The 69,128-nt window shown below is 42.7% G+C and overlaps 2 protein-coding genes and 1 pseudogene across 4 annotated transcripts; all 3 read left to right on the top strand.

Annotated features, from left to right (window-relative positions):
* Window positions 1-17,074: 17,074 nt before the first annotated feature.
* LOC118730474 lies at window positions 17,075-18,463 on the top strand (annotated as a pseudogene).
* Window positions 18,464-19,994: 1,531 nt separating this feature from the next.
* HEBP1 (heme binding protein 1) lies at window positions 19,995-41,710 on the top strand. The gene is made up of 4 exons (XM_036457777.2): window positions 19,995-20,187; window positions 26,734-26,872; window positions 28,577-28,757; window positions 41,177-41,710. Exons 1-4 carry the CDS (start codon window positions 20,110-20,112, stop codon window positions 41,346-41,348), a joined length of 570 nt encoding a protein of 189 aa, XP_036313670.1. The 5' UTR covers window positions 19,995-20,109; the 3' UTR covers window positions 41,349-41,710.
* A 16,221-nt stretch (window positions 41,711-57,931) lies between these two features.
* Window positions 57,932-66,470, top strand: GPRC5D (G protein-coupled receptor class C group 5 member D). 3 transcript variants are annotated; one of them, XM_036456744.2, is made up of 4 exons: window positions 57,932-58,029; window positions 58,762-59,698; window positions 64,859-64,915; window positions 65,969-66,469. In XM_036456744.2, the coding sequence occupies exons 2-4, from the start codon at window positions 58,804-58,806 to the stop codon at window positions 65,974-65,976; spliced, it is 960 nt and encodes a 319-aa protein (XP_036312637.1). In that variant the 5' UTR covers window positions 57,932-58,029; window positions 58,762-58,803; the 3' UTR covers window positions 65,977-66,469. The 3 variants fall into 3 exon arrangements, with proteins under 3 accessions (XP_036312637.1, XP_036312636.1, XP_036312638.1); XM_036456743.2 differs by having other exon boundaries at window positions 57,981-58,137; window positions 65,969-66,470; XM_036456745.2 differs by lacking the exon at window positions 64,859-64,915 and having other exon boundaries at window positions 57,981-58,137; window positions 65,969-66,468.
* The last annotated feature ends 2,658 nt before the right edge of the window (window positions 66,471-69,128 follow it).

The raw sequence follows: 69,128 nt of genomic DNA, 5'->3' as shown, positions 1-69,128 counted from the left end.
AAAGAAAGAGGGAATCTGCCCACTTCCTTAGTGAAAGGGGATATCCTAGGAGAGTCCCTTCTTAAGCAGTGGAAGTAAAATAAAGTTATACAGTTTAAAGTTTGATTAAAAATTTTGCTTTAAATGATGTAGTCGCCTTAAGCACCAGTGTATATAAATAAACACAGTCCCATATGTCTACATAAACTTGTGTGAGTGTGTACACATCTCACAGATGTGGCATCTCCAGCCCCTCAGCTCTCCCTATAATCACCCCATCTTTGCCCAAATGTTTTCAGGGGAAAACATTTATTCCCAGTTTTCAGAGCTTTCCTCCTCTTTCTCTTACTTGCTCTCTGGAAATATCTCCCTCTCTCTCTCTCTCTCTCTCTCTCTCTCTCCTCTCTCTCTCTCTCTTTTCTCTCTCTCTTTCTCTCCCTCTCTCTCTCTTCCGTCTCTCTCCTCTCTCCTCATATCTCTCGCTCGCTCTCTCTCCTCTCTCGCCTCGCTCTCTCTCTCTCTCTCCTCTCTCTCTCTCTCTCTCTCTCTCTCTCTCTCTCTCTCCATCTCTCTCTCCCCTCTCCTCTCTCTCCCCTCCCTCCCCTCTCTTTTCCTCTCTCCTCTCTCCTCTCCTCGCCCTCTCTCGCTCTCCCTCCTCTCTTCTCTCTCCTCCACCCTTTCTCTCTCTCTCGCTCTCCTCATCTCTCTCTCTCCCTCTCCCTCTCTCTGTCTCTCCTCTCTCTCTCTCCTCCTCTCCCCCCCCTCTCTCTCTCTCGCTCTCTCCTCTCTTCCTCACTCCGCCTCTATCTCTCTCTCCGCTCTCTCCCTCTCCCCTCTCTCCTCTCCGCTCTCCTCTCTCTCGCTCTCCTCTCCTCTATCTCTCCTCTCTCGCTCTCGCTCTCTCTCTCTCCCTCTCTCGCCTCTCTCTCTCCCTCTCTCCTCTCTCTCTCTCTTCTCTCTCTCGCTCCTCTCTCTCCTGTCTCTCCATCTCTCTCTCTCCTTCCTCTGTGCTTTCCTCTTGCTCTGTTTCTCTTCTCTTCTCCCTCACTCTCTCACACCTCTCCCTCCCCCCTCGCTCTCTCCCTCCTCCCCCTCCTCCTCCCTCCTCCCTCCGCGCCCCTCTCCCTCCTCTCCCCCCCTCTCCCGCATCTCCTCTCGCTCGATCCATCCACTCTCTCTACCTCTCTCTCCGTCTCTCTCCTCCTCCCTCGCTCGCCTCCTCTCTCTCCTCAGCCCTCTACCTCTCTCTGCCCCCCCCCCCACTCCCTCTCTCCGCACCTGTCTCTCCTCTGTCCCCTCACCCACGGCCTCTCTCGCTCCCTCTCCAGTTCATCCTCCTCACCTCCCTCTCTCACTCCCTCTTCTCTCCCTCTCCTCTATCACTCTCGCTCCTCTCTATCTCTCCGCTCATCTCTACTCTCGCCCTCCCCTATCTCTCTCTCCCCCCTCCCCCCCATCCCTCATCGCCCCTCACTCTCTCTCCCTCTCCTCTCCCTCGCTCCCTCTTTCTCTCATCTCCCCCTACTCATCTCACCTCGCCCGTTCTCCGTCCCGCCTCTCCTCCTCTCTCTCCTCCCCTCTCTTATCCTCTCTCCGCCTCCGCTCGCTCCTCTCCCGCCCTCTCTCTCTCTCTCTCCTCCCTCCCTCTTTTCTCTCTCTCCTCTCTCTCTCCTCCCCTACTCTCCTCCCCTCTCCTACCTCTCCTCTCCCCTACCTCTCTCTCCTCTCTCCCACGCTACATCCTCTCTCCTCCCTCCTCTCCCCTCACTCGTTCCCTCCCCCTCCCGCTTCTCCTCGTCTCCCTTCTCTCTCTCTCTCTCTCTCTCTCTCTCTCTCTCTCACACACACACACACACACACAATTGTTTTCCATTTTAACCCAGGAACCAGAGTTTAGAACAGTGTTTCTCAAATTTAATGTTCTTTTTCTTCCAATTAAAGAACAAACTTAAAGCAGCCATCAAATGTATCAGGATTTCTACCGTTTACATCAAAAAAACCTGTGAGTTCCTCTCTAAGTTACTTGGCAGAACATGAGTATCTTTACTGCCTAAACATTCTCTGAGGTAACACCCCACCCCAGGGCTTCTTGACTTACCTTTCCAGCAAGTGAAACAAGAGTGGTTGGAGATTAACTTGCCAGACTGCTGTGCCTGCTGTGAAGAGGAGAAATTCTGTACCTGAAAATCACAACTGGAGGCAGAAGAGCTCCCTCTATTCTTCCTATAGTCTTCTTCCCCAAGCTTCCTATATCTTCCAGCAAAAACCTGTATTTGTTGGTTCTTATTACCTTTTTGATATCCCAAGTGTTGCTCGGAATCGCTAAGTGTCCTGCGTGGGCTCATGATCAAATCTGGCCATCTAATATTTTCCATTCCCTGGACACTGGCACTTCTGCTGGTCCTGAGCCTCCCAGTAGCTTTCACTGCTTCCTCCTGGAACCAATACCACCATGTTCACCAGCAACTCCCCATGACCGACACCCTCCACTCCCCCAAACACACACAGAAGAAGAAGAAGAAGAAGAAGAAGAAGAAGAAGAAGAAGAAGAAGAAGAAGAAGAAGAAGAAGAAGAAGAATAGTGAATCAAGCATATGTGACTTGTGTAGTTTTCCTGAAGAGTGAAGAGGACCAGGGGGAAGGATCACAGGGCACACAGACCATCGCCCCCTAAATCTATTAGCTACATCTCTTCTCCCAGGTCTCTGCTCCTGGCTCCATCACTGCAACTTCCTCCACTGGGACATTCTCAGGTGTGTCCTGCTGTTAATCTTTCTACTCTTCCCTTTCCTGCCTCCTGCTGCAATTAGCCTCAAAATAAAGCTAGAATCTCACCTCCATCTCACAGATGGCAGAATATTTGCATGGAAACTTCCATATCATGCTCACACTACCCTTCCAATATATTCTCATATTTCAATTCCCATGATGATCTTATGAGGTAGGTATTACTACCCCAGTCTTACTGTGAGGATGTTTACGCTAGATAGATAAAGCCACTTGCCCAAAGTCATAGGGTCTAAGTGCTTGAAGGAGGACTTGAATGCAGGGATGTCTGTTTTTTAATTGGGAACAAATACATTAAATCTATGGCACATGTACTACAAGTTATCCTTTCTTCATCCATGGCACACATCAGTCACCACATTCTTTCACAGGGAGCCTGCACTCAGCTTTAGAATCCATAACTCAGCCACCTAGAGGCCACAGCCTATCAATTTGACTTGGCTAAAAAATGAAGGTTATTTGTAACCCGTGCCTCACATATATCATAGTAACCAGACTACAACCCTTGCTAAGACCGTTCCTGATTTATGGTAGGTATGCAGTGTTGACTGTAGCTGATATTAGGCCAACATTTGTTCTACTCTGTTGGGAGTCTTAACTGATGAGTCCCACATGTTCTGATTGATGGTCAGGACACAGGCAGCGTTGGATTGTAAGACTATACCCCTGGTTGAGTCTTTTTAGTTCTGCACCTCTAGCTCACTGGTTAAGTCCAAAGTAATGCTCTAAAAGTCAGTAATTAGGGCGCCACTGGTGTGTCACTGGCATGCCAGAGCACTTCATTTTTCGCTCCTTCTTAAAGTATTTATCACAGGAATCTGTGTGCTGTAATTATTTGAATATATGTCTGCTATATTCAAACTCTCCTACTAAATGTTGAGTTCTTTTTTTTATTTTATTGATTTTATACGTGATGTCTATTTCTGGGCCTCCTGGCAGTGCCCAGGCACTCCCTCCCAGGTGAAGAGTAAGGGAGAGAGATAGAGAGTTAGAAACATCGATGAGAGAGAGTCATCGATCAGCTGTCTCTTGCACACCCCCTACTGGGGATATGCCCACAACCAAGGTACATGCCCTTGACCGGAATCGAACCTGGGACCGTTCAGTCCCCAAGCCGACGCTCTATCCATTGAGTCAAACTGGTCCCGGCAAATGTTGAGTTCTTAAGAATAAAATGAAATCTTTGTATATTTTTAGCCCTAAACAATGCAGAGCACACTGCCCCAGATGTTTATTGAATAAATGTGAATTCACATTATAGGAGAGAAATGAAATCAATTTAGAGAAAAGTTTTAAAAGCGGGGAGGACATCTTTATAATTAATAAAACGCTTTTTTCCCCCCTAAGTTCACATTCCTTAATTCATGTCACCAAAATGTTCTCAAATTCTGTCACTGCTCCTAGTCGTACCAAGTTAAAAGAAAGAGGTCACAGTGAATTAGGTTACTCACGCTTTGTCTCTCTGACACAATGCATGCACAGATTCTGACTTGCCACCTGCTTTCCTGTCCTGGCAAGAAAGAAAGGGTGGTTCCTGTTCATTTTCCTCTTATTACACAAACTATTAAACCTTACAGAATATGTATTTCTTCTCCTGGGAGAAGATGGCACACTTACCTATAACCAGCCTGAAGGGTGGACCTGCCACTCCAGCAGCCAGTCTCCCAGCAGCCTTCACCTGTCAAAGGACTAGATCAACCCACAAACACTGAGGCTCCTGGCTCTCTCCAGCCCTGAGCGATGCCGCTGGGCTATGTGGAACCATCACCTTAGATGACAGCCCAACACAAGATGTCTTTCCCTCCACATTTATCTGTCCTGAAGAAAAGTTAGACAGTTATGATATGAGATATCCGATAAAGAGGGAATATGCTAATTGACCCTCATGCCATCACAAAGATGGTAGCGCCCACAGCCAATATGGAGGGGATATACTAATTAACTGCCCCGCCCTCAAATATGGCGGCACCCACAGACATAAGATGGTGCTGCCCAGTCCCCTCAGCCCCACCAGAATGCCTGCCTCTGAAGTCCCCCAGTCTCCTCAGGCCACCAGCTACCCAGGGCCGGCCTGAGGAGCAGGCAAACCTCAGTTGGTGGCTACCCAGCCACCCAGGGCCACCTGAGGCTCAGGTAACCAGGTCCAGCAAGGCTTGCACTGCTGGCAGTTGCAACAGCAGAGGTGTGATGGGGCAACACAGTCTGATTGCCAGGTAGCCTCCCACCCCTGAGGGCTTCTGGACTGTGAGAAGAGACGGGCTGGGCTGAGGGCCCCTTCCCTACCTCCAGTGCATGAATTTTCATGCACCAGACTTCTACTACTATATAAAAGTTCTCTCTAACATACAATTATATTAAATACTATAAATTATTCTGATTTCTATACAATGAACATTTTCAGCTTTCCTTATATGAAGCACATTGTTATAATGTAATTTTATAAATTACATTCAACCTAAAAATATTTGACCTAAAAATTATTTCTTAGATGTCCTTCATTATAATCTTATGATCTAAAAATTATTTCTTACATATCTTTATTATAATCTTGCCTCTAAAATAATCTAATAAAACCAGTCAACATTTAAGCTGGCTGGTTTTCTGGGTTTGGCAACAAGCTTGGTTTGTCAGTCTGAGGTTTAATATGACACAGTACTTTATCTGATGCTTACTTCATCTCTCGGATGCTATTTGAGGGTTTGAGAGGAGCAATCACAATGTAGAGCTAAATGGATGTATGTAGCCACAAACGATGCAGAGGTTGTGAGAAATAAATCTACCTTTGCCACCACAAATATTTTCATTCATTCATTTCTATTTTGTTTTCCTCCCAAAAGCTTATCTTTAAAGAACTAAAGGCTCTAGATTTTTCTTCTTGCTTCTCTAGTTTCTAAAATCTTATTCATTCTTTTTTTCCTCTTTCTTATAATCTTTTTTATACCTTAATCTTCAAGACTTTTGAATTTTATTCTTTCACCTGAGTAATTACTTTTTATTCCGTACCCCAGTCTTAAAGACCAAGGTGGTTTGCTTAAAGATGAGATTTTGTGTAAAGGTTTTTTCTTCTTCCTAACACAAATCGTCTCATTTTGTGTATGTTTTTCTAAGTTAATCTTTAAAACCTGAGTTTTGTTCTTCACTTTGAAGATTTATGCATGAAGTTAATCTTCTATAATATTTCCTCAATCTTAAATGACACCTTATCTGATATGGTCTTGTTTGCGAAGGTATTTTCAAATAAGCTATCATATTTTCCTTCATTATTTTTTTTAGGGGAATGCTTGTTCCCCACTCCTCAGATTTCTGCTAGAGCATCATGGAAGAAGTAAATTTTCTGATTGATGAGTCAGAAGAAGGAAGGAGAACATGCTTACCTCTCTATTTCCCTATGGGACTCATTCATTCATTCATTCATTCTTTTTTTTTTAATTATCCATTCAACAAATACTTAAGTGACTGCTACTTTCTGGAACCTATTCTAAATGCTAGAATTTTAAGATCAAACAAAATAGACAAAAACCCTGTCCTCATGGTGTATGGAGCCAGGCAGGTGAGAAGATATCAGATGTTATGGAGAAAAACAGAAGGGGAAAGGGGGATGAAGAACAGAGTGGTAGGTGGTAAGTGTCGTGGGGTGTTCAGTCTTAAACAGGATGGTTAAGGCCTCAGGAACAGGGTGACAATTTCAGACTAAAGCGCAGTACAGCCTTCACACCCTCACACTGGAGAAAAGGGGACGACTGTTCTGGGCCTGATGCTTCACAGCACCGCAGGCTTTGGAGTATCTTCCTTGAAATGTTCCAAGTCCCCTCCAACGCCTGGGACCAAATGGGCTTCGGTGCCGTTCTGGGGGAGCATAGTCCTGCGGGCTCCTGTTTCTCTCCTTAGGAGAGCTCTCAGTGGCCATATGCTCATGAACTTCTCACTGCATTTTTTCAATTTAATTTCTTTATTGTTGAAAGTATTGCATATGTCTCATTTTTTTAATTAAACTGTTTTTGATTGACGAGACCTACTAAGAAATATTTCCACAGCCCCTCCTCCGCCCACCAATAGTCCCACCACACAGAGCTACCCCACTTCACTCCCACCCCTATGTCCAGGGTCAGCCCTGCCGAAGGGGATTTCACTATGTGTGGTTGTTTCTTTTAATAACATTGGATCTCAATATTGAGAGGGATCTCAGAAGTCTGCAAATCTAATCCCCACTGAGTAGGAATTGCTTCTATAATCCTCAGTCATTTCATGTCTGCGTGCACATTATCAGATCCTGAGAGCGGGCGGCATGCAGTGGATATCCACGATTGGGTAACTGTGCCTGTTACCCGTGACCACACCCAGCAATATTAACTCTCCCTTCCAAGGCCTAATCCCTGGTCCATATGGCAATTGTTAAAATGCCTGAAATATGAGGCAGGGTTCTTAAGAAATTTCTCTGGAAGTTATTTCCTCCTTCTTATAAAAAAATATTTTTCCTCCCCCCCTTCCCTTTGCCTTAAGTATTGTACATGAAGTTTTGTCTCCTAATGCAAGAGGCTTCCTTTGGCATCAATTTCTCCTTCAGCAATCAACCTCACATTCTACAGAGAGAAGTTTTTTTCAGGAGAATTCTCTTCTTGTTTCTTTTTCTACATTAACCTTAAAGACCTGAGGTTTTGTCCTCGTTTCTAAGCATGAAGCTCCTTTCTTCTTTAGTAGGTCAACCTTAAATAAGAGAAAGCACCTTAGAGAAAGGAATTTTGCATGAAGCTTTTCTGCCTGCCCCATATAATCTCTTACAAATTATTTATTTAATTTTTTTTTGTTTAAATATATTTTTTAAAATATATTTTATTGATTTTTTTTTTTTTACATAGAGGAAGAGAGAGTGTTAGAGAGTTAGAAACATCAATGAGAGAGAATCATAGATCAGCTGCCTCTTGCACACCCCCACTGGGAATGTGCCCGCAACCAAGGTACATGCCCTTGACCACTGAGCCAAACCGGTTTCAGCTTTTTTTTTTTTTAATATATTTTATTGATTTTTTACAGAGAGGAAGAGAGAGGGATAGAGAGTTAGAAACATCGATGAGAGAGAATCATCAATCAGCTGCCTCTTGTACACTCCCTACTGGGGTTGTGCCTGCACCCAAGGTACATGCCCTTGACCAGAATCGAACCTGGGACCCTTGAGTCCGCAGGCCGACGCTCTATCCACTGAGCCAAACCGGTTTCGGCAAATTATTTTGTTAATGCTCATTTTAATCTTGCACTTTTGTTCCCTTAGCTGAGAAATTGTTGAAGACATTTTCCTCCACTCACCGGTCTTAAAGATCAGGATGCTTCTGTCACTAACATATTGCTGCTTACCCTGAGCATTATGGATCTGTGGCTCTCTTTTTTAGTGAATGAGCAAAATATATATACTAGCAACTTAGAAAAGAAGAGATACAACTGGGACCAATGACCATGCACTACTTTTTCAGAAGTAGGTTCACAGTTGTTCAAATGGAATATAATATAATAATCTATAAAAGGGCAGATAGACTGGAGGTCTTCAGGACATCCTTTCTGACAAAGCTGGAGTCCGGGGTGCCTGCAGAGACCAGAGAGAGGGAAACCCGGGTCCCAGGTGCCTGTGGCTGGCTGGAGAAGGGAAGTCTGGGTCCTGGGTGCGGGGGCTGAGGCAGAGGTGGTTAGGGGCAATCAGGCAGGCAGGCAGACAAGCAGTTAGGAGCCAGTGGTCCTGGATTGTGAGAGGGTACAGGCCAGGCTGAGGGACCCCCTGCACACACCCCACCCCATGCATTAATTTCATGCACCGGGCCTCTAGTTAAAAAATAATAATTCGCCGAAACCGGTTTGGCTCAGTGGTAGAGCGTCAGTCTGCGGACTGAAAGGTCCCAGGTTCGATTCCAGTCAAGGGCATGTACATTGGTTGCGGGTACCTCCCCGGTAGGGGGTGTGCAAGAGGCAGCTGGTCAATGTTTCTCTCTCATCGATGTTTCTAGCTCTCTATCCCTCTCCCTTCCTCTCTGTAAAAAAATCAATAAAATATATTAAAAATAATAATAATAATAATAATAATAATAATAATAATAATAATTCAAGAATAAACTTTTGTGTATTCACAACTGCAAACCTACTTTGGCCCCACCCTATATTTATGTTTTCATTTTAAAAGAACCAAGAAGGTATGATTCATTTCAATGTTATCTTTTTGTGTGTCATTTCAATAAAATAAAAATGTACAAAATACATTTCAACTACCTAAAATAATGACATAGATCTAAATGTATTAAGATGGGAATGTGTGTGTATGTGTGTACATGTAAAAATGTCTCATACATATATTCAATGGACTGAATGTTTGTCTTCTCCCCTCCCCCAAATTTGTATGTTAAAACCTAATCCCCAGTGTGATGATATTTTGAGGTGAGGTCGTTAGAGGATGATTAGGGCATGAGGGAAAACCCTTATGGATGGCATTAGTGCCCTGATAAAAGAGACTCTATCTCTTTTAGAGCCCACTCCCCACTTTGCCATGAAAAGACACAAGTATATGCCATCTCTGAACCAGGAAGCAGGTTCTTACCAGACACCAAATCTACATGTGTGGGAGGCAATTAGACAGACGTGAGCAGAGCAAGGACGATGGGCCAAGTAACAGAAGGTCATCAGGGTGGAAGCCCCAGGTTGCCTAGCAACAGAAGATCAATTGTAGGGTGGGACCTCACCTCCAGGGTGACTTTCTTACCCTACTTATTGCTGGTCTCGTGGTTTGGACCCCCTGACCTTTCCTCCCTAGAAATAACATTTAGGCTTCGGTGGTATTTTAGCTCTGGGCCCAGATAAGCCAAGAACCAGCCTCGGGACCAGCAGCATCAAATAACGACACCTGCCCTGGTGCCAGCCAATCAATCAGTGGAGACCACAACCGGGAAAGGACACACCTGGAAAACTACTGATTATTCTAGTAAGATCTTCCCCCTGGAACCTTTGCTAAAATCACCACCCTTAAAACCCTTAGGACAGAGGACCCAGGGAAAAATCTTAATAGAATATTCAGTAGTTTTTCCAGGTGTGACTTTCAGGATTGTGGTCTCCACTGATTGATTGGCTGGCACCAGGGCAGGGGCCCTGGCTTCAGCATGGCTGGTTTTATTGCTTATCTGGGCCTGGAGCTAAAATACAACTGAGGCCTAGATATTATCTCTAGGAAGGAAAGTCAGGGTGTCCAAACCACAAGACCAACAATATGCTAGGGGAGGAAAGGTCCCACCCTATAATTGATCTTCTGTTGCTAGGTACCTGGGGCTTTCCACCCTGGTGATCTTTTGTATTTGGCCCATCGTCCTTGCTTTACTCACATCTAACTTGCCAACAACATTTCCATTGAAATAGTTTTCTAATGGCTTTTTAAAATTTTACCTTCAATTATGTTACCTTGTTTAATTTTATAATCTACCTCTCCTGTGTATTTTAATAGGTGATTGTACTTTACATTGACTGTAACTTTTCTATGAAATAGTCCGTGGTGAACTTTGATATCTTCACTCTTGCATATTTAGACAGGGAAGGTATCTCCTGAGGAGACATTACACAAGTTTATCTGTGGTAGAATTTCAGAATTTTTGTTATAACATTTCTTTACATAGAAGACTTTTTTTCTAACAGTTTTTCATTTTCTGACCCAGTATGCAGTTTCCAGCTTTGTTGAATCTCTGTTTACCTCGACTTGACTCTAATTAGATTCAATCTCTTTGTTATGTTTTCATATGATGTTTGAAAGAGATGATAAACCAGAGTGTCCCCATATTTTTTCTCTTAAAAATAAATAAATATTTGTTTTCCTTGTTTGATTAAAAATCAAACAGAAATTCTGGTTCCTGTAAAGATGGAAACCTGGCACAGACTGCTGACTCCCTTCCCAAGAATCAAACAAGGAAAAGCTTAAAGGGAACATGAATTCCAGAAGCTAATGACGTGGACAGTAAGAAACTTCTGGGGAGATGAAAACAGTACACCTGAAGGGGGTGGGGCAGGGGTTGGCTATAGGCTGGGGCAGACGATTGCAGAGAGAAGTAGGTTAGTGGCAACAACTATACTTCCTTTTGCTTCTTCCCTACTCTGCTTTAAGGCAATGACTGTTTCTGCGTTCACCAGGGAAATCAGTGGAATAGGGGACCAGCAAATAAAATCTGGCAACCAAACTCTCAGCCAGAATTAGGAGTTTATAAAAACAGGGGAAAGCAGATGGGCCTGAAGCATGGACTCCTCCATTTCTTCAACATGCTTCCCCATTAACTTCCAAGTGACACGTCTAGTCTGGATCTTGCTTTTGAACTTCAGACTCATACAGACGAAACTGTCTATTCATAACTCTCTGTGGATATTTACTAGGCATCTCAAATAAAATGTATCCTCAACCAAACTCTTGATATTCCCCCTAAAACCTAGTCCCTCTGCAGCCTTCCCTATTGCAAAATGTGACAATTCAATCCTTCTAGTTACTGATTTTGAGAGGGCAGGGAGGGGCAAGGATAAAACTCCTGACTCCACTGTGGGGCAGGGTAGAGTTATCCTCCATTGGCTGAACCCTAACCCAATCAGGGTCAGCCAAAGCAGTGACATCACCACCAGAGTAAAACCCCAGGACTTGGCGAAATTCGTGCTCTTCCACCATGCTGCCAGCATAAGTGGGACAGAGCCCATGCTAGCTTTGAAAAGGCTCTTTTGTTTATTGCATCGGACTGGGCTCCCTGGTGGTCCTTGGGGATCATGAAGTCTGGGCGTAACAATTCCAAATCTATTGGTACTGTATTCAATTTATAAATTCACACAATAGAGAACTATGCAGATGTAGAAAGGAATTCACATCGTATGGAGTGAATTCACTGATGTGTGGTTAGGTGAAAAAAGCAAGTGCAGGATAAAGTATACAGACTGCACTTTTTACCTAAAAATGGAGAAAATATGAAAAAATGCACATATTTTCAAAAATGGAAGAATATATTAAAATGTAATAAAAAATGGAGGAAGGAACAGGTAGAAAGAATAAAGTCAGAAATTAACTTCTCTGAATATACTTTGCTTTATAGCTTTTAACTTAGAAACCATTTAAATAGTTTTAAAACAAAACTAACTCAAAATAGAATATCAATCCTTGAAAATGGAAAACAAAATGTCAAATATATCATGTTGATAGATTAACTATATAGAGAAGAATTAATCTGATAACTTAAAATTCAGCTATTGCACTATACCATCCTAGTGGAATACATTCCAAAAGGAAGACTAGAATTGCAAAAAGAATCTTAAATTCCATGCAGAAGTCATATTGCTAATATCAATAGTATGAAACTATTATAATGAAACTAAGAAATCTGTAATGCTGTTTAAAACTACCATATATACACACAGAATAAACTCAAGAAATTAAGTAATTATGTTCATGAGTAAGAGTAAAAAGATATAAATATAAAATCAAAGAAGTTAAAGAAAACTATAACATTGTATTTGAATTGGAAATATGAGTATTAACTCATGACATATTTTCCTTTTTCGTAGAATACATATTTCTAGCTCTATCAAGGGAAAAAGCCTTGAAGCAATGACCAGCCCAACGAGGACCCCTAGTGCCCAGATTGTAATCTCTAAATACTTTTTTCTCAAGAAAAATAACCTGGGCTTCTTGGGGAAATGGATGTATTCCTTGGGAGCAGGAATAAGATGGAATACCTACTCCTTCTAGGAAACAAGGGTGCTATTGAAGTCCACTGGGGTCACTTTGAAAGGTCACAGGAACCAACGTGAAGAAACTTGCAATGGTCAAAATTGAAACAGTTTGAAAGGGCTCCCAATAGCCAAATATGGAACATTATCAATAAGAATAATGATTGCAATAAAAACATATAACATATGGTAAAGTCCATAAGTTTATGATACTTAAAAAAAAAAAAAAAAAAAAAAAAAAAACCTAAACTTTAGCAGATAAAAGAACAGAATAACTTTTCTAAAAACTGGAAATGCAAGAAAGTTAATACCACATGGGCCACCCTCATACAAGAATAGGAGTGAGTGATAAGCATTCCCTTCTTCCCTCTCAAGCAGACAATTCTCACATGCACTCTACATCGCTTCCCAAAGAATCCCAAGAAGGATTAACCTCTAGCTCCCCACAGTGGGATCAACTCAGTGAAGCATTCTTAAGTTATCTTTTCCTCCTTTTTTCCTCCATCCTTCCTTCTTTTGTCTGAGATCATCAGAAACTAGAAAAGAGGCCTACAATAGACCTTTTTCTCCCAAACCTCAGAAGAAACCAACCCTACCAACACCTTGATCTTTAACTTCTAGCCTCCAAATTTATAAGACAATAAATTTCTGTTGTTTAAGCCACCCCATTTGTGGTACTTTGTTACAGCAGCTCTAACACACTAATTCAAGGAGGGAGGTGGAAAAACCAATATTTTAAATTTATTATTGGTCATTGTAGGGAGTTAGTAAGCATTATCTCAAGAAATACAGGTGAATTGAAGTGCTATAATTAACAAAGTTATAAAGGAAACCACTTGTACAGAAACACAAATACTTTAGTGTTTATAGAAGAAACACACAAAAAGCAAAGATGTCATAAATTGTGAAAACAGAAAATATAACTTAAGATTTTGCAACCAAACATTAGTCTTGTACTTAATGTGAAATTACTAAACTCACCTTTTAAAAGAAAAAGTTTTCAGATTAGATCACAAAGTGAAACTCTGCTCTGTATAAGGGCACATATAGTGGAGATTTTCTACTGCATATTGCTTTGACCACTTGAAAATGAATCTCTCATTGCTCAGTAGGAGCTGAGTCAAGAGGAGTATGCTACCCCTAAAGATAATCCTGACCCTCTATTACCTTTGGATGTCACAGATCAATTTGGAAACTTCTCTGATACTGATTATAAATTTATGGATGGATCTCTGCAAATGAAAAGTGTGCTTTCAGATACAGAGTACATTAAAGAACATATAGGCAGAGGTAGGATTCTTTGTCCATAGTTCAAATATGTGTGCTCCAAACTCAGAAAAAGTTAAAAACAAAATATGGGAAAGGCATCAGAAAAATCCAGCAGAAAAGAAAGCTGGGGCTATGATCTAAGATGTAAGTGGGAACTAGATCCTTCTACCATTCTAGCTGCAATTTTAATATAGACTCTGTCATCAAAAATAAATAGCTGATGTTACAATTGAGTTATGGACATAATGAAGTTCCTCTCTTTTGATTCCTCTTTTTCTCTAAAATTGCTGATTGTGATCAGCCTCTAAGTTTCAAATATAAGCAAATTTTACATATTTTTTCCTTCTCCCTTCTAAAATAAAATGTATTTGGTGTAGGACGAAACCCTAGACGCTAACACACACACACACACACACACACACACACACACACACCCTCTCCAATAACCCTGTTCATGTTGCCTTCCTTCCTACAGCCTGCCCCTCCCACACCATCCCTCTTTCATTCATTCAGCAAATGCTTATTGAGAGCTTATATTTCTGGCGTGATTCTCTTTTTATTAATATTTTTTTTATTGATTTCAGAGAGGAAGGGAGATGGAGAGAAAGAGAGAGAAACAATGAAGAGAGAGAATCATTGATCTGCTGACTCCTGCATGCTCCCCACTGGGGAATCAAGACCCCAACCTGGGTTTGTGCCCTTGACTGGAATTGAACCTGGAACCCTTTAGTCTTCAGGTGGAGGCTTTATCCACCTGAGCCAAACCAGCTAGAGCTGATATGATTCTAAGAACTGGGGACAGATTACTGATCAAGGTTCCTCCTCTTATGATGTGTACATTCTAGAGGAAAGAGTCAGACAAAAGGGAAAATCATCTCATGTATCAGGAAGGGAACCTTCCCCCTAAAGTCTTTTTCTTCAAAATCTTCCTCTTTTCTCAGGGCTGACTTTGCTCTCTAACACTTTATTTAGCAGCCTCTCTTCCCACAGCCCCTGGTCTTGCATTCCTGCCCTTTAACTTTTTAGTAGACCATTTAACATGCATGCAACTTTGTTGATAGGGTTCTGCTTTGTCCTGCTTTGCACATAGATATTACCACCTCCATTACTTCCCTCTAGGCAAGGTCTACTCTGCTTCTGAGTGCCTTGCCCATCAAGCTCCATATTTTGAGTAGGTTCTTCTGCTGCAGATACCAGCCCCCACCTCTCACCTGAGATCCCTTGAACTAATCTCTCTTCCTGGGTATTATTTCCAGGGAAACAAATACAAGCAGCAGCAGCAATTGCTCTGATGAACTGTGAAGTCCCCTAGTGTCTTCTTTCCCACCCTCTTCAGTACTCGGGGATTTGGGAGTTTGGGTTCATACTTCCTGCCCTGCTGCCCTAGGTGCTTAGAGAAGCATTAAGAGCAGCTTGATTGGCCCTATAATACCTGCCTTTGTAATCTGCCCTCACCATTATTGGCTGTTTGCTCAAGCCTCTCTATGCCACAATTTCCTAATCTACAATATTGGGAAAATAATAGTACCTTCCTTCCAAGATTACTGTCAAGGTTAAATGAGATAAACCAAGCAGAGCACTTAAAATGCTTACTGGCTAATTTTATTCTTTTTTTTTTTAAATATATTTTATTGATTTTTTACAGAGAGGAAGGGAGAGAGATAGAGAGCTAGAAATGTCGATGAGAGAGAAACATTGACCAGCTGCCTCTTGCACACCCTCTACTGGGGATGTGCCCACAACCAACGTACATGCCCTTGACCAGAATCGAACCTGGGACCTTTCAGTCCGCAGACCGACGCTCTACTGCTGAGCCAAACTTGTTTCTGCTAATTTTATTCTTAAAACCATTGCATAACAACATATTTAATTTCTTTTGTCCACAGTACACACACACACACACACACCACACACATACACACTCAGCAGTATCCTATATAATACTACATAATAAAAAGGTAACTTGCAGATTGACCATCATGCCCTCCCACAAGATAGCCATGCCCATATGATCACAAGACAGCTGCCAGCAGGAAAGGGCAGTTGCAGGGGGGACCAGGCCTGCAGGGGAGGGCAGATAGGTATGACCAAGCCAGCAGGGGAGTGGTTAGGGGGTGATCAGGCTGGCAGGCAGAAGCAGTTAGGAAAATCAGGCAGGCAGGTGAGCAGTTGGGAACCAGCAGTCTCAGATTGTGAGAGGGATGTCCGACTGCCAGTTTAGGCCTGATGGCACAGGGCCTTAACCGGCAGTCAGACATCACCCCAAAGGGATCCAGATTGGAGACAGTGCAGGCTGAGCTAAGGGACAACCCCTTCCAGTGCATGAATTTCATGCACCAGGCCTCTAGTTCAATCATAATACCTAATAAATTGCAAAAGAAAGCATTTCACAACATATCAAAGCCTTCAGATGAAGGAAAATATCTAGTAATCTGTGCTTTAAAGTGATGTATCCATGCAATGCTCTTGAAGCAGCTAGGTTCGGTTCTTGGTAGCAGAACCAACTTGACCTTGGGAGTGGAGAGAGTTCATCCCCTAACCGAATACAGAGGGCTTTTAAGTTTTTGAGCTCCTTTAATCCTTCCAACTGCACAGTGAGATGACCTTATTACCCCAATATTGCAGATGTAGAAAATGAGGCCTGCAGAGGTTAGGAAATTTGCAGAAAAGACACTAGTCACAGAAGAACAGAGTCAGGTTGCAATCCAGATCTTCTGACCCAATGTCTTCTGATTCTCAGATGCTTTCGCTACTTGACTATGCTGAGTAATAGGTCCATTTCACTGTACCTAGTTCAGTAATTAAAATAGATAATTAGATCTAATACCAAGAAGTCTTGTTAATCATTCCACAGTTATTAAGCAACTCATAGGCGTGGCCAGTGAGTTCAAAGCTAAAGGAAAATCCATCTTTGAACTTTAAGAGATTAGTCTGTAAAGGAGACGATGTGGCTGTGAACAGGAAAGATACTCAAGAACTCTTACAAAGCAACATACAATCTTACAAATTGTAAGCTGTGTGCCAGTTCACACGTTGAGGTCTCTGGATGCTTTCAAGTCAATTGAATGTCATAGTTTACTTGGTAGCATTTGTTTTCTTTCTTGGTGGCACATAAAATACAGTGTCTCTTATAATCAATGGCATCTTAGAGTCAAGAAAATATAAAATGGGCTTGTCACCATGTTGTTCCCTCAGCACTGGGCGGGAGCAGCAGGAGTTGGGCTCGGGAAGCACCTTTGCAGCCATGTCCGACTGTCTGACTCTCCTCGGTGCCCTGACCGGGCCAGGTCAGAGCTCCTGGGCATCCTAGGTATGGCAGTGAGAGAAAAGCTCCAGCTCACTGCTCCATCCCTGCACTCATCCTTATTTCACATATAATTCTAGGTGCCTATCCCCCCTGCAGCTCCTTCATGGACTCCCAGAAATTGCATGCATTCCTATGAGGAGCCTGGTGCAGTGGTGAATTGCTTTCTCCCTGTTGTCCACCCTAAGTGAATTTTCCCAAGAGTCTGAGAGATAATGATGATGCTTGAACTAAACAACTAAGGTTTCTGAAGTCAGAGATCTTGAGACTAATAATGGCAGGAAAATCATCACTTTTTAAAGTAATTCTCCTTAGAGATGATGGAATTGGGAAGTGTTCTCTATTGAACAGATATGTGACTAATTAGTTTGATACCCAGCTCTTCCATACAATAGGTGTTGAATTTTAAAATAAAGAGCTAGATGGACACTTTGTGACCATGCAGATTTGGGACACGGCCAGTTCAGGAGAGATTCTGAAGCCTGAGAACATCTTTTTATAGAGGTTCTGACTGTTGCCTGCTCACTTTTAGTGTCGATGATTCTCAACGCTCCCAGAACTTGAGTAACTGGAAGAAATAATGCATGTATTACACTGATGTAAAAGAGCCTGAAAGCTTTCCTTTTATGATTTTGGGTAACAAGATTGACATAAACGAATGGCAGATGTCTACAGAAGAAGCCCAAGCCTGGTGCAGGGACAACGGCGACTACCCTTACTTTGAAACAAGTGCAAAAGATGCCACAAATGCAGCAGTGACCTTTGAGGAAGCAGTTCAAAGAGTGCTTGCCATCAAGGATAGATCAGATCACTTGATTCAGACCTCAGACCAACACCGTCAGTCTGCACGGAAAGCCCAAACCCCGCTCCTCTTGCTGTTGATCCTGATGAGAGAGATTTAACCAACTCTCTCTCTCTCTCTCTCTCTCTCTCTCTCTCTCTCTCTCTCTCTCTCACACACACACACACACACACACATACACACACACAAACATGGGGAGAGGAGAACTAGTATTTGCAGCAATAGATCATATATTCATAAAATTAAACTAATCATATTGCTGCTCTATACTTGGGTGGGAAAAGGGACACATTTACTCAAAGAATCTTACTCAGCAATGGCATCTTATATTTATAAGTTGTAAGGGTTGTCTAATAACATTTAATTTAAATATGTAAGTTATAGAGCTAATAAACGAGATGACCAAGACTTTGACTTTGTGATTAAAACAAAACACTTGAATATTGTAGAAATTCTTTTCTTGGGAAAATGGAGAACGACTATATATATATATATATATATATATATATATATATATAACATAATTAGCATCTATTCCTGGTTCAGGGGCAAGTTTCCTACAGCAATTATGTTAGATATTAAAGATTAAAATTGAGTGCAAAAAAAAAGAAAATATAAAATAACTAAATGGTCATTTATTTTATAGCAATCAGCAAATATCTATTTGTCAAAAAGCAAACCTTTTTTGTATGCAGTTAATTAAGTTAATATCTGTTACCACAAAACTAGAGGTTATCAGTATCGCCATTATTGATCCTCACTGCCTGGCTCAAGTTCAATGTTCCCTCTCTTCAGATGCACGTACAGCAGGAAGTCCCTCAGCCTTGGTTCAGAGCTGCCTGTGAGAAGAATAAACAAGATAGCACAAGTTCAGACAGAAGAACCTGACCCAGTGTTCCTGGAGGCACAATAAAAGTTGTATTTTTAGCTGAAACCGGTTTGGCTCAGTGGATAGAGCATCGGCCTGTGGACTGAAGGGTCCCAGGTTCGATTCTGGTCAAGGGCATGTACCTTGGCTGTGGGCATGACCAGGTATACAAGAGGCAGCTGATCGATGTTTCTAACTCTCTCTTCCTCTCTGTGAAAAATCAATTATATATATATATATATATTAAGTACTTTCAGAGAAGTCAGATTTCAAGGCTTTAGTCAGAGGGGGGAGATGTCCTAGGAGGCATCAGTGTGGCAGAGTCAGGAATATACAGAGGATATATGTGGACAGGTAGCAGGTGGGCGAAAGTGTGCAATAAAAGTGTGATGGACATTGACACCAGAGTGAGATCCAAATCCTGCCCAAGCTGCACACTGGTTTTTGACCTTGGGAAAGTCACTTAATTATTTTGAGCTTCGAGTTCCTCCCTAGAAGTAAAATATTTGTTTAGTTGTGTGAGTAGAAATTATACTTGTGAAACCCTTGGCAGGGACAGTAGGCACTCAGTGAATGGTAATGGCATTGGTTAGAAGATTTAGAATAGAAGGAGTGAATGAACAAAGCCATGCTTTGGAAAATTAATGTAGAATCTGTGATTAAAACAGATTAGAGGGGAAATACTGCTAAGTACAGAGCTAGTTAAGATGCTTTTTCAATCATCCAGAAGGGGGTGTGGGGGAGAGTGACAAACTTAAGGATATCTGTCGGTGGAGATGTGGCAGTCATATGTTTGTGGGGGTGAGGGGGGCTGCGGTGACTAACAAGACTGTGAACCTGGAAGGCGCAGTACCGGCCCTGGACCTGACCGAGTTTTAGGGCGTAGGCTCAGAAAAGCATGCAAGGAATGGAGGGGTGGGGTGAAAGGCGGGGAAGAGAGGGGTGCCCTCCAAGTTTGGCTCCCAGGTACATGAGAGAGGCCATAGTGGTGAACAGAGGATGGGGGGCGGGAGAGGTAGGAAGTTCTACACCACCCCAGCCTAAATCCTTTTTTAGAGGATGGGGGCGGGGATGGGAGAGAGACAATCAGTTTGCAGACAGACATCCCACAAACCAGTCAGACTCAGCCGAGAAGGCTGCCTGCGGGACTTCCCCAGGACCTGGAGGCATTCCAGGCAGAGGCGGAGCGTGGCTCTTCCCGCCTCTTCCCCGCCCAGTGCCCCGGGTCGTCCCCACCAGGCGCTGTTCCGCGGGCGGAGCCCGAGGCGCCCCGCCCTCCCGCCCCCTTCCTTACACGCCGCCAGTTTGCGCTGGTCGCCCCCTGGTCACCCGGTTGCCACCGCCACCCCACGTCCGCTCGTGTGTCCCGATTGCCGCGGTGACACCATGCTGGGCATGATCAGGAACTCGTTGTTCGGGAGCGTAGAGACGTGGCCATGGCAGGTCCTGAGCAAAGGGGCCAAGGTAGGCCCGCAGGGGGTGCAGGGGGGCTGCGCCCCGCGCACCCTGGAGGGGCTGGAGCGGGTTCTGAGGGGGCCGGTGGGACGGAAATGCGCCCCAGATTGCGCGTTGTGGCTTCTGCCCTGGGCATGGCCCTCCATGGCCCAGCGCTTGGGCTGGGAAGGAGGGGAGGGAGAGGTCCGGTGCGGCGGGGCTCCGGGCTCTGCTGCGGGGAAGGGCACACACGCCGGAGAGGTTGGTCGGCGGGGAGAATCCCAGCTGCGCGAGGTGGACAGCGCCTGTTGAATGCATCTATTTGAACTTTGGTTTGCTGAGAAACTCTCGGTGGCAGAAAGGACTGAAAAACTGCTGTCCTTAAGACACATGCTTTAAAAACAAGATAGTGGTACGTGTGCAAGGCCGGAGCACAGGGGAGAAGCAGTCATTCCCCCTGGGGGTGGGGACGAGCCTTCAAGGAGGAAGTGTGGTGGGCTGGGCCTCAGGAATGTGCAGGAGTGCACAGAAAGGAGAAAGCATGTACAAAGGCCCAGTAAAACTCCCAGAATTGGGTGCCTACAATTCAGGATGAGTGAGTAGGGCATAACTGCTGTGTTCCCTGAGACTGACATCACGGCTAACCCAGGCAGCAAAAAAAAAAAAAAAAAAGGACTGCCCCCTCAAAACAAGGAGTCTGCCACTAGATGATCATTTCCTTTCCAACGGGTGCTTTGTGCCCTTAGTGGCTGTATACTCAGCTTCCAACTCAGTGCCTTGTTTGTTAAAGGACTGTGTTGTCTGGGGGCCAAGTTCTGGTACCTAGTACAGTGATCATCACACAAAAGCCCTCAACTGGATTCTGGATTCTCCAAGCAGCCATAGCCAGAGGCTGTCACCTCACCTGTCTGTATTTGTCTCCTCAGCTATAGGATGAGCAGTTTAGCCCTGAATAAGGGGGACATTCAAATGCCTGAAAACTCTGCCTGGTGATCTCTAGGGTCCCTGTTGGCTCTAACACTTGAGGAATCCACATGTTACCATCAGCTCTCAGAGAGCTTTTTTCCTTTCTGTAGTGGAGTCTGGCTCACTTGGTCTGTTTGGGTTAGCAGAAAGGCTGATGGTCTGGGCTGGCCTGCTGCCTGTTTGCCCTCAGATCCCTTCCTCACCCATTTCCTGTTCTGCTCTCTGTGTCTGCTCATGAATTGGGGGCTGACCCCTGTGGGCTATTTCCCAGGCTCTCATAGAGGTTGTTCCAGTCAGAGGCACAAGTGGGAGATGAGAGGATCCAAGGAAGGGAGAAGCCAGGGTGTTTCTCCCTCTCCTTATCCACCCTGTCACATTTCTGGCACAAGGTGCTTCTCTGTGGCTCTTGCTAGACAAGTCACCATGGTTCTAGCTTCCACCAAGTGATCCAGGTACCTGAACTCAGGTAACAGATAATCCTCCTTCTACCTCTACGAAGGCGCTTACTGACCTCTGGATTGCCTCACTGTCCACTGTTGGGTATCTCAGTCCTTTATTCCCTGTGAAATCAAGTCCTTGAATTAAGATGCCTCTGTTAAAAATACTCCAGTAGTTTCTGCTTCCTGTTTGACATTTATTGAGACAGCATCACCTGCCCCTGATTTGATGCCTCTAGGGATAAATGCAGCTGCCTGACAAGCATCTTCCCTCAGCATCTGATGGGCATATGGGGCAAAATGGGATATTGTCACGAGGCCGAAGCAAATCATTTAACCTGAATGAACCTCAGATTCTGTAGTTGTAGAATAGGTATACAGATGCCCTTCCCATCTGATTCCAGAGCTACTATAAATATTAAAAATTTAAAAATATGAAAATATTTTGTAAACTAATATACCCTACACAGGTGGTAATATCATTATGTCAGAACTCACCTCATTTCCACTCTTACTAGCTGTGTGGTCACAGGCAACTTTCTTAACCTCTCTAAAGCTAATCATGAGAGAAAATAATGTCATAGCTTATAAGATTGCTTTGAAATTTAAATGAGATAACCAATTATAAGTTTTTCAACACACTACCTAGCATTTGGTGAGGGGTGGTAACTGTTAGCTTCCTCTTTGTTTTATAGGTTCTTTTATAGGAAAGTTACTTAACCTCTCAACCACTCTGAATCCTAAAATTCCACAATTATTGGAATGATAATATCTGTGTAACAATTAAATATTCAGATACTTGTAAACTTACCTACATATCAATATATATACTAATATATATACTAATATATATATATATGTGTGTGTGTGTGTGTGTGTGTGTGTGTATAAATGAAAATCCATGGTATTATAATTTTGAAAAGAGCCTCTCCCTGAAATTAGCTCTTACCCTCAAAAGAGTCTGAGTGAGAAACTATTGTCCACCCTCCTGATGTGTCCCATGTAACTTTGGTTTAGGCTCACCAGATGTTCAAAACTGATTCCATGCACCCATACAGGAGGCCCAGGCTGCAGCAGACCTTATCATGTGCCTTCTGCATTGCACAGGGAGGGAGGAGGACGTATGGTCTCTGTGTTGGGTTGGATGGGCCTTGTGGATGCTCAGAGCAGACTGATAAGAATAACTGACATCTCTATGGGATTTGTGTCCAGCCTGTGTACACTGGTTGGGATCCGACTGCCTGGGTTTGAATCCTGGCTTCACCACTTACTCACTATAACTTGGGCACGTTACTTACTTAACCTCTGTGCTCCTGTTTCATCTCAAAATAAAGGTAAAAAAACAAAACACAAAAACTAACTTCCTCTCAGGATTGCTGGAGGGATTGAATGAATGAATCCAGGTAAAATGTTTAAAATAATGCCTGACACACAGACAGTACTCAGTTAGGTTGATGATGATGATGATTAATATTTTCTTATAATGAGAACATTAGCTTCCAAAATCAGCATGTGACAAGGGGAAAAAAAACTGACCCTGCAGAAGACCTTGCAAATCCCATACCAAGAAGCATTCTTGTAAGGTCTCTGTCTGGGACTTGAACTTGACCAGGGTTCCCAATGAATGTTGAAAATTGGTGTTTGTGGTCATGGGCCAAAATCCTCATCTAGTAATCAACTGAGAGCATGAGCAAGCTGAATATGGGGTGGAGAAAGACTGTTCTCATGTTCCATGTAACAAGGAAATGCACTTAAAAATATTAGACTTGAGAAATCAAATGTGTTAACTGAATTAACTTAGCTGCTTTATTTTCTGCAAAAATATAGAGAACTCTATTTAAATTCATCTCCCTGAAGAACTAAAATCCTATATAATAAAGAGGCAATATGCAAATTGACCCTCACACCCTCACAAGATGGCTGCCTATTACCAAGCCAGCAGGGGGTTTAGTGAGGGATGACCAAACGAATGAACAGCAGGGTGTGTGTGGCGACCAGGCCAGCAGGGGGGTTAGTGAGGGACAACTGAATGACTGAACAGCAGGCTGCATGAGGTGAACAGGCTGGCGTGGGGAGAGGGGCGGGGGGAGGGGTGGGGGGAGGGGTTAATGAGGGGCAACTGAATGACTAAATAGCAGGCTGTGTGGGGTGACCAGGCTGGCAGAGGGGGCGTTGGGGGCCACCAGGCTGGTGGGGGGGGGGAGCAGTTAGAGGCAACCAGGCCAGCAGAGGGGGGCAGTAGAGGGCAACCAGGCCACAGGGGGGCTAGTTAGGGGTGATTAGGCTGGCAAGGGGGGGGAGCAGTGAGGGGCAACCAGGCCAGCAGGAGAGGCAGTAAGAGGTGACCAGGCTGGTGGCAGGGGAGGGGAGGAGTTAGGAACAACCATGCCAGCAGGGAGGGGGCCGTTGGGGGTGACCTGACTGGCAGTGGGGGGCAGTTAGGAGCGACCAGATAGGCAGTCTGGTGAGTGATTAGAAGCCAGCAGATTGTGAGAGGTATGTCCAACTGCCGGTTTAGGCCAGATCCTAGGATTGGAGAGGGTTCAGGCTGGGGGATCCCCTACCCCCAACCCCACTCCCATCGCCCAAGCATGAATTTCATGCACCAGGCCTCTAGTAGTTTTATAATATCAATTTTCTCAGAGATCCAGTGAGTTCAATGAGAGGTTATGGACACAGAAGCTGTGAAAACAGGCAGTAGCTGCCATAGAACCACCTTAAGACATTGTAACTGGCTTCTCTTTGGGATAAATATAACTAGATAAGATTCTAATCATCTCTTCACCTAGCTATGGCTATTATATCCCTTATCATTAGAGTAAAAACTAGATTTCACTCCACAGCCTTCTTTCCTACAAATAGCATGCCTGCTGTGTGCAAGACGTAGAGCTTAGGTGTTAAGAGATACAGTGATAAACAAGACAGACAATCCCCTGACTCCATGAGGCTGGCTTATGGTTGCAGGCAGAGGTTAAAAACATTATCATTGAGTTATAATTACAATAAGTGTTGTGTTATGAAAGTACAATGACCTATAAAAGTATCATTGGGAAGCTGTTTTTAATAAGGATCCTCTCTGAGGAGGTGACTTTTAGATGAGTAGGGACAGAGGCAGGAACGAATACTCCAGGCAGAGGAAGCAACAGATACAGAGGCCCTGAGGCAGGAATGACCATGGCATTTAAAGAGATAGCACAAGGCCAGTGAAGAGGTGCTCTGGGTGTAGCTGGCAAGGCAGGTAGAAGCTAGGTGGTCCCTGGGCCATAAGAAGTTGGTAAATGAAGGCTTGTAGACAGGGGATTAATTAACATGATTGGATTTATATACAATCTTCCATAAATGTTCTCTGGGCAATCTCATCCTCATCGCAGCTCTAGTTACCTTTTATGCTGATTACTCCCAAATTCCTATCTCTGTGCCAGTCACCTGCTGAGCTCCAGACCTATGTGTCCAGCTGCACAGGACAGTTTGCTTATTTATAGCAGGAGGTAGGTGAACAGATAGATATGGAAGGGCCCTTCCAATTCTAGAGTTATCTGCCTTTGGAGTACAAAGAAAGGAAGGATCACTTAGGAAGAAGAGGTTGAGTTAAGCCTTCATGGTAGACTTTTCATGGGACCTTTGGCTCTCTGCACCAAACTGGATTGCTTGCTTGGCAGCCTTTCTGGGGAACAGGCTAAGAGCATAGATCACCTATACCAGTGGTCAGCAAACTGCGGCTCATGAGCCACATATGGCTTGAGAGCTGTGGTTTGCTGCTCTGTTGATTAATGAGTTTGCTGACCACTGATCTAGACTCTCAATTCCAATAATTACAGGCTGTTGCTGTTGCTTGTGATTAAGCCCCTATCCCAGTGGTCAGCAAATTCATTAGTCAACATAGGGGCAAACCGCAGCTCTCAAAGCCACATGTGGCTCACGAGCCGCAGCTTGCCGACCACTGACCTATACCATTCCCCAGAACTCAAGATTCAGTCACACTTGCAAAATTCTATATTTAGATCACACAAAAATCAGTTGAGCTAATTTGGGGTAGATGAAGCTGACTTGCTGTCAGATCACCATCACTGGACTGACAGTCACAAACCCAACTCCCCATGACAGCCTCCAAGTTCTTCAGGTTCCGGCCCCAGCCAGACCGCTGGCCTCCTCTCTTGCTGGACGGTCATGCTCCAGCCACAAAGAACCACCTGTATTCGTCACCATCAATACACTGTTCTTTAACTCTTTTCTTTCACCCTGCGGTGTGAACTCTCTGGATTTGCCCTCCCTAAACTATCAGAGCATTTACGACATTGTGTAACAATTGTGTAATTCTTCTCACCACCCAACAAGACTGCCTCTGTCATATTGAACTGTAAATATGTAGCACCTGCAGAGGTTTTCAATAAATGTTTACTCAATGAATCAATGCAGCAGTGACTGAATGTTCAGTGGGATGATCTGTAAGCACCTCAAAGCCAGCATAACCCACCCAGACACATACACACACACACCCATAACTCCTAAATTAACCTACGCAACTCTCTTCAGTTCCCACACTGCCCTTACACTCTTCTCCCCTTAAACATGTCATCATGTTATAAACTGTTTCCTGGCTACTTCTATTAGACCATGCCTTTCATGAGGTCAGAAAGCATATCTTTTATTTCTTTTTTGTAGCACCTGGGCACAGTGCATGTTCCATAGTTGTTGGCTGAATGAATAAAAGAGGAAAAGATCCTGCTAGCTTTCTCCAGTGAGAACTTGTTTCTCCATTGTAAGATTTCTTTCTTTCAACTTAATCATCCAACCTTTCTACAGAATTTTTAAATTTCTGTTGTATTTTTCATTTCCAAGGGCTCTTTGGCCTCTGAATATTCTTTTTTTTTTTTTTTTACTGCGTTCTGGAGATGATCAGGGTGGTATTGGAAGCAGTGTATTCTTTTATCTCTCTAAGAATACTGATTGCATGAAGTTTTTTCTGTTCTCTCTACATCGTAAGAAATCCCAGAATCTATTTCTCAGGGCCCTTTATATTCAGGCTGCTTCCTCCACCCTGTGGATATACCCAGGCTTGTTATGGAAAGTTCCTTAGCAGCTTGTGCCTCCTGTAACTGGATTGTTTCTGTTTCTAACGTCATCACAGTTGCTCCCACCTTTCCCCTAAGCACTGTGTATTCTCTGTCTCTAGGAAGAAGTGTCCTATGAGGAAAGGACCTGTGAAGGCGGGAAGTTTGCCACAGTGGAAGTGACAGATAAGCCTGTGGATGAGGCTCTACGGGAAGCAATGCCCAAAGTCATGAAGTATGTGGGAGGCACCAATGACAAGGGTGAGTGTCCCTGAAGGATGTGGCTCTGGTCTCAGAGGCAAGCCTTGCAGGGTCTTCACTTCATTAGTGGAAAACACAGGGAGGGGCCACAGTGCATCTGTCACTACCTGTTTCAGTGACGTGTGAATTTGCTGCACTGACCTCTGCCCAGCCAACCGCTTACTCTGTATATACCTGCTTTAGGTTGGTTGGTTGGTTTGGTTTCTTTAATGTTTCTGTTGATTTTGAGAGAGAGAAAGGGAGAAGGAGAAGGAGAGAAACATTGACCAGTTGCCTCTCACATCCACTCCTACCAGGGATTGAGCCCATAATCTGGGCATGTATACCCTGACCAAAATCGAACCAGACACCTTTCCATGCACTGGATGACGTTCAACCAACTGAGCCAGCCACAGGGGTTTGTGGTTGTGTTTTAACCATACAGTGCTTGTCATGTCTTTGGATTGTTGAACTCGGTGAAGTGTGCCCACAGTAAGTCAAGCCACAAAGAGAGAGCCAGTCTCTGACTTGAGATCTTAAGTCCCAGAATGGAAATCTATAGTCAGCTTCTGGTAACTCAGAGTCTGAGGGGTCCTGAGAGTCAGTGAGTGATGATTATGGCAGATCCCTGACAATGGAAGGGTCTGAGGATTCTAAAGCTGCCCCACTCCTAAAGACTGGGCAGTTGGTATGGGCTACCTTTCTACTTTAAAATGATAGGCCTGAAGTTTCCACGGACCTGTTAACATGTAAACCACATTGAAATATGAATTTAATCCTTAAACTCTCTAATTTCGACTATACTTTGGAATCGTTGAAAACTTAAAATGGGTCAGAAAGCAAGGTGAAAAAAGAGATGGCATGGTTAATTTTTAGGGTTGTTCTCAAGCTAATCATTTAGAAGTCTAGAAATGGTATTAACCTTAGCTACATTTACTAGGACCACAGTAATCAAGCTTTGAACAATAAACTGACCCATAGGAGGTCAAGAAGAAATCTTTTTCTTCTTAACATTAGCATAACATATTTTATAAGAAAATATGTGTAAAAATTATAAAACTCATTAAAGAAAATCACAAAACAGCACCCCTCATCCATCTTTTCTAGGACAATCATTGTTGTCTTTTGAATGTATTTCTTTAGGGCTCTTTAACAGGTTTTTTAAAATATAATCTTAGGGTTTGTGTATATCCTGCTTCTGTTACTTATTTCACCACTATTTTCCACTGTTGTGAAATAGTCTTCTTCAGCATAATTATTACTAACTACATTGTATTGCAGCATGTACCTATAGTTTACTAGGACATATTCCCGTTTTGAGCCTATTTATATGGCTCCCAGTTTCTCACAATTATAAATTCTGCTGCAATGAATATCCTATTACTAATAGCCTTTTCCGTATTTTAGATATTTCCTTAAAACTGACATCTAGATAGGAAGTAATTAAGTACTGATAATATTTATGGTTTTGATATATATTACTAAATAATTTTTTCTAAGAGAGTTGAATTACTACACCCCTACTTCCAATATATGCAAATTGGAGGTCTTTTGTGTGTATGAAGTATGCCCACCATATTTTTTTGATTCCTCAAGTGTTTATTATTAATTTTGTGACCAGAAAATATTTGTCATGGAAGGAGAAGGAGGCTAGCAGATTTTCACAGGCCTGAGCAAGTCCTGTCTCTCAATCCCACCTCACTCCGTGGGCTTTTCTGTTTGCAGGAATTGGGATGGGGATGACAGTCCCCATTTCCTTTGCCGTGTTCCCCAGTGACGATGGCTCCCTACAGAAGAAAATCAAAGTCTGGTTCCGGATTCCAAACCAGTTTCAGAGCAACCCGCCCGTTCCCACTGACGACAGCATTAAGATCGAGGACAGGGAAAGCATCACTGTCTATTCCATGTAAGGAGACCATTCTTTAGGCCAGTGTTTCCCAAACTTTTGACATATGTGTACCCCTTCAATAATTTCCGTAACCCTGGGTACCCCTTGTACTCATGAGAACACAGAATTAGGCGCAGCTAAGTACGGTGCAGTGCATATTCCTACCAAACTCCGGTGCAACGCGTACCCCTACACCAAACTCTTCCCGTACCCCTGGGGGTGCACATACCACACTTTGGGAAACACTGTTTTAAGCATCAAAGGGGGTGTTTGAATCATCCGCAATGAGCATTTGCATTACATCTATATTTTTTCCAGCTCTACTGAGATAGAATTGGCATATAACATTGTATTACTTTAAGATGTACACACAATGCTTTGATAAATGATTACCACAATAAGTTTAGTTATCATGTATCACCTGACATAGTTACAAATTTTTTTTTCTTGAAATGAGAACTTTTAAGGTCTACTCTCTTAATAACTTTCAAATATACAATACAGTATTGTCAACTTACTGTACATTACATTCCCAGAACTAATTACAGCTGGGAGTTTGTACCCTTTCACCACCTTTGCCCATTTCTCTGAACCTCCCACCCTTATCTGTCAACTACCAATATGCTCTGTGTATCTATGAGTTCTTTTTCTTTTTTTTAATTCCACATATAAGTGAGATCATGCAGTATTTGTCTTTCTCTGTCTGACCTATTTCATGTAGCCCAATACTCTCGAGATCCATCCATGTTGTCACAAATGGCAAAATTTTCTTCTTTTTTTGTGGCTGAATGATATTCCATTTTATAGATATACCACATCTTCTTTCTCCATTTATCGAAAGATGGATACTTAGGTTATTTCCAGATCTTGGCTATTATAAATAACTAGATGCCCGGTGCACAAAATTAGTGCATGGGTAGGGTCGCTAGGCTTGGCTGGCGATCAAGGCCGATCAGGGCCTTCTGGCTGCTAGCCAGTGGCTCCCTTTCCTGGCTGTTGGTGGGGCCTTTCTTCACTCTGTGCCACCACCTAGTGGTCAGCACACGTCATATTGAGTGATCAAACTCCTGGTCTCCCAGTCAAACTCTCGAGGGGACACTTTGCATATTAGCCTTTTATATATATAGATGCTGCATTGTACATGGGGATTCAGATATCTCTTCAAGGTAGTAATTTTATATCCTTGGGATATATACTCAGACATGGAATTGTTGGGTCATGCTAAAGTTCTATTTTTAATTTTTTGAGGACTCCATCCCATTTTCCACAGTGGCTGCACCATATATAAATTGCACAGGAGTTCCCTTTTCTTCACATCCTCGATGCTTGTTATTTCTTCTCTTTTGGATAATAGCCATCCTAATAGGTGTGAGGTCACATCCCATTGTGGCTTTGATTTGTATTTCCCTGATGATTAGTGATATTGAGCATCTTTTTACATACCTTTTGGGCTTTTGCCTTTTATTTTTGGCAAAATGTCTATTCAGATCCTCTGCCCTTTTTTTAATCAGTTTGGGATTTTTTTTGTTTTGTTGTTATTGAGTATTTTATATACATGTGTTCCAAAATTGTATACTAGTACACATTTAACAGCTGATAGCTCAGTTTTGAAAATGAAATATATTTTAATACACACTGCCTTTATCATTATTCAAAGTGTGTATATACATTTTTGGGGACACCCTATATTTGGATATTAACCCCTTATCAAAATTGCAAATATTACTCCTTTTCAGACTTGCCCCTGATCAGATTTAACCACTCCTCAGATTTGGCTCTTACCAAATTAACCCCTTATCAGGTTTGCAAATATTTCCTCCCAGTTGGTAGGTTGCCTTTTCATTTTGTTGATGGTTTTGTGGGGGTGTTTTTTGTGTGTTTTTTTGTTTGTTTGTTTGTTTTTGCTGTGCAAAAGCTGTTTAGTCTAAGGTAGTCCCACTTTTTTATTTTTGCTTTTGTTTCCTTTGTTTTTGCTGTCAAATATAACCATTGCCACACTGATGTCAAGAAGCTTACCACCTGTGTTTTCTCCTAGGAACTTTACATTTCAGGTCTTATGTTTGAGTCTTTAATATCTTTAAGTTGATTTTTTATCTGGTGTAAGATAGGGGTCCAGTTTCAATCTTTTATATGTGGCTTTCCCAGCATCATTTATTGAAGAAACTATCCCATCCTCATTGCATGATTTTTTTACTCCTTTGTTGTAATTTTTTTTAAAAATTTTTATATATATTTTATTGATTTTTTTATAGAGAGGAAGGGAGAGAGATAGAAAGCTAGAAACGTCGATGAGAGAGAAACATCGACGAGAGAGAAACATCTACTAGCTGCCTCTTGCACACCCCCTACCGGGGATGTGCCCGCAACCAACGTATATGCCCTTGACCGGAATCGAACCTGGGACCTTTCAGTCCGCAGATCAACGCTCTACCACTGAGCCAAACCGGTTTCGGCCTTTGTTGTAAATTAGTTGACCATATATGCATGGATTTATTTCTGGGTTCTCTATTTTATTTCATTGATCTATGTATCTATTTTTATGCCAGTACCATATTGTTTTGATTACAATAGGTTTGTAATATCATTTGAAGTCAGGAAATATGTGATATCTCCAGTTTTATTCTTCTTTTTTCAAGATTTCTTTGGCTATTTAGGGTCTTTTTTGATTCCATACCCATTTTAAGATTGTTTTTCCATTTCTGTGAAAATTGGGGTTTTGAAAGAAATTGCATTAATCTGTAGATTGCTTGGGTAGTATGGACATTTTAACAATATTCTTACCATCTATGAGCATGGGTTATTTTTCCATTTATTTGTTTCTTCTTCAAATTCTTTAACTAATGTCGTATAGTTTTCAGTGTACAAATCTTTCACCACCTTAGTTAAATTTATTTCTAGATTTTATTCTTTTTGGTGCAATTGTAAATGGGATTCTTTCTTAGTCTTACTTTATAAACTTAGAGTGTTGATTAAGTAAGAAATACTAAGCCCAAATAATTTCTCAGTTCCCTCAGCCTACAGCACACAAATGTTTGCATTGTATCTGAATAAATACCTTTGTCAGTTGACTATTGACTTGACTATAAAGAATATCTCTTCAGTTTAAACTGAACATTAGCCACAACAAGGTTCTGGGAGACTCAGAAAAAAACATAAGTCAAGCTGTATTTTGGGGTCATAAATACATAGGAGTCATAAAGCTGGGATACCTCATTTTTGCCTCACACTTCCCTAAATGCTGCAAGGGCAGGGAGTATATGCCAGAGCTCTTGGTGGTTCATTTGAGCAGAGCACACATGCATCCAATTTTCATCCTCATCCTGTTTCCAGGGCCTCGTCTGTGGCCATGTTCCCATGTCTGTAGTGAATAACAGGTGCAAATGGTTGCATGCTCTTATTCTTTGGACCCCAGCCTCCACTTAGAAACCAAGTCTTTTCTAGATAATCAGTGACTATTTGTTAAAATCTTACAGTGTGATGGGTACCCAGCCATGTATAGGCAGACACCAGGAGTTTCGCCACTAGTTACCATAGAACAACCTCGTGAAAAATAAATATACCATTAGTCTTGCACTGGACAGTTTTAGTCCACTCGCAGGGGGGCCTCCAAACTTAGTTATTTGGCAGACTTGCACCAACTCTACACCTGAGGATGCAGTTTTCTCTGCATGCTGATACTGTGAGTGTGGCTGAACTGGGCAGTCAGTCCAGGAGACCCAGGGCCCCCCAGAGGACAATGAGTGTACTCCCAGCAATAAATGGAGCCGCCGCCGCCTGCCCCCCTCCCCGACCCCGCTCCCCAACTCTTCTACTCCAATCTTCATTCAGACTCTCCAGCCTTCACTCTAGAGGCTGCAGAGAAAGTAACTCTAATTAAAGAATATCTTCCCAGTGCAGGGACTAGGGTGGGGAAGTGAGGCGCCTGTGATGCAAGATTTAAGGAGGCACTTACTCTCAGTCCAATCACAGGATTGGCACTGAGAGGGGGTACCTCCTTAAATCTTACACACTAGGTATCTCAGTTGTCTCACCCTAGTTTCTGCTCCTCTTCTCCATTCTCTTTCCTCTGTCTTAAGAGCCAGCCTGGTGCAATATAATGAACAGTTATGTTTTAGTATAGTTTGAATTCTGGGATGATGCTTGGGAAGTTTATAAGACTTACTTTCCCCATCCGCTAAGTACTGATACTATCATCTACCTCGTAGGATTATTGTTAAAGAGTGTCTTTCAGTATTTAGTAAGATGCTATTTATAAGTTACAATAATATTTATGACCTGTAATAGGTCTCAGTAATAATTCTTTCTCTTCTTATTCCATAAGAAATGAGGTTGATGATTAAATTTGTTCACATTAGACTCTAAGCAGGTGGGCCTAGTTTCTAATTCAGGGGTGGGGAACCTTTTTCCTGCCAAGGGCCATTTGGATATTTATAACATCATTTGGGGGCCATGCAAAATTATCAACTTAGAAACTAGCCTGCTATATTTGGTCAAACATTTAGTTAACTCACTCCTAATGCCTTGGCAGGGCCAGACCAAATTATTTTGTGGGCCTTATATGTCCCAGGGACCGGATGTTCCTCACCCTTGTGAATCATATGTGTGACCAGACCCAGGATAGAGTTAGTACGATTTTTTTTCATTTGTCTTTAACTTTTTAGTATGGAAACTTTCCAACTAATAACAAGACAACAGGAATAAGATTATGAAACCCTATGCACCCATCACTCACCTTCAATAATAATTAACTCAAGGCCAGTTCTGAGTCATGTGTACCTTCACAACTTCCACCCAGTCTCTGCTCTGGGTCAGTTGTAGGTGAATTCCAGATACTGCATTATTTCATTTGTAAATATTTCAGTGTGACTGCTGAAGAACCTTAAGCAATCAGGCTAACATATTACTCCTAAAATGTTAGCCATCGTTCATTATAAATCATCCAGTATTCAGATTGCTCCCATACCTCATTTGTTTTTAGTTTGTTTAAATCTGGATCCGAATAAGATCCATCCATTCCAATTGGTTGGTACACCTTTTACATTTTTATTCATCTGTACCTTTTCTCACCACCACACCTTTTCATTTTTTCCTGCTGCTTATGGCTCGTTCGTCCTATTGTTTTTCATGGTCTGAATTCTGCTTGTTGCCTTTTTTAATGTGTTCCTCTGTCCCCTGCGTTGCCTGTAAATTAGTAATTGGAACTAGAGGCATGACTAAATTCAGATTTTTGCCAGGATATTTCACTGGTGGTGTTGTATTCCTCACACTGGCTCATAACATCTGATTGCCTCTGTTTTTGTGATGTTAGTGATTGAGCTCACTCTTACCTAGATGCCTTGTCTCACCAGAGCTTGTAAAATGATAATGTCCTCTATTTTTCCCTCTTTGTGTATTAGCTGGAATCCTTTGATAAAGAAAAATTTCGCCTTATCTCCTATTTAGTTCCCGTGAGATAGAGTTGGAGAAAAAAAGGCAAGATACCTTCTCTTTGTTAATCAGTTTTCAGAATGATGATTTCATTCCTTAGCAGCCTCCAGAGGTGAGGTAGTGTGGCCCTCTGGTATGTTTCTAGCACACTTTGACACTACTTGTTCTACAGCTGGAATTGGCGATTTAGCTAAGGAACCCTGGTTCCTTACGGCGGGAAAAGGTATCTATTAAAAGGTACTATTAAAGCCAGGTCTGTGGAAGTTTCCTTTCAATTCTCTGAAATCTAAACAGATGAAAGTAACAAATATGATGTGCACCCTGGCTCAGTGAATTTTTTTTTTAACCTAACGGACAGTCTTAAGTTGGCATACAGTAATTCCTCAACTAGCCACTTGATGTCGCTGCACAGTCACATGTGCATTTAAGAGTACCTTGGGGTGGAAGGCAGAGTGAATGAGGTAGTAGATGGTAAAAGCCCTATTTCAAATACACAATGAGTGCATTAGATGACAAAATTCATTCTAAAAGGCAAGTCTGGTGTCCTGAATTCAGTCTTCCTGTTCTATGACCTTGTGAAGGATGCCCATTCACAGTATTCATTACAAGTGCTTTTAAATTAAATAGAAGGCTTTGAAAAAAATAACACTATCAGAATATTTTTCATTTTCACAAAAGCCCATAGAATTATCCTTACACTTAGATGAGTGGCCACATCCCACCACACTGCCTTCCCTCTGTTGTCGGTAAAGACCACTTAGGTTAAAGCTCAGTCTCCTCTACTTATTTCAGCACTGGGTTCTCAAGAGAGACTAACAGCGGCAGAGGTCTGATAGTTTTAATGAGACTTTCATGGTTTTAATGAAATGTCTGGGTATAAAGGAAAGGGTTGGACGCATGGAGATCATTGTCAAGGCAACCTGTCCTCTGGTCCCAGCTCTACCACTTAATGGCTAGAACTTTTTGCTTGTTATTGAGCCTCTGTGTGCCTCAGTTTCTCATCTGTAAAGTGGGGCTGTTGTGAGGATGGAATGTGATACCTGTAAATGCCTACACAATGCTAGATGTGAGATAAACACTCAGGAACTGTTCTCTACTTCTTGACTTCACCTTCCTCTGAGATTCGTTTTCTTAGAATTAATAACAAAAAGGTCAAGTTACTACAGATACACTTGAGTTCAAACTTCAACTCTAATAATTGAATTTCTATAAGTTTGGGCTTTCTGATCTATAAAATAGAATGTGTGATGCATTGTTGTGAGGGTCCAGGGTCTTAATCCTTGTCTTCCCTGCATTTCTCTAGTTTTCCTTCTTCCCTAAAGATCTTAGTTCCCTTCCATAGTATCACTTGCTGCCCTTTCATCAGTAACACTCCATCCTGACCTCTGTTCATCTCCCTTGAATGTCTTATTATTCTTGGACTTATCGTGAAGACTAAGGCAAGGGCATTTACACATTAACTCATTCATTCGTTTTAAAAAATCACATATTCATTTTTTACTTACTCTGTACCAAGAATTGTTTTAGGTCCCAAGCAAAGGGACTGCTTCTTGAAGTGGGAGAAACATCACAAAAGCAACAAATGTCTCAAGATATTTCAGGACTGTGTTGTTTCAAAGATAAGAACTGGTATCTGTGGATTGAAATTATAGGAAAGCATATTCCTATTCAAAAATAAAAACATTCTGGCATACGTAAAATGGACAGATGATGAGGCAATGAAGTCCTTGCCCTGGAGGAATTCAAGTTCCATCTGGACAGACATATGACAATTAGCTATGTAATATTTGTACTAAGTGGGAAGTTTGGTTCAATTTGGCAAATGTTTATTGAGTACCTCTGATACATAAGCCTACCTCACCTTCGAGAGCCCTGTCAATGATAAGATGCTATTTCTAAAACCTAATCACCTAGAATTTAAATTAACCACCATTCATTACCCCCCAACTTGCCAATTGTCCCACCAGTCTTTTATAAATGATGGCATTTCTGGGTGGATTTCTCCCAAGCACCAGCCTTACATTCCTGCTCACCAGGAGGTATTACCACATCAACCTCTTCAGCCATCTTCCACATCCACATGTCGGAGATGGAACTCAGCTTTCCTCCCCAGACCTGATCCCGTGTTCTCCATTTTACTGAAGGTCCCCTCCATCCTCCTACCCACCCTGTTCAAATGTCACCTAATTATTGGCCAAGTTCTAGTCACCTCCTAGCTGGTCCTTCCTTCCATCCACACTGCCACAGGTCTTCATCACCTCTTGTCTACACTCCTACCATGGCCTCCTGATTATTTCTAGTTCTTCCACCTCTGCCCTTTCTAAGGTGTCCTTTGATCACAGCCAGCTGGAAGCACAGGACCGATCACACTACTTCCCCCTGCTGCTCAGCCCTGGTTGTGGGCCTCAGCCTGCCTATGACCCAGGCACACATTAAGGCTGGGACCAAGGCCAAGCTAGTCATAAAATGCTCCTTCGCCAGGAGTAGGGGAAGGGGTGAACTTTGGATTGGGTCCCCAAATGCTTGGCCTGGCAGGGAAGCCTAGTAAAAATGCTTTGATGTGGCATTTACTGCCCTCCACACATAGCCCCACTCCACTGTCCACCTGATCTCAGAGCATCTCACCCCCACTTCCCAGCAGCCCCCAAACACACATACTGTGTCCATTTCCACTCACACTCACCCAGCTCTGCTCAAATGCTCTCCCCAGTCTCTGCTTATTGGAAGCTCTGAGAGGACAGGAATTTTTTTTATATTCTTTATTGCTATCATTAAGAAGAGATACTCAATAATAGCTGCTTAATATCTCATCCTTCAAAATGCCTTCCCTTCATAGTCAAAGTCAGATAATTTTCTATCGCCCACCATTCTGTTTGGGCCTTTTACAAAACTCAATTCTAGTGCCTTCTGCCCTGTATCATCTTTATTTCTTTCTATCCCAGCCACTGGTTAGACCTTGCCAGGGCGAAAAGACGTCTTTATCATCTTTACAGCTCTGTGGTATCTGGCTTGTGCTTTGTGCTCAGTGATGCTCAGCTCACTAAGTTTGATTCAACCTGATAGAAGGACATGTGTTATGGTGTTAAGCCTCTTTCTGTTAACATGAGACCGTCAGCTGCTAGTCTTACATTTCTTTGGTCTGGCACAGAGCTACATGCACATCAGACTCTCCACAAATCTCTGTAGACTTGTTGATTGTTAAAGTTTTAAACCAAGTTGGATGGTCAGCCTTAGAGTAATTTTATTTTTCTTTCTTCCCCATTGCCTGCCTGCAGCAGATACTCCCAGAAAGACAACACATTAGGATTTTTTGCATCCCTGAGCCTGCATCATCTCCTCCCCCACTCCACCACCAACTCCTTCAGCCCTTTTTAGTCAGTGTCTTTTGTGTTTCTGGAATCCAAGACAGGTGTTAGCTCCTTGGTTCCCATGGTAACCAAAAAAGTCTTTGTTAGGAATGCTGAGCTCTGATGCTAGGTGATATAAAATACAGTGCCCTCAGGAGAGCTTCTTTGAAGATGGAGACTTGGAGACTTGTTAATAGGCTTACAAAAATAATGTATAGACTTCATGTTTACTTCCTTTGAGAAGCTCAAGGCACTTTACGAGCATGCCTTAACTCATACTCACACATGGGGTGAATTTGGAGAGCTGTGGGCACTGTATTGTTACTCTCCGAGTACAGCTTGGAAGCCGAGGTGGGGAGGAATGAGGTAGCTCGTCCCAGAACACAAACAAGGCCGCCAGAGCTGGGCTTCCTGCATTTATCAGGGTTATGTGCCTGGTAGGGTTTGGTCCTCTGGCTTGTTCCTGCACTTCTGTGGCATGGTTAGATTGGCAGGAAGGGGAACACAAGCATCTGTTCCATAGCCCACCTAGCTCTGCTTATTTCTAGTAGAAGGCTCCCAGGTTGAAGCAATAGTGACATTTTTATGCTCATTACCAGCATCTCAGTGCACCGGAGGGTAAATATAGACAGTTGGGATGTTTTTTCCAATAATGAACTTAGGAAACCCCAAATGATGACATTCTTTATTTCACTCTCTGCCAATTTCCTTGTACCTCTCAGACAACTTCTTGGGGTCCTTGGCCAAGTCCTCAGTCTTCCCACCACTTGGGGACTAGGATTCCCAAAAGCAGTTTACTGTTTCTGTTTGCTCACTATCTATGCCTGGTCTCCCTCCTTTATAACTAACACCTCCTCATTGGTGAGTCCCACAGTTCTCTCATCTATTGTATTTCCCAAATCAATAGCTCTGGCTCCAGTTCTTTCCCAAATCAATAGCTCTGGCTCCAGTTCTTCCCCAAATCTAAGGAGATTTTCACAGTGCCTGCCACATACTTAGGTACACAACAATTGCGGCATGAATGTATTTCACAGTGGCAACTTCATATCAGCATGTCACAAACCAAATTATTAACCCTCCCAACTCTCCTTCCAAAGTGACTATTCAGCCTAGAACCCCTAATCTGGCTAGTGGCATCAATCCATCCAGAGGCTTAACTGGAAGCCCTGGACCATCCCAACTCTCCTCTTCCATCCCCCCAGTCCTCACCCATCCAGACTCCTTTCAAATTTGCCTTTGTCCAGGCCTCTGTCATCTCATAGTTGACTGTTCCTGGCCTCCAGTGACTCCATTTCTCCTATCCCTTCACTGCCACCAGAAATATTAGTCCAAAGTACAATCTGATCATATTTTCCCCTTCATAAGTCTACTTTTGCATGTAGGATAGGGTTCAATGTCCTTAGCATGGCATTCAAGATCCTTCATAATGTACCTCCAGTCAACCCATGTTTCCTGTTTGAATTCTCTCTACTGTCCCCTCAATATGTACTTACCGTGTTTATTATATGTGTATGTGAACATAGAGGCAAATAGACTTAAGTCCTACCATCTTTAAATCAATCAACCCAAAGACAGTAACTTCCATTGTTTATCCCAGAATTGTTCATCTACCAAGAAGTCTGATATGTGTCAGGCAGTATATTAGGTGCTCAGGATACACCAGTGAACAAAAAGTGACAAAGATTCTTGCCTTCATGGAGCCTGTATTCTATCAGGGAACTCAGACCATAAGCTATGAACACGATCAGTAAAGAAAATGATCAAAGGAAGAAGAAAGAGCAAGGGAAGAAGGTGTATAAGCTCAAACAGGGTTTTGAGATTATATCTTATTGAGAAGATGCGATTGCTAATGGAGTTTGTTCTTTTTTATTAGGCTCTCTTCCTGTGTTCATATGCTACTGTTTATGAACATCATGTCCCTCTCCTCTGGAGTCAGGGGATTGAATCGTTGTTTTGAGCAAATTATGAAATAACAATAATAGCTACATTTTCCTATGACAGGAGCTTACTCTGTGAAAGGCACTGGGCTGAGCAGTTTGCATAGTCTTTTCTCCTTTAAGCTTTACAACAGCCTTCGGAGATTAATGCTATCATCCCTACTGATCAGATTACAGACCGAAGATTAGAGAAATTAAAGCATTTGCCCAAGCCCTTGAGCTAGAAAGTAGCTGATGCTGGAGTTGAGCACACAACTAGCCATTTTGCCTCCAACTGACAGATGAAGATAGCTGAGAACCACTCCTTTGGGTGTTTCCCAAAACCAGTAGCTTAAAGAGCCAACACCATCCATTTTCACAAGAGAACAATTTACTGTCACAGCAGGAGAGGGGCTACAGAGAACACTCAACACCTGCTCCCACATCCAGCATCTGATTATTTTCAGACAGATGGTTCTCAGCCTCAGTGCAGGCTTTTATTGCCAGAAAAATACTTCCTTCACGAAGTCCATCCTCTGTCTACTAATCCAGTTTCCTCTCATTTGAGCCTCAATGAAGCTAGAGCTCAACTTTTTTCCTGCCTCATAATTTTTCTTCCATCTATATGAAGAGCCAAGCCTCCTCTAGTCCAAATTGGCCTCAGCTCTGTCCACGTTCTGTAGCTATTGTCTAGACATTATAATAACCTATCTGTTAAAGATGAAATCCTGGGTGTTTTCACATCAATAGCCCTGTAATCAACGTGTTGAATGCTTGAGGAGCATGACTAACCACTTATAAAAGAGCAAAGCGTGAGTCAGAGAACCCCACCAGAAATAATGCATTTGGCCTAATCTTGGCCTGATGCGGATTCAGACTTCTGAGTCATAAAGCTCATTAGGAATGGGAATGAATTTGACTCTCATAAAGATTTTAGGGCAACACAGATTTAGAGTGGTATATTTAGGGTAGGCCACAGGATGAATTTCGGAGCGTAGGCAGATGACGTAAGGAGAGAATAATAATCTTGAAAAGAGAGGCTCTATTGCTTTCCTGTTCCCACCTTCTGCCATCAGGAGAAAAACGTGATTTAGGGAAAGTCTCTTTATTTACTAGGAAAAGAAAGCCTTCATGATTTGAGCAGGGGAAGGGATTTATTAGAAGCCATTTCTTTACTAGACCATGCTTAAAGCTTGCCGAGGTCTCTGTTTTTTAACAAAGCTGGCTGCTGCTTCTCACTGCTGCGAGATGCTCACTCATTAGAAAACTGCTCTGCTGTGGGAGAAATGTTACCTGCAGCCACACTCTGTTTCCCCCTGATCCGTTCTTCTTCCCCAGCTGGAGATAGAGGCCAAGGAGAGGAGCCCCAGGCAGTAGAGGAAGCTAGAGAAAAGGGTGTGCCTTGGGGCAGAAGGTCAGCCTGCCATCTCGGGGGAATTTCAGAGAGGGAAGGGGAAGCTCACATTTCCTATGGAACTACTCTGTTTCAGGCTCCGCATTAGAGTTTTTTACATCCATTATTGCACTTAATGCTCATAAAAACCTTGGAGGAAAGAGAAAACATATCCCACTTTCATACATGAGGATCTGAGGCTCAGAAAGCTCACATCCAGTCACCCAGGAAGTTCACAATCTCACCATAATGATGTGATTGTCATAAATGTGGTGCGTGACCTTTTCTGAAAGATCCCCCCTCTCTCAGAGACCATGTCCTTTCTTAACCAGCCCCTTGCTCTTGTACCCTCAGGCAGTTTGGGGGTTACGCCAAGGAAGCCGACTACGTAGCCCAAGCTGCCCAGCTACGCACCGCCCTGGAGGGCACAGGGACCTACCAGAGTGACATGTACTTCTGCACTGGGTACGACCCGCCTATGAAGCCCTACGGACGTCGCAATGAGATCTGGCTGGTGAAGACATGAGTCGTTCCGAGCCAGCACTTCAAGGATGTGTGCTGGGTCCATGCACTGGACGGACAGGAGGGGCTTCAAACTGCAACTTCAGCTCAACCGACTTTCCCTCAAAGCCAGTTACTGCCGATTTTCTGAAATAAGCATGTTCAGTACACTAGGCCTCTTTTCCTCGTGGTGGGAAAAGTAGCGGAGATAGGCCCCAGCAGCATTTTCCCAGCTATCTGGAGTTCAAAAAATTGATATTTTAAAATTATTGAATCTGTATTTCTGTGATTGAGGGGGGAATGTAATTTGTGTGTGATCTTTAACCTGTGATTCTTATAAAGAGCTTTGTCTAAAAAGAAACTAAAAATAAAGTTATTTGACTTAAATAGGTAAGACAAACCCAAGTATAATTATTTCAAGATTCTACAATCCGTGGATGCCAGAGAGGAAGGGATTGGAGGGCTGGGTGAAAAAGGGAGGGATTAAGTACAAATTTGTAGTTACAAAATAGTCATGGGGATATAAAAAGACAGCATAGGGAATATAGTCAACAATATTGTAATAACTATCTATAATGCCAGGTGGGTATTGGAAACATTGGGGAGAACACTTTGTAAATTATATGATTGTCTAATCACCATGCTGTACATCTGAAACCAATAGAAAACGATATTGAAAGTAAACTGCCATTGAAAAATAAAAAAATGGTTTTTATCATCTTATAGTAGTAGGTAATATAGTTATGAGTATTACAGATGGTGTTTACTGTGGCAGAAATATTTAGAATTCCAGAATCCTTCTGAATGTAAACCCAAAGATCCCGGGGTAGGAGGACATGCATCAGGCTCAGAGCCAAAATAAATGCAGCCGCAGGAGCCTTAGGTCATGTCAAGGAGTTTGAATTTTATCCTAAGAAAAATGACAAGTTGATGGCTTTGAGCAGGAACATGGTATCTTCATGTGTAAGAGGGAAAATTCTGCCTTCATTGTGGATTGGAAGTAGATGGGACAGGAGGCAGGGAGGTCAATCACAGGATTTTAAGAAGATGATGGAGGCCTCCATTAGGGTCATGGTGTGGGGACTGGGAGAAGTGGGCAGTTTGGAGAAAGAAATAGGATCAAGCAGACCTGGTGAGCAGCAGGTGCGTGAGATAAGGGAGCAGGGGTCAAAGAGCCCAGGATGGGGCTGCCACTCTCTCAGTAGGAAGCACAGACGAGAAGCAGGTTGACTGGGGAACCGTCCACAGAGGGTATGTAGGCCTATGGTTCATCTGAGTGACGCTGTCTCGTGGGCAGCTGGAAGTATGTCTGCTGCTCAAAAGAGAAACCTAGTCTAAAGATATATGGGTGATATCAGCAATATACAGACAAAGTGCATAAATTATGGACCCTCTATGTAGAGAAAGAAGAGAGCTGAGGGGAGAATCAGGAGGAACCCCAATGGTTAGAGGAGAACTGAGGAAAAGAGTCTGACAATTATGGAAAAGAAATAACCAATGGTATAGGAGGAAATCAGAACATTAAAAAGGAAGAGAGTGTTAAACTCCATCATGAGGTGCCAGGAAGCAAGTCCTCCATGATCTCCAGTTTATCTCCACTGCCACCATCCTAGGACATGTCACCATCTCTTTTCCCTGGACTCCTGCAGTGGCCTCCTGACTGCTCGCCACATCTCCACTCTCACCTCCCTTTGCTCCATTTTTTACCCAATATCCAGAGGGGTCTTTGCTTAAAAACTCACTTTCCCCTCAGACTAAAAGACAAGCTCCATTTTTGACCTGCCAGGTGTATGTGCTTTGGTCCCTGACCACCTCTCCAATTCCTATCTTTCAAATCTCTCCCTTACTATCCTCCAGCCACAATGAGCTTGTACCTCCTTTGCAATAGCTGTTAAGTTTGCCTGAAACCCTTTTTATTTCCTTTGCAAATGGCAAGCTCTTCTCATCCTACAGGTCCTAGCTTCACCTTAAGGGAAGGAGGGAGGGAAGGAAGAGGGGAGGGAGGGAGGGTGGGAGGAAGGAAGGAAGGAAAGAAAATCCAAAACAGTGGAACATTCTCAAGGTGAAAAAGGAAGTGGTTGTTAGTCCCCTTCCCCACAGTGAGGACATAGGGTTGACTGGATAGTGTAGATATAGTGATTTAAAAAAAAAAAAGAGGGGCCCTAGCCAGTTTGGCTCAATGGATAGAGTGTTGGCCCACAGACAGAAGGGCCCCGGGTTTGATTCTAGTCAAGGACACCTACCTCAGTTGCAGGCTTGAGCATGTGTGAGAGGCAACCAGTTGATGTGTCTCTCTCACATTGATGTTTCTCTCTGTCTCTCCCCCTCCCTTCCACTCTCTAAAAACCAATGGAAAAAATATCCTTGGGTAGGGTTTTTAAAAAAAGAAAGAAAGGAAAAAGAGGGACAAGAGCTAATAAAATAAGTTGTTTATCCCCATTCTGGATTCAATAATTAAAAACAGAACCACAGAGACCCGGTTTGCTAATTGCCAATCGATGGGCCAGTAAAGCAATCTCTCTCCCTTACTCCAACCCATTCTTTTGTCAAAATCTTTCCCAAAATAAATGTTGATGAAAAGACCACCCTGTGGTCCCATCTCACGCCTCCTCTCCCCAGGGTCTGGAGTAGAGCATACGGCCCCGTTTTTTTAGATTGTTGTAAAATTAAGTTGGAAAACAATCAGCAGTAGAGTACAGATATTAACAAATATCCAGACTGCTCTGGGGTTAGTGCTCAGGATGACAGGCTTAAGGCTGCAGCCTCTCTGAAACTGCTTATATAAGCATGCTCCGACTTCTGCCTGAAGCCATCTTCCCGTGACATTAATCGCCTTGTACATTTTGTAAGCAACACCCAGTAGGCATTGTTCTGCATGCAGCACTGCAAAATACCACATTGTCCTGCTCCTGTGAGTGTATAAGGGCCACCAGGTATGTATAAACACTGTGGAACGCTTGGCTGAGCTCAGGGAGTTGGTCACCATTTGTTTAAGAAAGACCTCCCTCATTTACATTTGGCTTCTCCACTCCTGAGTAATGGCACTTTGATCTTTGAGCGCAGTAATTAAAGCTTTACAGCATGCCACATGGATGGGTATTTATTTGGTTGAATGCCATGGATTTCGCCTTAGAATCTATTATTCTTGACTGGTTCTAGTGTGTGTGTGTGTGTGTGTGTGTGTGTGTGTGTGTGTGTATGTTTTCTTTAAAAATATTTTGTTTCTATAGCAACCATCATCCTAGGAATTTGGAGAAACACCCAAGCAATATCCAGAAATGCAGAATCAAGAGTCAATTCATGTCAAGTGGGAATTCTAGGGCATAGTGAAGGTGTGGTAGAAATTGATGTGGGCTGTGTAAACCTACCTCATAATAAAACTTCAAGTAGAACATGAGTTAAGTTTTCCCTGGCAATGAATTAACTAGACTTTTATCAAAAAGTCATTTTATGGCCGAGACCGGTTTGGTTCAGTGGATAGAGCATCGGCCTGCAGACTGGGGAGTCCCAGGCTCAATTCTGACCAAGGGCATGTGCCTTGGTTGTGGGCACATTCCCAGTGGGGGATGTGTGGGAGGCAGCTGATGGATGATTCTCTCTCATCGATGTTTCTGTCTCTCTGTCCCTCTCTCTTCCTCTCTGTAAAAAAAGCAATAAAAAACTCATTTTATGAGCAGGCTCAAATTCCAGCCTCTTCTCTTATCATAGTTCATCCTCCCTCCTGGTTTCCTTTTCCTCTAGCATCACAAGAATAAATGCTTGTTCTCCTAAGGCACTCCTCATCTCCCCACTCCAAGCCTTTGCTCACACTGCTCTCACACCTTGAAACTCCTCATGCCTGCCTGTTCATCCTCTACCCATCCCTTGAGTCCCACCCACAGAGTCTTAGAATTCTTCCCTGATCTCTCCAGTCACACCCCCTTTTCTCTGTGTTTTATGGTCCCACATCTCCCCCAGAGGATAAAGATATGTGCGCAGTAGATGCTCAGTCTTATTAATGTAGATTCGTTTTAAAACTTACTAACTTAAAAAAATAAGAGATCTTGATAGCTCACATTTATTGAGCATTCACCCTGTCCCAGGCACTATGCAAACACATTCCATGAACTGCCTTATTTATTTGACACAATAACCCTAAGAGGTAATCACAGGCACTGTATTCTCTACCCCATTTACAGATTAACTGGGGCAATGTTAATCTGTAAATTATTATAACATGCTCCAGGCTACACAGAACCAAATACTCCAGAACCAAATACTATTAAACACTCAGTTCAGTGTCTGGTTTCCTTGTCTGGCAAGAAAGGAAATGAGGCAGAATGTGACTCTCCAAGTGGGTGGATGCTCCATCCTCTTTATAGAAGTTATTTTGAGGCTAAGCCAAGGTGGCAGTGATATAATCCCATGTCCCTAGGGTGTATGCTACAGAAATAGCACGGGCACCCAAAAGCCACCTACATGCCATCTATTAGATATGCAGCCCTATCTTTTCTCCCTTTCCCTTTCTAGTTTAAAATTCATCTAAAAAAAAAGGTCTTATGCCACCAATAAAAACACAGGATCATTTCCCCTCCTTAAATAAAACAATTTTTATTTTTTAAAAAAAACACACATTTAAATATATAATGTGTGCTACCGTGTTTCCCCGAAAATAAGACATCCTCCAAAAATAAGACCTAGCGCATCTTTGGGAACAAATATTAATATAAGACACTGTCTTATTTTCGGGAAAACAGGGGAGTAATCATGTTGTCTCTGGTCACATTTTAGAGCCTTTTCTTATGAACTAACAGATTGTGGGTGTTCACCTTGTGTTTTATGAGTGAGGGGCCCTAAGCTAGAAGCAGAGCTCACTTGAGGAATCAAGAGGAACTTTCAGCACTTGATGTCTCCTCAAGGGTTTCATGAAGGAAGTGGAACTCAGGGAATTTATTTCACTCCTAGAAGAGGCTCGATGGCCATTAGAGAACTCCATCCTTTCATTCTATTTACTCTATTCATCCACATTTACTTCCTCTGAAATGATCTCCATTCGCAAAATTCAGCAGGTGCATTTTTTTGTCTTTATCCAGTTAGTTGGTTTCTCTGGCTCCTCTGTACCCCTTGACACTAAGATCGCTTCTTCTTTCTCCTTTGTGTTCCTTCTTTGGCACCTGTGACCTGCCATTCTCCTGGTGCACCTACTTCCGACTACTCCCCTACTTCCTTCATAGTCTTCTCTTTCCATGCCCAGCCCTTAAATGTTGGTGTTCTCTGGGGGACATACTCTATCCTCTATCATATCACATCACTCTCCCAAGATGAGCCCATCAAGGACGATGCAGATTATACCCATAGGTTCTGTGACATCCATGTCCTGGTGACTCCCAAAGATTCTTTTCCAACCCACCTCTTTTCCTGACTTTATTTTTCTCTACATACCATCTCCTTTCAAAATGTGACCTTCAGGCATGCAGAATTAAGAAATGGGTCCATTGCTAATTCTTACACTGAATACTCCCTTCCTTAGTGACACAAACAAATAATTAAAGCTTCGAAATTATCACTTGTGATGGGCTCATAAGGAATTGATAAGATTTATTCTCTCTTTTTTTTTTGGGGGGGGGTCTCTTTCCAGTAGAAAAGGAGGTGAAAGTATTAATTTATTCTTCAAATTATACATAATTCGGAATACATAAATTTCGATGACTTGTCAGCATATCTCCCCAATTAAATGTGATTTTCTCAAGTGCTGATATTTAGTATTATGGTTTTTTCCCACTCTCAATTCCCAGCAGAATACTAGTTCTCAACAACAACAACAACAACAACAAACTCAATGTATGATTGTGGGAGGGAATAAATGAATGAATGTGTTTCCCAATTCATGCAACTGCTGAAACATCACTGGGAAGTGAGGATAGAGGGCTAGCCTATCTGCCTGTATGCCACACAGCTTGGCACATGTCTAGGAGGCCAACAGGAACCTGGCACATAAAGAAAAGTAGAAAAAGACAGAAGTAAGTCTGTAAGTCCCAAATGTTATTGCTATAACCAGGTTTTAAGATCCCCAAGGACCACCAGGGAGCCAAGTCCGATACAAAAACAAAAGAGCCTTTATTCAAACTCGAGTCTGGACTCCCTGCCTCTACTGACGCAGCGGCAGAATGCAGAGAGCCTCAAGCTCTGAAAGTGTGGTCTTTTTTATAGAGTTTTAGGGTTGGGTGGTGGGATGATGCTCAGACCACTGAGTTGGCTGGTTCTGATTGGTGGGGAGAGGGCCAGGGTCTGGTTACTTCCCTCTGCATTTCTATTGGCTGAGTTAAGGGTGGGTTGGGTAATTGATACATTTTATACAAGATGGAAGACATAATACAAAACAGAGTCAGTCCTGCTCTGCCCTTGAAAGAAGGCCTATGTGCTGGAAGGGGCCATGAAACCGTATCTCAAGGCCTTGCCCGGTGCCAGCACTGATAACTCCATCTGGGGCACAGTTCACGGCCTCTCGGGAAGTATGCTCCAACATTCTCACTCTCTAACGTTATGACCCACTTGGCATAGTCACACAAGTAATTCACAGGTATCTCAGACTTGACATGTCCAACACTGAACTCTTGCTTCAGACTCTTCTATCCCCTAAAATCTTTTCCTCCCTCAATCTTCCTCACCTCTCTAAATAGCACCACCATTCACCTATTTGCTCAAGGCAAAATACTGGGAATCATCTTAAGGAGAAACAGATTTCCCTGTTTGCTGGACGGTCCTCCCCCTTGCAGCTATCATCTGAGATCAGAATGTTGCTCTTGCCAATGAGGCCACTCCCCTCTCCCCTTGAACAGCCCTCCAGTGAAATTGATCAGTTGGCCAGTTGTTTTCTGTCTCCTCCCAACTTCTCTTACTTAAAATGAAGGGGTGGGTGGGGCAGAGAGGGATCCTCCCAGGGCACAAGCCCACATTGCCTCCAGCCATGCCTGGCCAAGAGTGAGAGTTTAGAAGACCACAGGCATTTTGCTACCCTCTGTGTCTTTCTTCCTGTTAACTCTGGTTTGCCTGTGCTTGGCCCGACTTAACACATTCTTGGATTTTATCTCATCATTCATTCATTTCATAAATATTCATCGAACCCCTATTATATGCCAGGCATTGTTCTGAGGATTAGATTTACCAGTGAACAAAACAAAGACCCATTCCTGCAGAATAGGAGATATAGATAGTACACAATAGGCATAATAAATTGTTTATTATGTTTTAGAAAGTAATAAATGCTATGGTGTAATTAAAAAGCAGAACAGGGTAGGAAAATAGTGTTCTAGAGTATAGGATGGAGATGGTGGTGAGGTCAGGGAAGACCTCATAGAGAACAAAGATTTGAAAGGAGTGAGTGAGTTAGCCATGTGGGTATCTGGAAAGAAAATATTATAGACAGAGAAACAGCCAGTGCAAAGGCCCCAAGACAAGGTGAGCCTGTGTGATTGAGTGACAAGTCAGAGAGGCTGAAGTAGGGTGAGCACAAAAGAAGATCAGAGAGGTAATGGGAAAGGCCAGGTCGTTTAAGTCCTTTGAGGCCACTTTTAAGACTTGGGCTTTTCCTCTATATAAAGTGGAGAAACCCATTACAGGGTTAGAAGCAGAGAAGTGACATAATTAAACTTAGCTTTTCAAAGGATCCCTTCAGCAACTATATTGATTGTACATTGTAAGAGCTTCAGGTTGGGATTGGAGTTGGGGGACAAGAGTGGAAGCAGAAAGCCAGTTCGTAGGAGTCTACTGCAGCAATGCAGTCAAGAGATGACAGTTACTGGACCCAGGTGGTGACATTACAGTAGTGAGAAGTGATCAGAGTCTGTATATAAGTATTTATTTTCAAAGTAGAACCAACAGGATTTCCTATTAGACTGTATTCTAATGAAAAAGTCAAGATGACTCCAGGATCTTTTATTTGAGCAACTGAAGGATGAATTTGCTATAAACTGAGATATGGACATAATAAATTGTTTATTATGTGTGGAGCAGGTTTGGAGGTATCATGAACCTAGCTAGTTTCCTTCATTCTTCTTCTCCCAGCCACCTGCCAGACAGAGATTCCACTCCCAAAGTCTTTTGAATCTTACTGGCTCTGTCCATCACCTTTCGGTGTACCAGATGACATTCCAACCAACTGAGCTACCAGCCTGGGCCATAATATCTTTTAATCATTCTTCAGTATAAGCATTAAATTCATTTATTCTCTTCCTTGTTCACCAAGTTTAAATTCAATTTTTGACTGAGTTTTGAAATATAAATCGATCATTTATTCAAATGTCTTTCTTTACAGTTCCAGCTTTTCCCCTAAAAAGTAATGATTGTGACTGAGAGAAAAGTAAGTTATAATAATATCTCTAATGTTATTTTATTCAAGCTGACTTTATAATGTTCCCTTCTGTGTTATAATAATATTGGAAACATACAGCTGCCAAAATTATTACATTTATTAGAAAAATGTAAAGACTTTGGAATGAACATCCTTTCAACGGAATGCTGGTGCCTCTGAGGTTATCTGATCCTATTGGATGTGTGCTGTTGGCTTTGACTAGACTTTTTAGAACTCCATAGAAATAGATGTTAACTTTGCCCTGGCCGGTTTGGCTCAGTGGATGGAGCGTCACCTGTGGACTCAGGGGTCCCGGGTTCGATTCCGGTGAGGGGCATGTGCCTTGGTTGCAGGCACATCCCCAGTGAGGGGTGTGCATGAGGCGGCTGATCAATGTTTCTCTCTCATTGATGTTTCTAACTCTCTATCCCTCTTCCTTCCTCTCTGTAAAATATCAATAAAAAATATATATTTTTTAAAGAAAGGAATAGATGTTAACCTGTAGAACACTCATAGCAATCCTAATAATTCTTACATGTAACTATGTATATAAATTCTGAAGGTTCAGTTGAACAGCTGGAATAAGAGGATCCATTTCTCAGAGGGCGTTTCCATTGCCATGTCCCGTGCTTTGGCGAGGATGGCTGAAAGGCTGGGCTCCGCTGGTGCTGTTGACTGAAGTACCTACGTGTGTGTGTGTGTGTGTGTGTGTGTGTGTGTGTGTGGTCTCTTGTGTACTCAGGATTCTCAGAGCATGACCGCTGTGTCTCAGGAGACAGCATCTGGAGACCAAAGGAGCAAGGCAGAAGCTGTGAGGCTTGTTTGACCTAGTCTCAGGACACAAGCATCAGCACTTCCACCACAGTTTACGGTTTACAAGAGAGTCACTAAAGCCAGCCAAGATTCAAGTCGAGGGGATCTCAGATAATCACAGCTATTTTTAAAAACTTCCACTTCTTTTGGAATTGTTAAATGTGTTTGACATGTTAAAATATATCACAGTTTTCTCCCCAAATTGTAGTTAAGAATTATCTAAGTATGCGCTTTTATTACTCAAATATCATGTCCAAAAATATTTGCCAAATGAGAGTCTTTTCCAAATCAAGAAATCGAATTTTATGTATTGTGCCTAGCTTAATACTTTACCTTATAACAACCAGCAATTCCACCATGAATACTAAGTGGATATAGTCAGCTCCAACATCTGAACAAAATATATCTAAGAGTTGTGCTCACTGACATCTCATCTGATTTCAATAAATCCATGAGGTTCAACTAAAATTTATTTAGGTGCCAAAGCTTCGTGATGAATAAAGCATGATTGTTAGTCATTTTGAACAATTTTTAATAACTGCCATATTTTCTTGTCATATCTATCGTCCAAGTTTATAATCCCTTTATAAATTTTTCCAGTTTTGTTGTCCAAGCTTGTAATCCCTTTACAATTAAATAATATTGAATCAACAATACACTTTTCCAACTTGGAGATCATGCCTAATCCAATTGTGAATAAAATTAAATTTAAACAATACAAAAAATCTTCTGTAAAAACTATGTCACTCACATCTGATCTAACTGCAGATATTGACAACTGATAGCATCAGTGCTTTCATCAACTTGAATCACAAAATCTATATCAGATTGTAATTGTGTTGAAACATTGCTTTTCAAATAAGTCACAGGTATGTAATGTACAGCAAAGGAAAAATAAGCAATATTATCATAACTTTGTATGGTGGCAGATAGTCACTAGACTTACTGTGGTGATCACATCATAGGAATATAAATGTCAGATCACTATGTTGTACACCTGAAACTAATGTTATATTGCATGTTAACTGTACTGTCATAAAATGGCTTTCCTATATTCTGTAGTTGTACAGATTTGGTGAGATATTATGGTACTAGTATGTTAAGAGGTATAATATTAAGTTTGTCAGCTGATTCATCATTGTATCATCAATATCATATGGATTATTCAATACATCCTGAAAGAATAATTTTTAACAGCTGTATGACCCAATTTTGGTTTTGCCACTTAATACACTACTAAATTATTATAAAGCTTTTTAATTAATAGTAGATGACAACTTAAAAACTATTGACACATTTATATATTTTTCTTTGGAAACATGTGAGAGACTTACTGATAGGATACCATGTTGTTTCCCCAGGTGTATTTTTCATTTTGAAGATTTTAAGTTTTCATTTATAAAATTTTCATTATAAATTATACTAGATGCCTGGTGCACAAAATTCATGCATTGAGAGGAATCCCTACAGCCCAGCCTGCACCCTCTCCAATCTGGGACTACTAGCTCCTAACTGTGCTCACCTGCCTGCCTGCCTGATCACCCCTAACTGCCCCCCTGCCAGCCTAGTCACCCCTTACTGTCCCCTTGGCGGCCTGGTCATGCCCAAATGCCCCCTCTGCCGGCCTGATCACCATAACTGCCATCCCTGCCAGCCTGGTTGTGCACAACTATCCCCTGCCAGCCTGGTTGCCCCCAACTGCCCCTCCTACCAACCTAGTCTTCCTTCTCTGCCCCCCTCTGCTGGCCTGGTTGCCCCCAACTGCCCCCCTGCTGGCCTGATCACCCCTCACTGCTTCCCCTGCTAGCCTGGTTACCCCACACAGGCTGCTGTTCAGTTGTTTGGTCATCCCTCATTAACCCCTGCCAGCCTTGTCATCCCTCACTGCCCCCCTCTAATGGCCTGGTTGCCCCTCACTGTTCCCCACCCCCCTGCCATCCTGATCACCCACACAGCCTGCTGCTCATTTGGTTGTCCTTCACTAACCCCCCTCCTGGCCTGGTCACCCCACAAAGTCTGTTCAGTTGTCCATTGGTTGTTTTGGTCGTGATGGCCCCTGGCTCTTTATATATATGGATGCTGTCTTTCATTTTATTAAGCTTTGCACATTTTAGTAAGTCACATTTAAATAATATTTATTATAAGAGTCTTTTTTCTTTTTATAATGCAGCCTAAATAAAATCAAAATTTTTATTAGTTAACATTTTTCTCACTATTGTTGTATTTACACTTCCAGATTCATCAATTGACCTTGAATGTGCCTCTATACTTTTCACACCATCTGCTTTCCTCTAATAATGATAAAACAACTCAATATAAGAGCAATGTATACTACTTCACTCAAAATATTATAATAGTCACAAACTGGAAAAAAAATATTAGAAAACTTTTTTTCCAAAAAATATCTTGAACATGCATAAATGACACCCAATCTTGACGATTTGCTGATCCAGATAAAACACAGGTTCTTCACAACTAACTGCGCATTACATAATATACAATTCAACGGAACAATGTTTATATCCTGATATAATATTGATCAAATTAACCACCATATAGCAGAAAATTGAATTAACGCCCATGCCAGCTACCTAATTTGCAAGGTCCAGTACAAATGGAAATGTGACACCCTGGCTAGACATGCTTATGTCAATCCATTTTTCCAAAATCCCACTAACCAACCCATGAAGGACAGGAGACCACAGAGCGAGTTTGGCAGCATCCATGAGGTAGAGGCAGAAAGGGGAAATGGGGTAACTCAGGCACTAATGGGTAACATGGAGTGGATGCCAAGAACTTGTCTCAGGGAGGTAATGGAGGCAGGATCACACATGGGCCAAGGCTCTCAGCCCCTGCACATGTTCTGCTGTCCCATCTGACTTCACTTACAGAACACAAACTCAGAAATAAAATGATTAAGAATTCCAAGATGGTGACCACTGAGCATTAAACTCTAAGCACAGGATCCTTCTGAGTGGGGGGGGGGGCCTGAACAGCTGCACTGGTCGCACCCCTACAAAGCCAGCCTTGGAAATGACTGTGAACAAAAAAGCAAATGATGTGTTCCTGGCCAGAGCACCCCGTCTCACACTGCCAGGCTGCACATGGCCAGTCGTGACAGCTGCAGGATTTGTTGCAGAACGAAGAATATCTGATGCACTCTCTCTCATAATCTATTATTTTCTGGGTTTGTTTGTTTTGGTTTTGGGTGGGTTTTTTTTGGATGGTTTTTGTTTTGTTTTTGTGGGTTTTTTTTTTTTATATATTGAACTCTATCTTTTTATTTTTCAACTCCTGCATGAATTCTTGCACATTAAAAGGGAATTAATTAGAGAAAATATTTGAATATTGCTATTTGCCCTTTCTCTATAATAGAAGTGTCAGAGATGAAAGTAAATTAATAAAATGGATATGAAAATCTTCCTCCTGTCAGAGTCTGGGGCACGCCATGGGAATCAGAGTAAAGTCCCCGCCCACCCACATACGCCTCGAAATCGCACAAGACCCAGACACGGCCAGCCCTACCCCCATCAAGGCCCACTGTGTGGTGGGGCACAGCCTGAGGTCCCCTGTCAAGCCCCATGGGCGGAGGGGGAGGGGGGTGTAGGGGGCCGAACAGCCTCAGGTCCCTGGCCCAGCACCAGGGTGGGGGTCACGGTCTGAGGTTCCCTGGCCCAGGCCAGGATGAAGGGCATGCCTTGAGGTCCTCTGTCAAGCCCCACCACCAGGCAGGGGGCACAGCCTCAGGTCCCCTGCCCCGGCCCAGCACCATGCAGCCTCAGGTCCTTGCTGATTGCTCATTAAAGCTCATTAAGGGAACTCGGCCTCTGCTGTGGGCACAACTATCTTGTGTTACAGAATCCCTGCCTCTGCTGTGGGTGCAGCCATCTTGTTACAGTGTGATGGTCAATTTGCATATTCCCTCTTTATTTGATAGGATTAACAGTTGACATACAACATTATATTAGTTTCAGGTGTACAACAGTGATTGTACATTTATATAATTTCTGAAGTGAGCACCCCCATAAGTCTAGTACCCATCTGGCACCATACATAGTTATTGCAATACTAGAGGCCCAATGCACGAAATTCATGCAAGGGGTTTGGCCCTCGCATCCATGGAGGCTTGTACCAGCCCTCACAGCCCCGCTTTGTCCAGAAGGAAGTCTGGAAGATCATTTGGCTGTTCAGTCTAATTAGCATATTATACTTTTATTATTATAGATTATTGAGTGTATTCCCTATTCTGAACTTTACATACTGTAACTATTTTTTTCAATTACAGTTTACTTTCAACGTTATTTTATATTAAAAAGAGAATATTATTTTGTACTAATTTCAGGTATACAGTACAGTGGTTCTTTTTTTCTTTCTTTCTAATTATGACCCACATGTCCTCCTGAGGGAAGAAGCCTGTCCTCCTGGCAACAAGAATGTGACCAGGTAACAAATATGAAGAAAGAAAAAAAACACAACACTATGACCAGGAGTCAGCAATGCTGGCTGCTCCTCTAACCTTTCCATATGTTTGCTACATTGCTTCATTTCTCTGGCCCTCTGCTTCCTTATTATTTAATTCCTCATGTAATAAAGTTGGCTTTCTTATTATAAATTATTAATGAAAGGGTTAGGACAGGTGATCTCTAACATTTCCTCCAGCTCTGCTTCTGGGAGAAGGAAACAACACAAATAGGTGTTGGACAAAAGGCATTTGACCTCTTGACTGTTTCATCTCCATTTTTAATGGACTCGTGGTAATCAATACACTTTGATTCATCAAAGTCATATCTGAACTGGTTGGTGTGATGTTGTTGCCACACAAAAGCCCAAAGAAATGAGGTGTGTGTGATGTGGAGATGTGGAGGCAAAAGGAGGCCTCTTTCCTTAAGGCCAAGCAGCACACGGGTTAATTCTAGCACCCCAGGTGTTTAAGTAACAATAATTAGCACCTAGGACACTGTTCTTTTATCTCAGGTATTCAAAGGCCTTTGTGTCATTAACCCATTAATTCCCCTGCCTCAAGCCCTCCGGTCAGGAGGAATCTCCTTAGAAGACAGGCTGGCCAGAACATCACAACAGTGAGGAATGGCTGACTAACTAGAGGAGCTGAGAGGAGGGAAAAGGTCACCAAAATAACTCTCTTGGAAGAATTAAGTGGGAAATCCTCTCTTGGTCTACTGACAACTATTTAACCACTCACTAGGCTTTTGAGTGAATTCTCATGGATGTCACATTTCATCATCCAGAAAATCCCTTTACCCTTTAATGTGAACTTTAGATTAGCCTTTACAGCTTCAGTCTGACCACAATTATCCCTAAAGCAAGTGAAGGGGAGGACTCTCCTCTCTAGATTATTCTTCTCTCAAAGGGGAAAAACAAAAACAAAACAACAACACTTGGCTTTTTAAAGTTAAGCCATCTCTAAAATAGACCCACAACACTTCAGAGTGACTTTGGGGTCAGTTAAGGTCTGGACTTGTTTAAGGTGGGTTTCATTAAAAAGCATCTGTTGGAAAAGCACACTGGTGAAAAGTACCTTCACAAGGCCTGGAATGCTATCATGAGGATCCTTAATTAAACAATCTGTCCACCACGTAGGAGATACTCCATGTGGGGCCAGGTGCTCTGGGTGCATAAAATGTGGAACTTGACCCCTAAGCACCTATCAATCTAATTGAGAGGATGAGGCTAATACAAACAAAATAAATTGATGAATGTAGTTACTATTTTAATACATTTATTTTATTAATAAATTAATTAATGCAAATAAAATAGGCAGAAAATAGGGTTTCTTTAATTTTGAACAGATAGACCCTCTGTGCTTGTTTGTTAAGTTCACAGAGGAAGAGGACAAATGAGAGCTAAAGTGATCAGGGAGGCAGGAAAGCTCATAGAGGAGACAGGATGAGCTAGATGTTTGTTTGTTTTTTCTTAAATCCTCACTCAAGGATATTTTTCTATTGATTTTTAGGGAGAGTGGAAGAGAGACAAAAAGACAGAAAGAAGCCCTAACAGGTTTGGCTCAGTGGATAGAGCATCGGCCTGCGGACTGAAAGGTGCCAGGTTCGATTCCAATCAAGGGCATGTACCTTGGTTATGTGCACTTCCTCAATGTTTCTCTCTCATTGATGTTTCTAACTCTCTATTCCTCTCCCTTCCTCTCTGTAAAAAAATCAATAAAATATATATTTAAAAAATAAATAAAAATAAAAAGACAGAGAGAAATATCGATGTGGGAGAAACACATAGATTGGTTGCCTCCTGCACATGCCTTGATCAGGGCCCGAGCTGGGGAGGAGCCTGCAACTGAGGTGTACATGCCCTTGACTGGAATCAAACCACAGGCCCACACTCTACCCACTGAGCCAAACCATCTAAGGCTGAGCTAGATTTTAAAGGTAGGAAAAGTATTTGGATAGGAAACAGGATCAATGGGAATAAAGCACAAAGGGTAAGTAGGAATAAAGCAAAGGCAGTCTGGGTCAGGTACAACATCAAAGAGATGGCAAGCACATGGGAGCTTGTTTACTTGGGAGGCAGTGGGAACACCAACCTGGATAAACCACAGGGCCAGGAGACCTGAAAGAAATGTGGATGAGAAAGGTAGGGCCAGGTCACAGAGCAACTTGAAACTGGACTAACAGGTACTGATTTGGGGTCTTCAGATGTCTCTGTCAAACTGTAAATATCCAGGAAAAGAACCAAGGAGTACATTGGGAGTAGAGGTGGAGGATGAGGAGGGGGCCGATAGCCAGTATAGGTGGGACATATAGCCAGTAGTAGTGTGTGATTGCAAGAGAAAAGGAATATGATCTGCCAACATCATCTGGTAACTTTCAATTTTGAGTTCTATCTTGGGCCCTAGGAATGCCCCAGTAGATTGAGAGCCAGAACAAATACATTCTGATACAGAGTAAGGAGAAGAGGGAGAGAACTTAGGCCAAAGCCCATCCAAGACTTGAGCAAGGACTTCTAAAGAAGAATAGCAGAGAAGACAAATTTCCCCCAATTCACAATTTTGCCAAAAACTGGCCCTTTAAATGCGCATACCCTCTTTTTTGGCTCAGTAAAAGTTTTATTCCTTTGTTGAGTGGATGCTCTTTGGATCTTACAATCAAGATCAAGATCTGAGGAAGACTCTGGAGACAGCATTGCAGGAAGTAGGTCAGGAGAAGAATGAAGGGTCCTCATGTCAGATCACCTGAAGGCCTCTCTCAGCTTCCAGTACATATTGGAATATATGGGGAGCAATCAGTCACTCCTAAGTTCACTCCCCCTTCAGGACCTCTCTAAGGCCAAGGTGCCTTGAGTGAGCAGTGGAGTGGAAAATAATTGTTATCACCAAAGAAGTCTCTGTAGAAAAAGTTGCTGTGAAACTGGAATAGGTGTGTCTTTCTGACCTTCCGGCTTTTTTATAGGCACTGCAGGAATCTGAGTGAGGGCCTCAGTCCTTCCGCCCATTTGGGGAGAGAATAAAGAAGCTGAGGTTGTCTCCTTCTTACTCATTGGCAGTTACAACCTCGCAGTCAGCAGAGCCTCAGCTTCCAGCGTGGACACAGAGAAGGTAAGTCGGAATGAAGGGGCCATGCCTGAGCTATAAGCCTGGGTCACTCCAGCCATCTGGCTTGGGAATAACTGAAGAGGAGGCGAGCTAGGAGTATTCGATTGCAAGGTACTTTTTTCCAAATGAATATGCGGAATTTTTTTCCTAGACAACCTCTTTTAAGACATAGATTTTGGTGCTAAACTACCCAAAAAGTTATTTAAAGGCAGGGACCATATTGTATCCTTCTTTGACAAACAAATAGTAAATATTGAAAATAATATGATGCATTGAATTGACTTGAATTTAAAGAAGGAACAGTCATTAATATTACTAGGAAAAAAATCACCTGTCTGTCTCCTTCAAGCAGTGCATCAGTGTCTTGAGTGATCCAATGACCCATTAATGTCAACAACCCTTGTCCTGGAGCCTGATTTATCTGGAATCTTATAGATCATGCATATCTTGTCAAACGCACCAATTTATGAAAAAGATTCTGCCTGCATTAACTTCAAAAAGCCTTGTAACAGAGAAATTGTAACATAGAAATGGATGGATTATCTGGAAAGACTGTTCTGTTCTTCCCAGTAGGATAGTTTTGAAGGTTTGATAGTTTGAGGGCTATTTCATTTAATATGTCCAGATGCCTTTAATTTAGAGAGAGAAAGACATTACAATGGTATGCCTATACCCAACATGTATTCTTGTGGGTAGATGTAAAGTCATAGGTTTGTCTCATCTTTTTTTCTGCAGGAAAACAGAAGTCCATTCTCGTGAAGTCCACTTACAGTCACCATGTATGAGGACTTCAGCGAGTCCACTGGGGACCATTATTTCCTCTGTGACACTGAGGGGCCATGGGGCATTGTGCTGGAATGCCTGGCAATAATTGGCATAGTGGTTACAATTATTCTGCTCTTGGCATGTCTCTTCTTCATGCGAAAGGTTCAAGACTGTTGCCGGTGGAATGTTCTCCCCACCCAGGTCCTCTTTCTCCTGGGCGTGCTGGGGCTCTTTAGCCTTGCTTTTGCCTTCATCTTCCAGTTCAATCAGCAGACTGCCCCTGTACGCTACTTTTTCTTTGGGGTTCTCTTTGCTCTCTGTTTCTCATGCCTCTTGGCTCATGCCTCCAACCTGGTGAAGCTAGTCCGCGGTGGAGTCTCCTTCTCTTGGACGACGATTTTGTGCATTGCTATTGGTTGTAGCCTGTTGCAGACGATCATTGCCATTGAGTACGTGACGCTCATAACGACCAGATGTATGATGTTTGTACAAATGGCACCCTGTCAGCTAAATGTGGACTTTGTGGTACTCCTGGTCTATGTCCTTCTCCTGATGGCCATCACCTTCTTCGTCTCCAAAGCCACCTTTTGTGGCCCATGTGAGAACTGGAAGCAGCATGGAAAGTTCATCTTCGTCACGATGCTCATCTCCATCATTATCTGGGTGGTGTGGATCTCCATGCTCATGAGAGGCAACCCGCAGCTCCAGCGGCAGCCCCAGTGGGATGACCCTGTCGTCTGCATCGCCCTGGTCACCAATGCGTGGGTTTTCCTGCTGCTGTACATCATACCTGAGCTCTGCATTCTCTACAGATCGTGTAAACAGGATTGCTCTTTACAGGGCAACGCCTGCTCGGCCCCCGTCTACCAATGCAGCTTCAGAGCGGAGAACCAGGAACTCTCAAGAGGTACTTTCCTGGGGGTATTCGGAGAGCAGGGAGGTTCTTCTGTGGGAGAAACAGGAGAGAAATAGGACAAGAGGGCAGCCAAGGGGGAACAAAAAGGGAGTGGTCAGAATGTAGTGGATGGCTAAATAGTTCAAGCGTGGAAATGAAGACCCCAGAATCAAGGTTAAACTTTCATGAAAAAACGAGTTCTTTCAAAATACAGAGAGACCAATGGAACAAGACCAAGGCAGAAATGAACCAAAGGCCCTAAGTAAAGAGGGTGTGGCTCTCGTGCTCATGCTGGGTAAAGAAAGGCGCCCACTATAAAATGACTTAATCAGCCCCAAATTAGGCTTGCACCGCGCAATTGCATGACATATAATGCTAAATCCAGATGTTGTGGCTGTCAAGTACAAAAGTCAATCCTGGCCACAGTGATTGACATTTTAAAAGTTAAGTCTCAAAGTTAATTTGCCCAAACATCATCATAAACTGATTTGCAGGATTCATCACCTCATTAAAGTCACAAAGCCAAGTAACTCCGGATCTCTGCTTTTCAAAGTGTTCACTGCTTAAAACCCTTCAGGGTTTACAAAAAGGAACAGGAAGAGGCATTAAATCAGAATCCTGAATAAAGGCACAGATGCACTATCATTAATAGAAATAAAAGCAATGTGCTTATGTGACAATTTCATAATAATTTCTAGGTCACATTTTGATCCTTATGTAAGAGTAAGCCATCTGACTATCCTTTATTAAAGAATAAAATATATTACCCATGCCAATAAGGAGGCTTGGACACCAACAACCTGAGGAAAATGGTGGCTGATTTCAGTCATCTGGAAATATGTCAAAACTCTTTATTTCCTTTCTAAAACATCTGGCATATTATTCATAACCAAATGTCATAGTTGCACATCAATTCTTGTGTCTTAATAGGCATCTGATTTCTCACAATTTATTTCTAATGTGCAAAGATGATGCTATTTTATAGACTGCATAGCACATATAATGGTCACTAAGCTCAAAAAATTAATAGGAGCTTTCCTTTCAAGTGCATACACTTTTTAAAGCTGTAATCTATGGCTAATTACACATTCAAATTAAATCCTTCTCGGATAGATGCACCCATTAATTCTTTTCAGCTCAGATGACCGAGAGCCAGACACTGACAGTATATGTCCTTCCGATGGCAGTTTTTCATTGCTTGCTGATGCCGTGTAATCAGCTCGCTGAGGTTTGTGGCAGAATTGCAGAGTCCATCTTTCTTGAAACTACTTCTCATAGTTCTCGCCAGAAGATAGGATAAAACTTCTCCTGTTGGTTTTATTGTTGTTTCATGATTCCAGGAAACAAAAGTCAGAGAGAGGAGAAGAGAGAGAAAGAAGTCTTAGTTTCATGAATCCCAAGCACACTGGAATTTGTAATGATCGATATTCCATACCCCAAAAATACTGGGCAAATGTTTAACGTTGTTGGATTGTCCTGGTGGAAGAGCAAGAGCTTGCAAAAACACAGTGTTTCCTGGGACTAGCCCTATTCCTCCAGCGTCGTTAGAAAATCAATTTCTGAGCAGAGAACAGCCTGCCAGTGACATCAGCGTCAGTGTAGTCTGATACTTGGTTGGGGGCAGCGGGAGGCAGGGGACAATTGTGTAGTAAAGAACACATAGATTGTGCTCCAAAATTGGGCAGAATAAGCAGAAACTTAAGTTTTAGAGAATGGAATCAGAATTTAGGTCACCTGGAAAAAGTACAAATATCAAATATTAGAAGAATTATTAAAAGCCAATAAAAAGTACACGATTACACCTAGCTAGGGAAAACATACAAATAGACACAAAATAGATAAAAAACCAGGCAAGTATCATATAGTAAGTACAGTATAATAATTACTTGAAAAATCCTAAGTGTGTCATAGGTCATGAGCTGACAGTGGGACAGCAGCTTAGCCCTGTCTTTGTTTTTGTTTGCTCAGGAAACAATCTCCCTACTATATAAACAGACCTGTGGTTAGCAAGAACAATGAGGCCATTGTACTCAACATGGGTCAGTCTCTCACAAGAACACCCCTTCCAGTCCTGGGATCCACTAATGAGAAGTGTGGGGAACTTAGAGAGGTTTCGGTGGGAAACCACAATAGATGATTAAAGGATTAGTTAGAACGTCAGACCTGTGAGGAAAGGCTAAGACAATGAAACTGAGATGGCAGTTGTGGATGTGTCCTTCTCATAGACTGTTTACCTCTCTCTCAATTCTGTGCTACAACATGACGTCTTGCTTGAGTCTGTGAAGTATGTGTTTGTTATATGACTCTTCTGATTAATAGTGTTTGTAGCTGCGACTCCAGCCACATAATTATTTGATTTACCACTGGGTTGTGTGGACCAGAATTATTCAACTGAAAAGAAGAATAAGCCAAGAGGGGATTCGCAGGGAATTTCACAAGTATAAAAACCTCTCTCTGAGAGGCTATTGTCCTGTTATTTTTCTGTTTCCAACTGAAGACAATAGAGACAGAAGTGGACTCAAACCAAAGCATGAGGGATTTAGATTAAATAGAAAAATAAGGGTTGGTAAACACTGAAACCGATTAGCAAAGGGGGGGGGGGGGTTTAAGGACCCCATTTCTCTGGAAGTCTTGTGAAAGAAGATTAAGCTTTATCTCTCTGAAGTGGCTTAGGGACTTAACTCCAAGATATAAAAACATCTGGATGAAGAATGAGAATGCTGTCATGTTGCTACAGAACACCAAACAATTGGATATAAATACTCTATGTCCTGTAACAAATGTGTTCCTAGCAATCAGTATATCGATTGATCTTTTAAATTTAGTTGTTCTTTTAACTGAGAATTCTTAATATGATAAAATTTACAGAGACCTCAAGTATAGTAGAATATCAGCTACCAATCTTTTTTTAGGGTGGGAAAGCTCCTTTTCTAATTAGTGCCTACTTTACCTGTTTTAGACTAATTAGAATATTGTTATATCAGGTTTGGTCAGAGCAAGACCCATGAATATTTGAAAGTGTCACATTATTGTGGGAATTTTTCCATCCAGTGTTTGAATGTGTACAAAAAACCTAGTATTATTTCATTTGAAGGTTTTAAGACAAAAATAAAACATCTATCCTAAATAATAAAAGCCTAATATGCAAATCAACTAAATGATGAAATGACCAGTGGAAGAACCAGTTGCTATGACGTGCACTGACCACCAAGGGGCATACACTGAATGCAGGAGCTGCTCCCAGCCTGCAGGTCCCAGGCCAGCCCATGTGGGTGCCAGAAGGTCCTCTTTCCCCAATCGCCCCACTGGTCAACACACAGATTGGCCCTGATCCTGCTAGGCCTAGGGACCCTTCCTGTACATGAATTTCATACACCAGGCCTCTAGTGTAATATAAAAATGGGTCAATGACTATAAAATAATATGAACCAAGAGAAAAATTATTTTGCAAACATAAGCCCTTTGGTTTGTTTTCCTTATAGCAATTACTCACTTTTGCTGAACATGGTTCTTTTTTTAAGAATTCTCAACAATTTTTTCTTCAAGGAACCCACCTTACTATGAGAAACCCAATATGAATGGTCTCAGTGGGTATGACCTTCATTTGTTCTTTCAGGGGAATAAATTGTAAACCTCTTTTTGTCACCCTCAAGAGCAACAGGTCACAAAGAGAGAGAACTGGCATAGTGTGGGGAGGAAGGCGGTGAGCTGGACAACTGGGCTTCTCTCATTTATGATCTGTTCTGATAAGAATGTGAGACAAACATTGGTTACCACAGGGTTGTGTGTGAAGGAGTCTTGTTATGCCACAAGGAACAAAGTTAAACCAAAAATTCAGTTCATTCCCCTGTGAAGGAAAAAAAAGACTTTCATATATCACCGGATCCAACCCCTCTAAAAAGTGCCAGTAGGAGGATGTCAGACCATCATTTATAACTATGCCACCAGCACTGCCACCAATAATAACACACAAAGGATAGCACTGTGGTGGTTTCTGTACTGTATATCATACCTTATTCCAAGGGCCATATATATATATATATATATATATATATATATATATATATATATATATATATTAGTTGATTTAATCTTCAAAACAAACCTATGAAATACAATAGATTTACTGTTTTGATCATCATGATCCCTCTTTTACTTCCATCAGGAAACAAAGGCAACAATCAGTTAAGGCAGTGGTCGGCAAACCGCGGCTGTCGAGCCACATGCGGCTCTTTGGCCCCTTGAGTGTGGCTCAGTGTTAGAACCACTTCTTCAAAATAGACCCACCCAGGTTGAAAACTGACTTCGGTGCATGAGTCATAAAGTTTTAATTGCACTGTACCTGCATGCGCACACATGGTATTTTATGGAAGGACCACACTCAAGGGGCCAAAGAGCCACATGTGGCTCGAGAGCCGATGTTTGCCGACCACTGAATTAAGGAATTGGGCCCTGGGTAACACAGCTAACCAATGAGAGAGCAGAGCAGACCTGCTCCATATCTACAGCCACGAAGTGTGAATACCAGTGGCCCAGCTATGCCTGTAACCATCAAACAACAAACATGTATCGAGCCAGGGCCTAGCCTCAGAGACAAACACAGCTACTTTCTTCATAAAGCTACAGTCCTGTTGAGGAGACAAACATTCAACAAATAGCTACATGTGTGATGTTCTACAATACAAAATTGTCTTTAGTGATGCTTTATATCATGTCCAGGTTTTTTTTTTTTACATCAAATTAAAATGTGTAGTGTCAAGCCTCAGAGACTTTAGAGATGACTTAGTTGAGGCTTTTTATTTTGCTGCTGAAGAACAGTGAGATGCCCTGGTCGGGTGGTGATACCAGAGAGCAAAAGCTCAGACCCAGTGCCCGTGTTTTCTCTCTAGAAAGCGATGAGGGATCTTCAGCCTCTTTAATTACTAACCACAGATGAGCTTCTCCTGAACACAAAAGGCCCTCCATAGACAATCTTCCTCAGAAGCATTAAAAAAAATACTCCTTTTTAAATTACAGATTTTTTTGTTGTCGTTAGAACAGCCTCAATGGAGAATTCCTTTCTAAAGGGCCAAGAGCCTCTTTGCAAACCATTCAATCTTCTCCTCGTCCTCGTGTGCTGTTTCCCAATGAAGCTCTGACACTAACCCAGCCCTTCCCTCCTTTGGCTTTCAGCCCGAGACAGTGATGGAGCTCAGGAGGATGTAGCATTAGCTACATATTCAGCTACAGGTAAATGTGCTCATCTACACTCACCAGAGAGGGCCAGATCAAGCACGCCCGCCTTAGGAGAGCGGTCAGGCTTCGTCTCAGTGGCTTGTACTGACCTGAGAGAGGAGTGGCAGGGCAGGGTCATCCTTACAGGCATGTGGAGCTTGCGCCTTCTAGACGAAACCATGCCAGGGTGGCACAATAAAGGCAAGTCGGGCCTTTTGCTTCTGCCCAAGCCCCTCCCAATCCCCATCTCTGCTGCCATCACCAATACAGTGTCCTGAGAAGAAAAGGCAGCTTGAGGGTTTGTTTGAGGGTGCAGAGAAGCACCGCTGTTGACCCTGGGGACAAGAGCGGGGGGGGGGGGATAGTAAGTATGTTTTTAGTCAAAACGATCCCTGGAGTCCCACTGGCTGCCTGTCTGAGTCATTGCCCAGCTCCAGCTGCCCAGGATGCCCCGAGTGCTGGGTTAGGTCTTGACATCATCATCTGCATGTCCAGCTGGACATACTAATTTTAATCCTTCTGGGCCAACGCAGAGGGAACACTGCTGAGTAGAACTGGAGGAAACTTGTTTTTTGTGCTGTGATGGCCTGAAGTCACACAATCCAGACACAATTCTTGTCCTATGGGGATCAAAAGTAACTAAAATGCAAGAGAGAAAGTCACATACTGTACTAGGCAGCTCTAGGCTAATCAGTCTGGTCTGTTATCCGAGACTCAGCCTTTTCCTGGAATGACACACAGTCCAGGATATAACTGTATCTTTTGCTATAATTAACCCTCTGGAGGGCCTGTACACGATGGAAAAAATCTTTATTACCCCCTGTGAGAATTTCTTGGGTTACTTTCAACTTCCGGTGATCAGCTGCTATTCAAGAATCTTGCAAAGAGATTCTTGATAACAACTAAGGGTAAAGAAGTTCTGATATGGGTAGGCTTGATTTCCCCCCCCCCTTTTTATTAACCAAGTATTAAATGATGGTGAAATAACAGTATTTTAAACATGGTTCTAGAGAGTATTATTCCCTATGTTGGCTCAGAAAGTTTATGATGGCGTTTCTTCCTTTCTAGACTGTTGATCTCACACAAGAGTATTTCATCCCACGGCTAAACTCTGATGCGGGAATTATAAAGTCCACGGGAATCGTGAGTAGTGAAAACCCAGAAGACCATCCTAATGTAGCCCTGGTGGGCCGCTGGGGAGTCCACAGAATCACACTGCCAACAAAACATCGCCTCCTCCTTCCTGCTCTGCTTCCTGGTCCTCTCCATCCATCTGGACCTCCATCAGAAGACCGCCTATTCAAGCATAATTACAGTCTTGCTGGCCACCCTACCTGACTATGTGTCTCTTTCTTCCTTCTGTAACTGAAAGCTTCCCTTCCTTAGCAACGCTAGAACAAATTGGTTCCTCTTACCAATGGAACCGAAAGACCCTGGTCTAAAGAAATTGGGGTCACTCTAATATGACAAAGTCTAGAGGTCAGTAGCAACTCACTCTTGGAATACTCTTCTAGTCATTTTTTTGTTTATTTGTGTGTTCGTTTGTTTTGTTCATCCGCACCCCAAGGATATTTTTCCATTGATTTTTAGAGAGAGTGGAAGGGAGGGGAGAGAGGAAGAGAGACAGAGAGGAGAAGAGAGAGAAATATTGATGTGAGAGAAACACATGGTTTGGTTGCCTCCCACACTGCCCAGGCTCAGGGATCAAACCTGCAACCCAGGTACGTGCCTTGGACAGGGAATCAAACCCGAGACCCTTCGGTGTACGGCCAACACTCTAACCACCGAGAAACACCAGCCAGGGCTAGTCACTTTTTACAAAGGGCCCCTAACATATCAGTGATCCAACATTTGTGATAAAAGTCATAGCAGAATCCTCAGGATCCCACCGATGGGTATTTTAAATAACGCGGACATTTCATAGTCTTGGAGGCTGGCAGACTCTCTCCCAGGATGTCTGCACCCTAGGACAGCGAGTAGGATGGCATATGTGGCTGGGGTCAGTGACCCGCTTTGATGAACCAGTAACAGCGAAGAAAGAGCCACCCAGCTGATGCTCATAAAGGATTTTAGGTGCTGCACATAAAAAGCAGGGTCTGCCTGTCTTGAAGTTTCTAATGAACCGATGCCTCTGCCCTAATTACTCTGGCTTCATTCCTCATGCAGCCCCACGTTCTTCCCCACGGATCCATCTGTCCTCAGCACCCATTTGTTATGTGTGGCAGTCAGAGCAGGACAGAGTCAGAGGTGTGCTGGCAGAAGGGCTCTAAGGACCTAATTCAGCCTCATGACCTTGCAGGTGAGGAAGCAGAACCCTAGACAGATGGAGTGACTTGCCCAGAATCACACAGTGGTTAGTGGTTTTCCAATGCATAGACACCTCTTTGCCCACTCCAGCAGGCTTCTCCATGCCTGTGTTTCTGTATTTACAAGAAAGGTGTGCTCCTCCCTGAGAACCAAATGGGATATTTCAGACCAGTGAGTGTTGAGTGCTGCTGTGTAAAAGATCTTTGAAAAATAGCTAAGACTCCATGAAGGGGGGAGGGGGAAGCCTTTTTAATGTACAGCATGGACTTCTTCAATGTCAGGAGTATCTCTTGAGCATGTGCAGGGTACCCGGAACTATTCTCAGGCTCGTCCTGGGCTGACAGCACTGCTTTGAAAGATATATGTTATTTGTGGTGGGGAGTGTGAAGTCCCATATCCTGAGTGGTTCAGGGTTCGAGCTCTGGAAGAGGGGCCTCATGCAAAAGAAAGAGAAGAGAGAAGAAATAATAACTTGGAAATATTGGGGGGCCAGGCAGGATCCCAACTCAAGAGGAAGGACTCTGGTTGGGCTCAAGCCTTGCTATCCTTTTATTCAATTTGGGATACACCAATAGCCCTTAGGCAGGCAATTGCTAGTAACAGACCGAGCACCTTATCAATAAGGATTTATATGACTATCTGGTAGGGAAGTTGCTTCAGCTACCATTGTCTCGACTAAACAATGGGTGCCTAGCTCTGACCTTTGCCAGGGCTTAAGGGTCACCAGCATTCTGGGCTCCTTGTCCACACCTCTCTGCTAGTGAAGACAATAAAATAGGCGGTTTCCCACAGGGGAGATAACACAATGCAAAGGATTTTATTTTTATTGATTTTTAGAGAGAGAGAAAGGGAGAGGGAGGGAGAGAACAAAACATCGATTGGCTGCCTCCTGCACATCCCATACCCGGATTGAGCCCACAATCCAGGCATGTGCCTTGACAGGGAATGGAACCGGCAACCTTTCGGTGCATGGGACACCCAACCAACTGAGCTACACCAGCCCGGGCAACAGTGCCCTCCTTTTAGAGATGAGGAAAGGGACTTGCCCAGGATAACATGGCTTGTTAGTGACAGAACCAACTAGAATTCAGGTCAGCAGCTGCTGTTTAAGTCCATTTTCACATATTTTTCTGCTACCCTCAAATTAACTGCTCCTTTTTTAAATTTGTGCCCTGGGCAATGTTCTCAGCACAAATCAGTACCTAGGTTAAGTGACCAGAGTTTTACCTTCTGCTTTTATTGGTAATAGAAAAAAAAAAAATACACACACACACACACACACACACACACACACACACACACACAAAACATTAAGCCTCAGATCTATTGATTAGGTGGCATACTACTTAACAAACCAGATAAAGACGCTAATTTGAGAGGGAACAACAACCCATGCAACCTCACATCTTTGAAAGAAAACCATCACACTGATCCTCCTCGTTTCTAACCCCCAAATGATAGCAATGACACCTTTGACATAATTTTGTTTGTTTTGTTTGTTTTACTGGCAGAAACTTTTCTGTTGAGTCAGCTCACAAATTTTTTTATGTATATTTTATTGAGTTTTTACAGAGAGGAAGAGAGAGGGATAGAGAGCTAGAAATATCGATGAGAGAGAATCATCTATCAGCTGCCTTTCTTTCTTGTACACCCCCTACTGGGGATGTGCCCGCAACCAAGGTACATGCCCTTGACCGGAATCGAACCCAGGACCTTTCAGTCCACAGTCTGACACTCTATCCACTGAGCCAAACCAGTTTCGGCCAGCTCACAAATTTTAATGAACACATTTTAATGAAGCCATATATGGTAGCTCATACTGTTTCCCAAAATGTTTTTTTTCTAAAATTAGTAAAGGTAAAATTTAACGTCTTTGTACCAAATTGCCTCTGAAGTGGAAAGCACAATTTAACCAAATGTT

Source organism: Pipistrellus kuhlii, unplaced genomic scaffold (genome assembly GCF_014108245.1).
Source record: "Pipistrellus kuhlii isolate mPipKuh1 unplaced genomic scaffold, mPipKuh1.p scaffold_m20_p_3, whole genome shotgun sequence".
Taxonomy (NCBI): domain Eukaryota; kingdom Metazoa; phylum Chordata; class Mammalia; order Chiroptera; family Vespertilionidae; genus Pipistrellus; species Pipistrellus kuhlii.
This window is presented reverse-complemented; position numbering and strand designations above follow the sequence as displayed.

Excerpts from the sequence above, each read along its gene's own strand:
- HEBP1 (XM_036457777.2), top strand. The coding sequence starts at position 20,110 with ATGCTGGGCATGATCAGGAACTCGTTGTTCGGGAGCGTAGAGACGTGG. Across the intron at positions 26,873-28,576 it reads GGGAGGCACCAATGACAAGG|GAATTGGGATGGGGATGACA; the intron begins GTGAGTGTCCCT and ends TTCTGTTTGCAG. Across the intron at positions 28,758-41,176 it reads AGCATCACTGTCTATTCCAT|GCAGTTTGGGGGTTACGCCA; the intron begins GTAAGGAGACCA and ends TTGTACCCTCAG.
- GPRC5D (XM_036456743.2), top strand. The coding sequence starts at position 58,804 with ATGTATGAGGACTTCAGCGAGTCCACTGGGGACCATTATTTCCTCTGT. Across the intron at positions 59,699-64,858 it reads GAACCAGGAACTCTCAAGAG|CCCGAGACAGTGATGGAGCT; the intron begins GTACTTTCCTGG and ends TTTGGCTTTCAG.